Source organism: Molossus molossus, unplaced genomic scaffold (genome assembly GCF_014108415.1).
Source record: "Molossus molossus isolate mMolMol1 unplaced genomic scaffold, mMolMol1.p scaffold_m16_p_15, whole genome shotgun sequence".
Classification (NCBI taxonomy): domain Eukaryota; kingdom Metazoa; phylum Chordata; class Mammalia; order Chiroptera; family Molossidae; genus Molossus; species Molossus molossus.
In genome coordinates, this window is record NW_023425350.1 from 55,058,667 (window position 1) to 55,127,221 (window position 68,555).

A 68,555-nucleotide genomic window follows, 5' to 3' on the forward strand; every position below is an offset into this window, starting at 1 on the left:
CACTATATGGAAAAACTCTACTATCACTCCTGACTAGGTACTGGGACACTATGTTCTCAATCTTCCTCCATGTTGTGTTCTTTGTATTCTCAGGTTGATAATACATTATAGATTTGAATTGCTGACACATTGAAAATAAAGTTTAAGATATATGCATCTAAAGCATATGTTGCATTGGTACAATAATGGTAATTCAGAATATGGGACTTGAGCAAAACTATTTATAGTATATTGTCTTTCTCTTGAACTTTACCCAAACACACATACATAAAATAAAACATTTATGAGACAATCAGGGAAATTTGAACACCGGATATATGATGAATTCTTTTTTTAGGTGTGACAATGATATTGTAGTTTCCTTTTTTCTAAGAGTGCAATCTTTTAGTGCTAATATACTTTAGGATGAAATGATATGATGTCTGAGATTTGCTACAAAATAGTCTGGGATTGAATGGGGTGTAGATGCAAAAAGATCGGTCTTGAAAACGATAAACATGGGCCCATGGAGATTCATTACACTCTTCTTTCTTCATTTGTATATTAACGTTTCCTATAATAAAAAGTAACAAAACACAGGGTGACAGGCTCCAGGTCTCACCCCTGAACTCCCTAGCCTTCCCGAGAGGAAGGGAGGCCCACCTCCCAGGCACCCCTGCGCCATGGCTGCCCATCCCTGGGCCAGCGTACGTGGTAGGGATGGAGGAAGGCTGAGTGCGTGAACATGCTTCTCAATGTGCACGGAGGAGGGGGCGCTACAGAGAGTGACACCCACAGGGAGGCAGGAGGGGCTGTGCGCTCTCCGGTCCCGTGTTCTGTGGGTGCCCTGGGCCTGTCGAGCGAGCGGAGGCTGTATCTTCTGTGCTGTAAAGCTTCCTGGGTGGAACACACGTGCTCCTAGTCACTTTCAGCTCCAGGGCTGGGTAGGACGGAATCGGCCTGAGCCTTGCACATTTCCTAGATTAGCTGGCAGACTCTGGTCTCTTCTGTCCCCCACTCCTGTTCCCCATGGCGGGGTAGCACAGAGAATGGTAACCAAGCAGGTAGATTCAAGTTGGCTGGGGGGCAGGGGAAGTGCCACAAACCTTTGACTCCCCCTCGGCCTTGGCCTGCTAACAGTAGGAGGCAACAGAGCCTGAATGGTAGAAAGTAAGATAATCACCACCCATGGAAACTAGCCCAAAACAGGGATGACTAGGCACTGATGACTGCCTAACCTTTGGAACTCAAATTCTGGCTGTGTCATAAGTGTTTATCTTGGGAACATGGCTGCTTGTGTTTCATTTGTTCAATATCATCCTCTCCCAGGTATCCCTTTTTATCAATACCTGTGTCAAGCTTACAGTCTCATTTATTCTTCCCCTGACAATCACCCAAGGAAGGAACGCCCGAGGACGGTGCTATTCACCTCACATTACAGGTTCAGAAACTGAGGTCTGGGGGGTAAGCAACTTGCCCAAGTTCACAGCTTCAAAGTGGAAGAGCCCTCTTCTTACTTCACAAATATTTTGCCTTCCTCAAAGTTGGGGGAGATGATGTTGGCCCTGGGAATTGGCCTGAGAACTCCCAAAAGAGAGGGGGTACCAGGGGACAAAATTGGGACAGTTCATATGCTGCCCCTGCCAACTGCCAGCCAGTCTGCTTGTCACACCTGGCAGCTCTGGGTTTGGATGAATGAAGGAGGCCGTTCCCATGCTGTGTTCCATCCTCAGTACACAGGGAGCCTGTTGGCCTCTCTCCCCACCGTCACGTCCATTTCCAGACACCTCTCAGGGCCCCGTGAACAGCTCCCATCATCATCCATGGGCAGTGATGCTTGCGTCAGCCTCTGCCATCCCCGGTTGCCCAGCTTCCCCAGCTGAGCGTGGGACACAGCCATGCTTGTGTGCAGCTCTCTCCCCTTCTCTCCACAGCCGTTTCTGTTCCTGTATCCACCAAGACCGCTCTGGCCGCTCACCGGGTCCTCAGGTGCCACTTCCCAGAACTCATCTCACTTGATCTCTTAGTTGCACAAAAGGCTGCCGACTACCTCTCCTTCCTGGCCCTGTCACACTTCCCCCGAGGCCTCTGCTCTAGTGGATGTGTGGAAATTATGTCAAAGTTAGCAGGGGAGGGACTGGAAAAAAGTGAGCAGAACTGAGATAGTAATGAAGGAGAAACTGGACAGGACTAACTCAATCAGCTATGAAGTAAATTAGCTAATGAGAGAAGAAGGCATCAGAAATCCAGGTTGTGGCTCATTGCATCCAGGACAGGGAAGATGACGGTAGACATGCTGATGCTGAGACAGATGCCAACAGGCAAGCGGATGAAGGAGTCTGGTGTCAGAGCAGCAGTGGTGAGACCAGGGGAAAGGATGGAACAAGCCCTGTCCTCTCTGAACAAGCTTCCGGGAGTTGCCCAGTCTTCTCAGTACCTTAACCACAATCAGAAGGCAGGCCCGCAGCTTGGGTAAAAGGACAGGAACACTATCCAATCCCAAGGAAAGGGCAGTGTCACCCACAATCTTCTTGGCCTTACAGGAGCCTGATTTGGTGAAGACTCTGGCATCGAGACACAGCAACCCTTCTCAATCGGTTCTGAGAACTAAGCCCTAACAGCCTAAGGTAGCCCTCTTTCTAGCCTGTGCATCTAGAAAGGTATTAGCCATGTATCACCCTTGAGTATTGAGGGAAGTCACCAAATCTTCTTCTCTTGGAACTCCAATTGAGAAGGGCGAAGGTACAGGGCAGGGATCACAAGCAGGGTGTCTGCCACCCCAAAGGGTGTTCAACTGGGGATGTGCCTGGCACCGACTGTGTGCGCCGGGTCCCAACAGGAAGCCTCCTCACCCTGTCTGCTCCCCTCCCGAACGGGAGGAAGCACATAAACGGAGGGCCTGACGTAGCCGGAGATGCTCCTAAGTGCTAAGGATCTCTTCCTCCACCGGGATCGAAGACCCCTGGGAGCCTGGGCAGGATCTCCCCACGGGGAGAATGAGAGAACACCAAGGAGCCAGCCGAGACTACGCTGGTGCTAAGCTCTGAAGCAATGGGGTGCTTGCTGCTTACTGGCTCAGTGGGCCTCAAATCTAAGTGACTTCAGCAGGCCTGGGCTGGGGTCCATAAATCTGTACATTTGTCAAACAACTCCCCAGATACTAATTAGCAGAGGGACTTTGTGACTTCTGTCCTTCCTTAGCAGTCTGCTACTTTGGTCTTCCCTTACTTAGCAAAGGCTCCCTGGCAGGGGCCCCAGGTCTCACGGGCAGACTGCGGCCAGTGTATCAGAAGGGAGGCTGGGGTGGAGGTCACACCACCTGCCCCGCTCCCAGCACTGCCGGAAGAGCAGCGGAGCCGGGAAGCAGAGGCGGCACACCCTCAGCCCTTCCATCTCTGCCAGTGGAGGCAGGTGCGGAGCCCTGGGTCTCCCCCTGTCCTCCCCTGCTCAGTGACACGCTGCATGGGAACAGGAAGGACACAGCTTTCCACTGGTCACCACCGAGAGGGGCCCTCGAATTCGGCACAGCATCCCTCCTCCTCCACTCCTGCTCGAGCCGAACGGCCCAGCACCCACTCGCAACACCACACAGAACACACTGAAGCAGAAGTTGCTTTAATCAGGGGTGAAGTCCTCAGTCAGGGGGACCTCACTCAACCTTTGGTGGTGGGGTCTCAGCTTATTCCCCCACATGCCCTGAGGCCCCTCAGGAAGGAGGCAGCACCTGGCAGAGGCCAGGGACTGGAAACGGGGACCCAGGCCAAGGGACGGGGCAGGGCGTTGATGGGTGGAGTGAAGCTGCACTGGGCCAGACCAGCTCTACACGTGCTGCTCCCGGGGCCGCCGAGCGGCTGTGCATCGGGCGGAGCGGCTGCAGGAGGGCTGCGGGCAGAAGGAGCAGCGGGCCAGGAGCGTTAGAAGATGAGGCGGCTGTGAAGCTGGTGCAGCTGCTCCTGGGTCAGCACCAGCCGGTGCCGCTGTCCGAGGCCAGCCGCACACGAGAAGGTCACTTTGCCCATGTAGACAGTGTCATCCTGCTTCTCCTCCTTGGCCTGGGAGTTGGTGAGAAGAGACCCCCAAGTCAGGTTCCCACCTGGACTGTGTGCCCCTGTCGGTGTCCCTGGGCCTGGAGACCAAGGCAGCCCCTGGGAGACAGGTTTGGGGGCTCCTGGGCTATGGTGATCACGTTTTCCAATTCGAATTGGGGTACACAGTGTGACCAGGGAGTTCTGAGCTCCTCCTGGTGTGAAAAGTCATAGAAGTTAACGTGCTAGGACAGTGGAATTTCGGGAAGCAGCGCAAGGACTCGAGTTGGTACAGCCAGGTAACTCAGGATGCACAGCGGTTGGACGTGAGACCCCAGAGGCCTCTTCCAGTTCTGGGGGGAGGGGAAGGGCCCCCCTGAGCCTCCATGCTGCCCTCCCACTCCCATGCCCCTTACCCTGAGGAAGGCTGTGGAAGGGAAAGTGGCGAAGTCAGTGGGGACGGTGGCCCCAGGGCGCTGCGACACAGTCTCCTTGAGGACTTCATCCTGAAGGCAGAGGCGGGAACAAGGGTTCATTTAGGGTACCCCCACAGGCTAGCCCAGATCTCCCAGTTTCACAGAGACACTAATACCAGGAGCAAGAACCCAGTCCTCTAGCACCCAACTTCTGCTCTCACCTCCAAGCCCATCCCCACCCCAACATCCTTATTTTATGGACACTTATCCTTCAGACCCAATCATTCTGCCCTGAGGTGCTCTCAGCTGACAGAGCTGCACCCAAACCACACACTGTGAAGAGGATCCTGCTCAACCCACTGTGCTGATGAGAATCTGCCTTCTGCTGGCACCGAGACCGTGAGCATCCCAGGCAGGAAGCTGCCTTCCCTTTCACTCCCCACCACGTGCCACGTAGCATGCCTGCCGAACGCCGTGGGAAGGAGTGTGCTGAGCTCCCCCAGGGAGTGCTCTACAACAAACTGTAGGGTGAGGAAGGGCAGGGTCTGAGCTGACCTTGAGTTTCTCGATGGCGTCGCTGAGGGACTTGAGCTGAGCCACTTGCTCCAGGAGCTGGGCCGACGGGCTCTTGGCAGCTGTGGGAGAAAAGGCTGGTGAGGCTCACCAAGGCCCAGGCAGGGGGCTGTCCGGGGTGACGGGCCAGCAGCGTGGGGGGCTGTCCGGGGTGACGGGCCAGCAGCGCGGGGGCTGTCCGGGGTGACGGGCCAGCAGCGCGGGGGCTGTCCGGGGTGACGGGCCAGCAGCGCGGGGGGCTGTCCGGGGTGACGGGCCAGCAGCGCAGGGGGCTGTCCGGGGTGACGGGCCAGCAGCGCGGGGGCTGTCCGGGGTGACGGGCCAGCAGTGCAGGGACTGGGCTCTCTTATGGAGCAGGCACATAAGAGTAGATGAATCAAGTAAACTGAACACCCAGACCAAAGAGCAGTGGGAACTGCCTGGGCAGGGACCACATCCCTGGGGCAAGGGAGGGTGTGCTCTTCATCCCGGGGTTGGTGAGTCCTACCAGGGTTGGTGCGAGTGATGTCAACGACGTGGGTGTGTGTGCTCAGCTGATTCAGTGTCTCCAGCATCTGGCTGGTCTTCCGATACAGTGCTCCAGGGGCTAAGTCACTGCCAGAACCCTCGTGGGATGGGAGGGAGAGCTTTGCCACGTGCAGAGGGGGCAGGGCTGCTAAGGAGGCCTTCATCTGGGCGCCCTGTGAGGGAAAAGAGGGGTGGCGGTAAGAAGTGACCAAAGGCCCTGCCACCTAGAGTCAGTGAGACAGGTATGCTCCGCCTCCGCCCTAGGCCTCCCCGCAGCCCCTCACCTTGAGGATGCTGTTCTCATGCTGCAGCTGAGAGATGTGCAGCCTCATGGCGGAGATCTGCTGAAGCAGCAGCGGCGAGTCCTTCACCAGCCCCGGGCCTGGCACAGACCCCGGCGCCTGCCCAGGGGAGCCTCCTGTGATGCCACAACAAACATCCGTCTCAGGAGGAGAGGGCTGAAGGCGGGCTCCATCCCTGCTCATCCCCTTCCCTTATCTCCTCCCATCCCCAGTCCTGGTTGCTCCCGAGGCAGAAGTCTCACCCTGCTCCCTGAGCCCCAATCCCCACCAGCCCTGGCAGCCCCCAGCCAGGGTGGGTCTCTACCTCGCTGCTGTTCTTCTGCACTCAGGAGAGCCATGGGAAGCAGGAAAAGAGGAGAGAGGAATCAGGTGATTTGAGAGTTAGGGGAACACACTGGAGGAACCTTGGACACAACCTGCAGGAAAGCCCTTTTCCTGATCACCCTGCCTTCTCTAACAAGACTCTGCCTCTGCTCTCCATCTCTGAGGAAGAGCAAAGAAAGACAGGACGGGAGTGAGGCCCTGAGCCGGTGTGCGAGTGAGCAGTGGCAGTGTGCGCTCCTCCTCCTTGCTTCACACTCATCTCCAAGAAGGGCAGAGGGGACACCTGAGACCATGACACATCACACCCTCACGTCTCCCCAGCAGCAAAGCTTCAGCTGAGAACGCAGATAAGTTCCCTGTGCTCCTCGGATTCCCCGCTGCTCTGAGACAAAGACACCTTTTTCTGGGAAGGTTCATATATCAGAACCAGTGTGTGTTTGAAGAGCCTATGCTAAAACGATACGACGTGGTGATTCTGGGGAGCCTTCCCCCAAGAACAGGAACTGCCCCACAGAAGTCCATAGTCAAGGAGGTGCCTGGTCACCTCCCAAGACTGAGAGGCACCACTAAGGGAGCTTTGACGAAGACGAGAGCTGGGTGAGAGCAGCTGACAAGACAGGTACAGCAGGGGCGTCTAGAGACAGCTCCAGGGCCTGTCTCCTGGAGGTGAGAAGGCCAGTGAGAAACTGAGAGCCACCAGCGAACTCTAGGGCAGGTGAGAACTGAGATGGCAGAGGCCACTCCCTGGTCAGGGAACTGGCGACACCGAATCTAGAAGCCAGAAGAATTCGGGGAAAGGAGCCCCGGCCACACTGCAGAGCAGGCCAAGGGCGGAACACAAGCCCTGATGAAACTGGGAGAACGCAGCCACAGCGGGACAGCCACACCACAGGGTGGAGCACGTGGACTCTGTGGGGAAACATGCCAAATAGAAGAGCGACCAAGAGCAGGCACCAGGCCCTGCTGGACCCACAGCCGTGAGCTCAGCCTCCTGCAGGCTGGTGACCCTGTGGGACACAGGACTGGGTCAGAAAGGCCAGACAGCAGGCCCAGAGGTGACATCTACTAGAGTCCAGCTGCCACTGTCCTTCTGAGCTGCACTGCCCTGGCCACAAGGACTCTGCACACATCTTCGGGGAAGTAAAATTGGGGTGAAAGCTGCCAGAGTGAAACTGGGCAGACACATTCCTGGCCGAACATCCAGGGCTAAGAAGGGGGCAGACGTCAAAGTGAGGCCGAGGACAGGGGAAAGCCATCGATCTCCTGGGGCCTGTGCTGCCTGTCCCACTGCACTCACCACCAGCAATGCCAGAGACCAGGGTAGCAATACCCGAAGGAAGGGGCCCCCGGAGCCCCTCGATCGTGCGCTTGGACTGGCTGTTCAGCCGCTGCTTCAGCTCTGTTTTCTCTGCCTCCAGCTGGTCGATGTCAGCCTGGAGTGTGTCCATCGTCTCCTCAAAGTCTCTGTGAAAGAACATCTTGGCTTGGGCAGGGTCCCTTCCCCACGACCCCACCCCACCTCTCAGTCCTAATGGGTCCTCAGAGTAACCCTGCTGGTGAGAACCAGGGGCAACAGACTGAGACTGGGGTGACATAATGGGTTGGTGGTGGGCAAGGAAAATGGTGTCTGTTCTGGGGAGTCTCACTGTGAGGGGGCCTGGGTAGGGGACGGTAGGAGGCAGAGAGCTGGCGGGAGGGAGGGCTAAAGCAAGCAGAGCTCGGGGAAGCGCCTGACTTCTCCTTCTTCCGCAGCAACGCCTGGGTCTCCTCCAGCTTAGCCTGGACTTTCTCAATGCGCTCATCCGCGTCCTTGGCAGCACTGTCCAGCTTCTTCTCCAGGAGGCTTAGCCGCACGTTGGCCTCACTCAGCTCCTCCCCCTGGACAAGGGCAGAAAGCTTCCAGTTGCTTTCCATCCTCCCACGGCCCCTCGGGGACCTGGGACAGACCAGGAGACAGAACGCTCCTTAGGAGCCCACAAGAGCTCCCACTGATTACAGGCACCTCTTCTTCCCTCAGCCCCAACCATCACCCACCTCCGTCCTGATCCCCAACACTCACTGCTGCCCTGTGCCCCAAAATACTCCTGGGCCCCCAGATCCTGAGCCTACCCCACCCTCACCTTGATCTTGAGCGACTTCTTCAACTCCTTGATAACTGTCTCTCGGTCTTCAAGCTTCAAGCCCAGGCCTTCAGCATCTGTGATCTCTGCACGAAGGGCTGCAGCCCGCAGCTCCACAGGGGGAGGCTAAGGCCGGGTGGGAGCAGAGGGCAAGGGTGGAAGAGGATATTACCAATGTGCTTTCAGAGACCCAGGTCCCTCCTCCACCCCCCAGCCCTCCTACAACTAGCAGCAGCTCTGCAAGCCCTGCTCCTCCAAGCCCTGGGAGCCCCTCCAAGGAGCTCCCACCCAACCTTGCTGGGAGGCCGCTCTGCATCATACTCTCCCTCCTGCATGGCTGTGGCCAACTTGTTCATGGTACTGATGAGGATGTTGCATGACTGGCGCAGACACTCATAGGGGCTGCTGGAGGGGCTCCCATAGATCTGCAGGAGCCAAGGGCAGCAGTGAAAACCTCACACCGGCCACCGGACTCCCCTACCACCTGCTGCCCAGCCATCCAGGCCCACCTGCTCGCTTGCTTTGAAAGCCAGCTCCTCCAGGGCAGCCACAGGCAGTCCCTCGTTCTCCGATAGTGGGGCAATGAGCTGGGCAGCAGCAGCTGCCACCTCCTGCAGCACGGCCACCACCCATGTCAAGTGTTTCCTGCAGTCAAGGAGTGTGTCGGATACCTGCACAACAGACCAGAGTCAGGAGTCCACCCTGGGCCCAGCACCACAGCTCCCAGCTACTTCAAAATGTTTCGTTCTTGTCCCCATCTACACCCAGATCTGGACTATTAAGCCCCTCCTGGTTCGACTCAGCTTCCTTCCCTGCCCCCCCTCCAGCCCTAAACCTGTGGTCCAAAGGCCAGTGCAGCTGGGATCCCAGGAGCATCTGTCCCTGGCATTCGCCTTCGGATCTTCTTGCAGAACTGGCGGATGTCACTGCACGATGTTTCCAGATCCCGGAGCAGGAGGGCAATGTCTGATGCCTCCTGCCCACCCTACTCAGGGAACAGGCAGTGGATGGGGAACCAGGTCAGCATTAGGGCTACAGGTGAGGAGGGGAATAAGCAGGCAGAGGAGCTCAAACAGACCCCGCTGTGCTCTCACCTGCAGGAAGGCACGCAGCCGTCCTACCTCCACACCCATGCAGTCCAGGGCGCTCTGGGTGAACTGTGAGGATGGAAGCACGCGCTTGTCAGCATCCAATAGGAGCCCTTCTGCCTCCTCATCATCTCTAAGAAGTCACCACCCTCTGCTGACCCCCATACATAAATGGGTTCTCTGGCTTCCATGATCTGGCCTTAGTGACCTTGTTCCAGTCTTACGTAAGACCCTAAGGGCCAGACCTCTTGACCTGATGGCCTCCACTTTTGATCTCTACAGGGGGCTCAACCACCAGCCAAGACCCTTCACCTTGATGTGGTCGGCCAGCTGCATGGTACTGTCCTCGGGCTGTTCGGCAAGGTGGATGCTGTACAGATGCTGAGAGATGACAAGAAACAGATAGCCTTTAGATCTTGGAAGGATGGAGAATTCTTCCCCAACTGTAGTTTGAGCCCCAGTCATCGCAGGACTCCAGAGGTACAAGAGAACCCGAAACTCCCAAGTGCTGCATCCTGAGGTGAGTTCATCTACAGCAAGCTGAGCCTCAGGCACACGACCTGGGCTATGCTCGTCACAGCCCCAGAAAGAAACCTGCCCTCCTTGCCGCACCAAGCTGGAATCCTCGCCCCACACCTGGTAGTACTTGATGGCCTTGGTGAGAGGCTCGACATTGACAGTCTCATCCAGCTGGTCCTTGTGCAGCAGCTCAATGAGGAAGTCCAAGGAGCGCTCATGGGCACTCATCTCAGGGTAGAGACTGCCCACCTTCTTATACACATCCACACTGCACTGCGAGAGGGCACTAGAGACCAGAGAAGGGCCGTGAGACCGGGGTCTGCCAGGCAATCTCAGTCCCAGCCAATCTGGAACCTGCGGCCTTGAATGGGGGTCAGGAGTCACTTACTGCTCATAGCGGTGGAGTGTGGCCTGCAGCAGACTGAGCGAGTACACCAGCCCAGCGGCAAAGCTGAGCTGCTCCCCTGCAGCTCCTCGAAGCCCGGGCCGCTCCGAACAGTTCTCGCTTAGTTCAAACTTCTCCTGGGCCTGCTTCCGGATCAGCTCTGCCTGTGGGAAGAAGTGCCAGGAACCTGGGGCTCAGAGCCCAGGATGGAGAACACAGACTCAGGAACACACAACACAGAGCTGAGTAACTATGGCAGGGTGGGTGGGGGCAGATGAAACAGAAACCGTTCTCAGATGGCAGGGAGCCTCCCATGGGGAAAGGGCGATGATGTGGTGATTACGGGCGGCTGTGGGAATCTGAGATGGGGGTGAAAGGATGCGGAACCAGTGGGATCAAGCTCTTCCCTGCAAGCTTAAAGCTGCTGCTCACGCTGCCTGACAGTCACCCCCATGAGTTCCTCATCATCTCTGGGTCTCAGCTCAAGTGTTATTCCTTCAGTGACATCCCTCCATCTAAATCAGCTCCCCAACTGCGCTCTCTCAAAGAAGCTACCTGCCTTTCATAAGAGGCCATCTGTAATACACATCCATCTGCAACTTTGTTGACTACATCCCTCCACTACATCATAAACTCTACGTGAGCAGAGGCGTTGACTGCAGGCTTCCCTCAGCCTCCTCGATGCCTGGTTCACAGCAAGTTCAACAGTTTCCTGATGAACGTATGACTGCCTGGCCGTACCTTGCAAATGAGACGAGGCATAAGCAGCAGCACCAGGACACAGTCATGGTCCCCACCTGGCCGAAGGAAGCTATCGGGCATGAAGGCTGTCAGCAGGGACATGTGCCTGTTGGCCTGGGCCACCTCCATCTGCCGCAGTTCCATCTCAATTGCCTGTGAAGTAGACAGGAAGACAGGCTCTCAGCCAGGCTGGAGAGAGTCCCAGACCCACTGTGCCTTGCTCCACCAGGTACCCTGCTTCTAGGACGAGCCCAGGCCAGGAGTCTTCCAAACCACCACAAGAAGCAGCCCCTCCCCAAGGAACCCAACACAAGGTCAGTCCACAGCCACACTCAAGCTGAGCTCCCAACACTCCCCTATCTGGCCCACTCGTTTTCCTGACCTTGGCATGGGCCTTTGTCTCAGCAAACTTAATCTTGAAGTCAAAAGTCTCGGGGGGTGGCTGCTGCTGCCGCTCCACAGATGCTTCCTGCTGGTTTGTCAGTTCCCGGTTCACATCCTGGGAGCAGAGACAGAAAGTCAGGCACAGCTGGGTCACGAGGGAGCACTGGGGTGATCCCGGGTGGACAGCAGGAGAACAGGCACCTGCAGGTGGGCGGTCAGCTGGCGGTATTTCTTGATGGTTTGCTGGTAGTCTGCAACCGTCTCCTGGGCTGCCTCCACACGCTTCTGGGCCTCCCGCACCCGGGCGCCCGCCATGTCCAGCTGCTCCCGCAGCTCCAGTTCCGTCTCGCGTGCATTCTCCTGCAGCTCATCGTTCATCTCATTCATCGCTTCCTGGAGACCACGAGGGAGTTGGGACAATGGAAAGACAGGGTCAGGGTAGCAGGCCAGGGTGGGTCCACTCACCATATACCCTGCTCAAAGGTCAGGGATCATGTGTCAGTCCCTCTCTCAGCAAGTCCCTTAAATACCCTCTGTCCAAATCCGAAGTCAGTGTCTGCTCTCCTCTTACCAAGTCCCCCACGGTCTCTCTCAATTCCCGCACTTTCTCTTCCAGATTGAGGTTCCGGTCTGTCAGCATCTCTACCATCTCCTCAGCACCCAGAGCAGCATCCACCTGCGTGACAGGGAAGGGATGGGTGAAGGGCTGCTGGAAGTGCCTGGAGAGAGGAGGTACTGCAGGGGTCTGAAGGGTGCTAGAGGGCGACTCTGGGTGAGGGCTGGGATCCCCAGACCTGCTCCTTGAGCTCATCGATGGTGCTCTCTGCCTGGCTCAGCTCCTCCTGCAGACGCTCCCGCTGTTGTCTCACAACTTCCAACTCTTGGTTCTTCTTTTCCATGAGCTTCTGGAGTTTCACATGTTCCTGCTTCTCTGAGGAAGAAAGATCCCGCATCCTGTGGGGAAGCGGGGAAAAAAGGGGAGCACGTGTCCGAGTCACTGGGCAACGGGCACTCTAAGGCGTCTGGACAGGAGAGTGGGCTCTGAAGCCAGGCAGTGAGGGACCCTACCTCACCAGGGCATCCTTTAGGCGGGCATTCTGCTCCTCGAGCTGCTTGAGCTGGTAACTGGACGCAGCCCCATCTGAGCCTGAGGAAAACCATGGACACCTTCAGACATGATTCCAACCCCACCATCTGTTGCCCAGCAGCCCTGGCCCCTTACCCTTCTCTTCAATCTCAGCCTTGAGAATCTCCAAGTCAGTGGTGAGCTCATCCACACGCTCCTTTAGCGCCTCCACCTCCTGCTGCAGGGACTCGGCCCGCTCTTCAGCCATCTCCTTGTCCAGGGTGGCCATCTCAATGGCGTCCGCAGTGTCAGCCATCTCCTCCATGTAGCGTTCCTTTGCCTCCAGCGCCTCCTTGGCTTCCTGGGGGCAGAGGTTGGTGGAGGCATAAGTGCAGAGACGCCTCCTGCGCCCTACCTCACAGACCGTCCCAGGCTCCCGCTCCAGTGGAGTTCCCAGGGCAGTTTCGAGCGCTGGCCTCCCCAGCCCCTCGTCCTCCCAAGTCGCACCTTCCGCGCCTCTTTGAGGCGCCGCTGCAGGTCTGCCTGCTGCTCCTGCATTTTGCTCTTCCATTCCTGCACCTGCTCCAGCTGGATCTTGTGCTTCTCCAGCTCTTTCAGCTTCGCCTTGTCTTCTGACCGTTTCAGCCGCAGGGTCTCCAGTTTCTCCTCCAGGTCCCGCACCTGGGCCCTCAGCCCCTCCTCCTCCTGCAAGGGAGAGACCCCTCATTCTGTGCATAGCCTCCCCCTCCTCCCCACTAAGGCTGAGCTGGAGCAGAAAGGATAGGAACATGTGCAAACACCATTCCAGCCCCAGGTCAAAAGCACGTGGCATATAAACATCTGAGAAGAGACAAAAACATATGGGCAGTCTAGAAGAGAGGAAAAGGTCACTTAGTCAATGGTAGGATACTCAAATGCTATGTCCCCACCCTTCTGATCCAAGTTCTGGATCTCCCTCAACCCTGGGAAATGTCCAAGACCTGCCACGGTCACAGGCCCGTTAACAGCTTGGTTCATGTTCATTCCGATCCCAGTCCTTACCTTGGAGGGGGAAAGAAGTGGGGGAGCTGCTCCAGGAGACGTGAGGGCTGGTGTGGGGATGATGGGTGCTGCCAGCGGAGTCTGCGCCGGGGTGCTGGGCTCACTGCTACTTAGCTCACCTGCTGACGCTGAGCCGGAGGGGCCCAAGGAGCTACTGGCTCCGGCCACCCCAGTACTACTGGCTGGGCGGGTGGGCTATTCAGAGAGGGTAGGGACAGACCAGAAGAAGAGTAGGGGACAGGGTGGTGAAAGAGCAAAAGACAGAATATAAGAATATGGTGAGGAGCGAGACAGAAAAGGGGAAAGAGAGAGCGTATGAAAGTGCAATGAGAACAGAGAAAGAGTGAAGGGAAGAAGGCAAGTGACAGAGTCAGAGATAGTGACAAAGGGCGGGGGGAGGGAGGAGGGGAAAAGGGAGGGAGGAAGACATAGGATTATAAGGCTCCTCCCTTGGCACAGACCCCACATTCCGCCCAGCTCTGGCACTACCCCCTAGAGCAGGATGCCTACTCCCCAGACCTCCTTTCTGTGACCCACTGTGAGCATTCTAGCAGTGGAGTACGCCCCATCTTATCACTGCTCTGGGCCAATGCCCTCCTCCCCCAGAAACAGAAAAGTGCTGCGATGTCATTTCCAGAAAGACAGAAGAAACTGCAGCTTGTTCTTTCATGCTCCCAGAGAAGGCTGGGCTAAGTGTGGGGTACCAGGCTCTATATCCCTGCTCGGCCGCCCCTGCTCTTTGGGAGTCAAGCTCTACTTCAGGGGACCCTGCATGTAAAAGGGCCAAGGTAAAAGCTATGTTCCTAGACTCCCCCTTGAAACAAGGTCAGCACAGCCAACCCTCTGTCGTCTCCCTCCCCCAAGACAAAGCGGCTCTAATCAGGCACCACTACCCAGGCCTGTGTGGAGCTGGGGCGGAGAAGCTGCCCTGAGGCCCTGAGGCCCTGGTCCCAGAGCACACAGGCCTGACCTGTGCTCCCCATTCAGAGCTTGGAAGCTCTCCTGGTGAGCCAACAGACACTCAGAGACCACATGGACTGACAGACACACCTACTCCTTATACCCTGACATTTGTAAGACCAAGTGCTTCTTCAGCTGTCTTTCAATCCCTGTCCCCATCAAAACTAGTCGAAACACCCTTCTTCAAGAAAGCCTGCCTTAACCACAGCCATCTTATTTCTCTTCTGCACTCAAGTTACTGGCTCAGACATCCTCCCAAAAGCCAGAATTCATTTTCCCAGGAGTGACCTGTCACTTCCTTCAGTCCCCCATCCCATGAAAAGAGAACCCAGGATGCACCGTGACAAACATTTGCTTGGTCACACACATGCCCACATACATGCACATGCCTGAAATGTGTGTGTACACTCTGCAATGGCTCGCACAGAGGCCTGTGTTTTCTCACCTTGGGCCGCCGAGTTGTGGTCTGGACAGGCAACAGGAGCCAGAGGAGTAGAAGTAGTCAGGAAAGAAAGGATAATGGCACAAAGATAGACAGCAAAAGGGACAGCAATGAGAGCAGAAGAAATAACAGAAATGGGGCTACGATGAGCCACCCACCCTTACCCCTACCCACCCCTTTCTCCCGCCAGTGAATCACCTTGTTCCTACTCCAGGAACTCAGAACTCTGGTTCCCCATTGGTTCCTTCTCCCACTTATGCCCAACCCTTGCTGACCTCACTGCTTCAGATACCCTGGAAATCCCAGAACCCCAGTCTCCCTGACTGAGCCACAAGAGACCAAAGGCAGCAGCTGGTGGAGGTCTCCAGAGACCAGGCCTTCTGCAAACAACTCTGGCACTCCAGCCAGAGCCAGAGGCCCCACCCACCCACCTCCCCCAAGGACTTTCCCACATCAGCCCCCTTCCTTCAAGTGCTAGACTCCACAGAGGACCCCCCAGAAATACCATGTGACAAGACTGATGACCTGAGGCCAGAAGTGAGTGATAAAAACCCAACAGAGGGAGACCAGGCCCCCAAGGCAGAACACTGCTGTCTTCCTTACCCCCACCACCCCGGCTCAGGAACAGATCCTATAGCAGTCTCCATCCCTAGGGCAGAGGGCTCAGGTGTCAGGACCATGAATACTGCATTAGCCAGAAGCCCAGAGCTCAGCAAAGTAACCCCACCCTGCTGCAAGAACAGAGGTGGGGGTAGGCAGAAGCATACATAAACTACTGCTGAAACTAATCTAGAATCCTCTCAGGTTATTGCGAACTGGTCAAGATGATTAACTTCAACTCCCAAATAGCATTCTTGCTACCCAGTACCTCCTGGCTCCAGCAAAGATAAGATTTGGTCTGGGGCCCTGTTTCTAGGAGACACTGAGCCCAAGGACCCCCCCCCCCCCCCCACCCCGCCAGCCAAGCCTCCATGGCTGTAGGTTAAAAACTATTCTAGGGTCCCCAATCCACCCTGGGAAAGCCCCTTGATACAGACCCTGGTGGGGGAAGGGTGCTGAGAGTACAACCAGGAGTCATTCTAGCAAAGGTTGGTGGAGGTAGTCTGCTAGAGGTGCAGAGATGTCTGAACCTGCTTCCCCAGATTCTCACAGGAATCTCTCCCAGAGCTGCTTTGCAGCAGAAGCTGCCTGAACCCCAAGCCTGCAAGGCCACTGGGTACAAGGCCTAGGACACAGACTCAGTGAGAGCCAAAAGCAGGCAGGGCAGGGAGCAAAATACCCAGGGCATGAGCCATGGGAGTGACACACACCTCTCCCTGCCCCTACGTCAACTCTACCCTCCTCCCCCAACCAGGTAGACAGATGAAGTCAATCAGCCCCCACCCCCACCCCCACCCCAGCAGCCTGCTGCCACCATCGCCCAGGCAACCCGGCAGCAGGACTAGAACAAGCAAGAGTACCTTTCGAGCTGTCGGTGCCTGTCTCATCATTGCAGAAAACCAAAGAAAGCCAGGACAAGGAATAGGAGGGACAGAGGAGGATGGACACACAGAGGAAGGACAGACAGAGGGAGGGAGGGAAAGAGACCGAACAGAGGGAAAGGCGGCGGAGACAGGAGATTAGTGCATCAAATCCCAACAGTGCAGCCTCAGCTTCCCAGCCAGCAGCTTCCCAGGCCGCAAATGGCTGCGGCTCGGATGCAGAAGCCCCACAGATGCACAGAGGGACAGCTAGGCTCCTGCGGGCACCACAGAGGTACCCGGCCCAGTTCTCCAGCTTAAGCTTATGGCAGCCTCAGTGGCCGCAGCACCAGCTCCACCTGACGTCATGCACCCACCCTCCTTTGCTCTTTGTGGGTGGAGCCACTGCTCCTCGGTCACCTAGCAACTGCCTGAGTGTGCTGGCTCCTCCTTCTCCTCATGACTGGACAAAGTCCTGCACAGAGCCCGCTTTGCTTCTTCCTCCAAAGAACAAGTTCTGGCTCCTACATCTCCCCTCTTCACCATCTCCAAGCACTGGTTCTAAGATACTGGACTAGGGGCCATTCCAAAAATGCTACTCTGTGGGGCCACTGCATCACTGGACAGGGACATGGGATCTCACTGATCCATCAGCCTCACTCATACTCATAACTCTCCTCAGCCCGCAACCCCATCAACTCTACTTTTGTCTCTTCTCATCAGACACACATATCCAGAGCACCCTTCTTACAACAGCATCAGCTCTGGGGGCACACAGTGAGATTCAGAAACCTCGGGGACCTTCAGCAGTTCTAATGATAGTGTTCACTCCTATCCCCTGGCTGTAGGCAAGTTAAAACCTGTCTCTAAATGGCTTCCAGAAAGGACTGGGCCCCTTGCAGAGACATCTGGTTCTCTTCTGCCCTCCCTCTCACGGTCCATTCTTTTGTTCTGGAGTTAGCTCCCTGCTCCCCACGGGATGAGAGCAGGGCCCGGGGCTAAGTGATCTGCTGTGAGAGGAAGACCTGGGGGGACTTGACTTGGCTGACACTGCACCATGAGCAAAAAGGCACTCTATCCCAGCTCGGGGCATGCAGGCTGGGCTTGGCCACATTTCCCCAGGAACTGCCAAAACCCCAGGACTTCTTGGGCATGGCTCAGGGCCCACCAGCATCAGGTCAGGCTGTGGACAGAACTCCTCCATAGACATCAGACTGCGGTCCATGCTCTTCTCTATCCAGAGGCCTGATGTGAGAGGGGAGCCCCAACCAGGAGACAATAATCAAGGGAAGAAGCCAAGTTTCGATGACCTTGGAATGGGTCCAGCATCCTTTAGAGCATTATTATCCTTCTTACATCCCCATTCCCACCTGAGCCAGAACCCCAGAGCAAGTACCAGCACGTAGTTTCTTCCATGGCAAGACTTCAAAGTGAGGACCCATCACCAACCAGGAGTCAAAAGGGAGATGTTTTCCTCTCCCCTCCCACTGCCCCATCCAATAGCTGTCCATGCAAGGTCAGAAGGGCCTGAGACAGATTGGCAACAAGGAAATCACAGAATCACACAGATAGCACAGCACATACAGGTCAGACAGGCACATGCAGGTCAGAGACAGCCTGGGCACAGGCCCAAGGCAGGGGCTGGTGTGAGGAAGTGGTCTGGCAGCGGCTGAAGAATTGAGCCCCACTCTAATAATGGTTGATGGAAAGCTGCAAGGGGTAGGAGGTAGGCCTCAGGCACAACACCAGAGGCAGGAAGAGGCAGGGAAAGACTGGTGGAGCAGAGTGAAAGTGGGCATTCATGGCAGTGCCCACCCAGAGGCAGGCACACAGACTCTCAGGCTTTCCAAGTTGGGACTGTTCTTACGGTGATCTGTCCCGCCTCCTTGCCCAACTACCTCACTGAGTACTTTCTGCATCCCCAGCCCTCCAGTGTCTCCTCCCACTGCTCCAAGCTCAGGCTAACAAAGAACCCACAGTAACCCGGTGAATGCTCTAGTCCACGCTGCTGCTACTTATAGTCAAGTGACTGCAGTCTCTGACTACAAGTCCTGAGGTGAGGTGGTGTAGGGACTGTCCTAATGAATGCTACCTGGGCCTGGGCACCGAGCCTGATATCCTTGAAGCCCTCAAAGGAACTCTGAAAGCCAACGCTGCCATTTCCTCTGGCCATCCCAGCCCAAGGTCACATATACATGCAAGCAGCAGCTCAAAACATGCAGGACAGCTGGGGAGGGGCTCATGGCCCTCACCCCGCAGACACAGATAGTGAACACACCACCTTCTTAGGCTTCAGTCCCCGCTGCGTGAGGAGCAGGAAAGGGAAAAGTTAGAAAACAGACATCACTCTGGGCTAGCTGGCCAGACATCCTGGGTGTAGGTATTAATACCAACTCAGGCATGCACAAGAGCTCTGGGTAAGTGAGATGAGGGGGCCCCTCAATGATCAGCTTCTAGGATGTCCATATCCTTGCCCAGAGAAGCTGGAGAGTCTGAGAGCCCCACCTCACACACCCTGTGCAGAGCAGCAAAAGGGAGCTAGGATGGGCCCTCTGCACACCTCCTAAAACAGGTGGCAGAGGGCCCAGCTCCTTACCATTCACTTGTGGACAGGAAACCTCCTTCTTCCTCAAGCTCCTCCCTTACCCCTTCCCTCAGACCCTTCAGATCTTGGCAGCCTTGAGTACCAAAGTTGACAACACACTATGGTCAGACCTGTCCTCCCTATCACCCCAACCCCAGTCCATTTGACCCTGAACTTCTAGGCCCTAATACATGTTCCTTTCTATCACCTTTACTCACCCCTAAAACAGCAACTCATACACCGAAAACTTCCTTCTCAGGGAGGATGGAGCCTGGAAGGCTAACTCAGTTTACTCACCTACTGCTTCCACCTGCCTGACACTGGGTCTCCCTCCTCTCTTTCTCTTTCCCCTCCTCTCTATTACTTCCCACTCCCACCCCCAACCACTCACCAGTTTGCTGGTCTTTGCAGCTGAGTCAGTTCCCTCTGTAGAAAGCAAGAAAACATTATGGCGGATAGCACAGATAACAAGAGAAGATGGTGATGATGGAAAATCTCAGGATCCACTGTGGCCTCGTGTTCTGAGAGAAGTCCTACAGACTCCTGGATGTAGAGTGTCAATTTAAGTGGGTGGTTGTTACCTCTTTTGAGGGCCTTTGAAGCAGAAGAATCAGGTGTCTCTGGGGAAGTAGTATCTGCTCCATCTTCAAATACCTGGATCTGAGGCCACAGAATAGATTCAGTAAAGCCAGATCAAAAACATTATGCTATAATATGGGGCCCACCCCAGACCCCGAATAAGCCTGGGGCACAGGGCAGCTTCCCTAAGGATGTATTTCTAATAATCTTCCCTCCCCCACCACCTCCCATTCTCCCAACCAGAGACTTATGTTTATGACCAGGAAAAGGGAGCACCAACACATCAGCTGCACATGCAACAGAGCATGTGAACGTGTATGCATGCACACACACACACACCCCCTACACACACAGAAGTAGGGTGTGAGTACCTGGGATTGGCGAACAAAGATGCCATGCCCTTCATCACAAGTGAAGTACTTCCGGCCTTGGACAGTTCCATCATTCTTGCCCTTTGCTTCATCCAGGATCACGCCTACCCATTTGCCAGTGGCAAAGAGTGTGGCTCCAACATAGGCCACAGTGCCTCGGTGCCCTTTTCCAATCACCTCCACACGGGAGCCCACTCGCAGAGGCCGGGCGCTTGCCTCTGCACTCATTCTGCTGCCACTGGGTGTCTGAAAGACACATGCAAACATACACAGTTAAAGGCCTCAGGTCAAGGGTGTCATCCTAATACCTAAGAAGGGCCCCAGTCAGGATCCTGAACTGAAAAAGGACCAGAAGTCACTTCCCTGAACCCCATATCCAGGGTGAAGTGGACCTCCAAATTACCTTTGAAAAATGTCAGTGACATGTACTTCTAAGACTTCTCTAAACTCCTCTGGAATCTGCCTGAATTTTTAAGAGTTTATATTTAAATTCTGTAACGAACCAGAATTCATTGACAGATCTGTGAATGTCACCACATGGCTGCTTTCTCAGGAGCACTGTCCCCACCCCCAAGAAGGGAATGAAGCTCAAGCAAATAACTCAGTTCAGACCTGGCTCCCCACAACCCAATGCTCTGACTCTGGTGCCTGAGCTGGAACAGGTGATTCAATAGGTGACCCCAGTGAATCCTGTTCCCCTCCCCACTGTTGCCTGTCTTCCCTCTCTGTTCAAACAGCTCTCTGAGGCCTCTCTCTTCCAGAAGCATACAATTATGCCTCCTTCCAGCCCTCAAGTCACCACCAATCCTTCCTGACCTGACTCCCCGCCCCATCCACACACCTACCATGACACTCCTGGCTGCCCCACTGCAGCCCATTCAACCACTTAACTCCCTTCTTCTTGACCTGAACACTGTTCTATCAACTCTACCCCCAAGCTCTAGAGATCCTTTCCCCATGTTATGTTGCTATAAAAAGTAAAACAAAGACCAGATAAATCAGGTTCCTCAGATCTGTCCTGCACTCTGCCCCCAAGACTCTGCCCAGTGTCCAAATGGATAGTTTGTCACCCTGAGGATGGACAAGACACAGGAAGAGACCAAACACTGTCCTTGGGAAGCTCTCAGCTTCTGACACACTGGTGATGACAGGACGCAACATGAAAGTAGGTTCCAAACAGGCCCATGGTTTAGAAGAAAATCACACCTGAGCCATTTTCAGCACTAGCAGCTCCATGAACCAGTGCCATGCAGCAAACAGTGAATGAGGTGTGAAGAAGTGATGCCATGGTCCTAGAGACTCCACAGGGCTCCTTTCCGACGCCCTAACTTGGCTTCAGAAGGGAGTCGGGCCGGAGCCTGTCAGTCCCTAACTCCCTTCCCCAGAGAGCTCATCCAGGAAGGTGAGCAAGGTTAGGAGCTCCCAGGGGCTCCAGGACCCCTAATCATACCTGGGATATGTAGGGTGCCTCTCACGGACCTATCAATAAGAGGAACTGACAGTGACATCAAGGCTGGTCTCAAACTTAGAGACTCTCCCCAGCCTCCCACCCCTAATAAGCCTCTCAGAACCAGGTGGACACAACAGTGGGTACAGATTCAATCATAGCGAAGAGAAAGAAAGCAAGGACAAACAACAAAGCGGCCCTAAAGAAAAGCTTCACTGTAAAGCCATTCCAATCCACCGACCCCATTCAGAGTCCCAAAGATAGTCTACCCCCCTCAGGAGCCTCTGGCCTGAGGTCCAGAAAAAGTCAAAGGTCAGGCTTCGCTAGTCCCCAATGGGGGCTCAACTCCAGGAGGGGAAGCCGGTCCAACCTAATACCACCAGGGCTGCAAGTGGCCCCATCCCAGCTCCAGCCTGTCTCCCCAGCCCCCACAGCAATGTCCACAGGCACCCAGGCCTTTACCAGCAGCCCTCCCAGGGCCATCACAGATCAGGGCCACTTACCCGGCTATACACGTGCCTCTTGCTCTGGGCCATGTTGCTCACCCGGCCTCTACCCCCTCCCTGGCTGGCCAAAGACAGAGAGAAAAGGCAGAAACCTAGGCAGGAGGGTCAGGGCTCCAGGCCCTCATGGACAAACACAGAAGCCATCAGACGTGGCCCACCCCAGTCCATGGACCTGCTGGGATAGGGGTGGGGACAGAGATGGGGACTGAGGAGCAAGTCCCCTCTGCTGCCCGAGGATTCCTGAACCCAGAGACACCGAATCCTGCTTGCCAGCTGATGAGTCTCACTCTGCGCTAGTGCTGCTCCAGACTTGTCAGGAACCGTGCTAGCATCTGGGTCCTAGTGCCCCCATGCTTCACCTGGGCCAGACAAGAAGGGCAAAGACTAAGGGGCTAGGCCCCGCCACAGACCCTCAGCACTCATCACCAGAGTGCACTGTCCTAGGGCTAGGAGTATAGCCCTGATATTCCTCCTAGACTGCACTCCATCACCACACTGCACCCCCCGCCAAGGATGTGAGGCCTCAGCAGGCCCAAAAGCATTAAGTGAACTTCAAAACCATCAACTACCCAGAGCCTCCACACAACCAAAATAAGAATTGTTCACCCCCCTTTCTGGTACCCCCCCTTTTCCCCCACTCCAAACTCTGGACTCAGGGTCCAAACTCATGATATTAGGGTCTGGATTTCAATCTCACACTGGGCCAGAAGAGCCAGGCCCTGCCAATGCCCAGCGAAGGAAGGGCAGTACCAGAGACATTTCACATACACAGCAAAGCAAGTCAATACCCCAGTGCCCCATGCTAGCAAAGGTTGCCAGTCACCCTTCTCCCTTCTGGTTGTAAAGGGTCAGGCTCCAGACATCAAGATTACCAGGTTCAACTGGATCCATAGGTTAAAAGCACAGGCCTATTTACCTCAACCACCGTATGCTCTTGGTCTTGCCTCCTAGGCATCTCCTTAACAGAAATTATAAGATGGTTTGTTTCCTATATTTCAGTAGTTCACAAAATTTTTTTAACTGTTACTTTTATAATGAAAAATGTTTAATAAGATTGTACATTCTAATGAAAGGTCTCCAGAGGGCTATGTAATGATACTGCTTCATTCATTTACCCATCTAACATGGGTAGGAAACAACAAATCAGGGTCCCTGCCACTAAGTAGTCAACAAGGTTGTCCTGAGCTCTGACCTATGGCTCCACTGGGTGTGGTATGGATCTAGATCCGCTGGGCCTAGAAATACCTGCCTTGTCTAAACTGGGCTTCACAGGGTCTTCCTCCATTCCACCCTCTAAGGCAGGCCAGATAGCTTAATAGTAGAATGATAGCCAACAGCCAGATCTGAGGCCCCCAAACACCTCTCTTCATCTTCAATCCTGGCCAGATCCCCCAGGAAACCACTTCTCTCCTCCCCTACAAAATCTCCATGGTGCCTGCCTCCTTTCTTCCCTAAACACCATTACACAGGTGGACAGGGCCATGACGGTCCCTGCAGCACAAACTTCACATGTTCAGAACACTTTACAGTCTACAGAGCATTTTGGTTTTAGACTCAGGCTGCTTCCGTTCAATTCATTCCTGGCTTCACCACTTGGTAGCCACATAAATTAAGTTCAGTTACTTAACATCTCTGTGCCTCGATTTCCTCACCTGTCCATTGGGAACAATTAAAGAACATATCTGAGAAAGCCGTTGTGAGGACTAGCCAAGATAATCCACGTGAAATATTTAAGGCATGCCTGGTATTTAGTAAATATTCAACAAAAGCTAGCTAATCGTGTTTGGACATCACAGTAAGGCAGGCCAGGGACAATGCTGACGAGGAAACTGAGGCATAGAGAACTGGGCCACTTCCCTGAAGTTACACAGAAGGTGAGGAATGGAGCCAAAACCAGAACTAAAGCCTGAACTGAACCTTCTGCACAGCCTATGTGATATATGGTATCACATATCTCTAGGCTTACGAGGCCATCTGCCTTCAGAGACTCAAGAGCTCAGATCTAAGAACAACCTCATAACTAGCCACACAGGTATACAGTCACCTAGCTTCTTGGAGGCTGTTTCTTCTCCTATAACATGGGAATAATGATCTGCATTAATGTTATGAGGCTCAAATAAGATAAAGCACATAAAGTGCTTTGTAAAAAGTACAAAAGCTGTAGAAGTGCAAAGAATCACCTGACATGACAACAGACGGTATATAAGTCTTAAAACAGAATATCTAGACAATAAATATTATAAAGATTACAGACAGGAGAAAGATGAGCTAGAAAGAAAAGGGGTACCTGACTGTACCGCGAATGTTAGTTTTTTTGGATACGTGGGGAAGAAAGACCTACACACACTTTTAAGTTGTGAACACAGTATGAGTAAAGACAAATAATTTTGCTTTGCTAGGGAATATCAAAGAGGACTGGCTGGACTGAAGTGAGGAATTCAAGATGAGTTCCTGTACTAAACTACAAGTCTTTTAAAGCAGAGCCAATAACTGTTCCTCTTTAGCTCATGGAGTCAAATATTTATTGACTAAAGAGACACATTAATATTGAGATATACTAGAAGGTAAGTATGGATAGTCAGGGAGTTTAACATCACACAGAGATAGACAGACTTGATCCAGTAACAACAGGAAGCCAAGTCCCTTTCTGAGCAGGAGACTAGCATAATGGAATTACTTTAGGCAGATCAAATTGGCAGCTGAGCAGAATGGAGTGGAGACAGAAGCAACTTGGTAAAAATGGGGTTAACAACAAGGGGGCTGCTGCAATAATGAGCAAGGAGTGAGGAAGGTCTGAACCAGGCTCATAAGAAAGAGAGAGAAGAGGAAAGGAGCCCACTGGGAGACAGTACCACAGAGCCTGGGAAGGCCAGATCAGACACGGAAAAGAACATCGGGCCTGAATGGGCCCCAGAGACAGACCTGGATACAACTTTGGTTCTCCTACTTCCTCACCTGTATGACTCTGGTCAAGATATTTACTCAGAGCATCAGTTAACTCATCTGAAAAAAGCAGGAAATAATGCCTACCTCATAGGGATGTTGTGAAGATTCAATAAGATTGAAGTAAAGTGCTCTGATCAGTTTGGCTCAGCGGTTAAAGTGTTGGGCCATGGACCAAAGAGTCTTGGGTTCGATTCAGGTCAAGGGCACGTACCTCAGTTGCAGTTTGATCCCAAGCCCTGGTCAGGGTTGTGGCGGGAGACAACCAATCAATGTGTCTCTCTCACATCAATGTTTCTCTCTCTCTTTCTCTCTCTCTCTCTCCCTCTCTCCCTCCTTCCCTCTCTATCTAAAAATCAATGGACAATATCTTCGGGTGAGGATTAAAAAAAAAAAAAAAGATCAGCCCTGGCCAATTTGGCTCAGCAGTTAGAATGTCGGCCCGCGAACCAGAGAGTCCCGGGTTTGGTTCCCACTAAGGGCACGCTCGGTTGCAGTTTGTCCCCAGCCCTAGTTGGGGTCGTGTGGCTGGCGACCACTAGATGGGTCTCTCTCACATCAATGTTTCTCTCTCTCTTCCTCCCTCTCTCCCTCCTGCTCTATCTGAAGATAAATGTAAAAATGTCCTTGGGTGAGGATAAATAAATAAATAAATAAATAACTACATTTTTTAAAAATACAATTGTTTTTTTAAAAGACCAAAGTAAAGCATTTAGCACAGTGCCTGGCACAGAATATGTGCTCAAGGAATTTTAGACACCATCTTCATTGTGACTGAGAAGATACATCAATGATGAGTTGCACACAATACAGTAGGAACTCAAATGTTGTATAAATAAATGAATGCACGAATAAGTGAATGAATGAATGAATAAAATTGGGAGTTCTCAAGTATGAGTAATGGAAGAATGATGACAGAAAACATTAACAGAATTTGGGGGGGGGGAGGACTGGAGCATGTTAGAAAAAAGTAAGTCTTGTTCTTAGTGCCTCCTCAGGGGGCAAATGTGTGCACATTAACACATGCACTTCACTATCTCCTACCAAAATGCACCTGTCATGCAGACAAAACAGAGTCTGCTATCTCCAATCTACAAGTGTTGGACGTGAGTCTCAGAACTCACTCTGAGTCTCATGGCCAGAAAATGGCAGGGGGCACATTTGACAGATACATAATCCTTCCACAGCATCACAGGGCCCCACCCCATGTCACATGGGACAGTTCCAGGTTGCATGTTCCTCAGCCAGGGAAAAGATAGATATTTCCTGCATTTCTAATCCATTTTCCTCCCCAGTGATATTAAATACTACTAAAATATCTAAGAAAATAGGAAGAGAGGAAGGAAAAATCTATGTTTGATAAATAGGTTACTGATCTTGGAGAAATTTGAGAATGTGACAGGAAAATAGGTAGATTTAGGGAATTAAGGAGGAAAAGCCTCTTTGGTACTCAGCCTGCACCATTTCTATTCTGCTTTTACTGGCACCCTAGCATCCTTTAAGCCCCTGACCTCCTCTTGTCTTGTCTCAACTAACCGTGACCCTGGCCTAAACCAACTGCCTGCTTTCCCTGATCCCACTCATAAAGGAGCTGGTTTAAGATCCAGGCAGTCTGACAGTGGGGTCCACACACTTGAACTGAACTGCATTAGGCACTGGGCACAAACTAGTTTGGTTACAAAGAAATAAAATGAAACACAATGATAATTAGCAAGATCCAGATTTTAAGACTAGGGTAAAATGGTACACCTCTGAAGCACTAGTAGGGAAGGGACACATATGGATAGAAGTCCCTCAGGAAAGGAGAGAGTATGCTCATTGAGTGGGGAATGGAGGCTGGGGGTCTGGAAGCTTAGAAGGCTGGATTCCAGATACACACAGGAGCCCAGAAAGAAGATACATACAGAGCCTTTTGTTCCTAGGTCCTCCTCCTGTATCTGCTCTACAGATCTCATACAGAGAGCGCCTAGACCCTCAATGGACTTTCTTTACCTCTCCAGCTCTTCATTATTCCCAGCAATGGCTGCAGCCCATTCCCAATCTACATGTAGCCCTACCCCTCCCAAAGTATCTCCCTACTCCAAGAATACCCAGTGACTGACAGGCCAACCTCTAAAGGGCCCAGACCTCCAAGGGCCAGCAAGGAAAGCTACACAATATGCCTCATTTATCCTCAATAAAGGACCTTTTGCAGGAAAGCAACAGGCACTGGAGTGCAGGTTTGTACTCAAGAACTGCAACCCTCCAGGGCTGGCAGGAGTCTTACTTGACAGCCTGTTTGAAGCTCCTGCTGGTCCCTCCCCATGAATCAACCAGCAAGTCCCTGGCACTAGGACCCTGCAGACAGGGAACTCTGAGCCTGCGCTCTAAAAAGAGGGATGCACCATTTCACAACTTCAGCAAAAACCAAAGCAGCCAACAAAGCCACAGCCACCTGGGCTGTGCTGGGCTCTGCCTTTGGGGCAGCTCTCTGGCCACTCCCCAGAAACAGAGCATTCTGTCCTTTCTCTTTTTAAATCCACGTCATCATCTGATCATAATGGAAATCAATCTCAAGTCACCGCGCAAAGGCGTATCCATGGCAACCTCAAGAGGAAGGACACGGAAATGATGCTCCAGTGGCTGCAGCAGAAAAAGGTAAGTCCGTTTCTCTTCTATCCATGCCATCCACCATTTTCCCCTTTCACCCAAGTCAGGCATGCACCTTATCAGCAAATTCTACCACACCAAAGGGGAAAACACAAAAGGTGGGTATTAATGATCTATGCTATTATGTAAGGTTATACATTTTTCTAGTCCCATAATGGTAGAAAAAATTATTTTTCTGGCCGACAGAGACAAGATCTCTTTTCTTATTCACTGTCTCAGGTGATACACTCTGAGCCTACCTTACACTATTAGTTGCTTTACTAGTCAGGATGCTAAGATATCACTCAAGGATTTCAGAGTTCCCTACATAGTTGTAAAAAGCCAGCAGCAACAGTGACCTCACCACCCTGCCCACCCATGTCATGATCGTGCCCACAGTTTGGCGTGGTAAGACTCCTTCCTTAGCAGCCCTAGACTCCAGCCCCTCGAGGTCCAGATATTGGAAGCTGGAATTAAATTTCTGCCTTCTCTGATGCCTCAGGGGAAGGAATGCCATTTCTACAGAAGTAAGAGATTTATCAAACATAAAATACTACTAAACCTAAGTAATCCTCCATACCTCAATTCCCTCTTCTGTAAAATGGAGATAACAAGAATACCTTTCTAACAGGATTGCTATAAAAATCACATGAAGAATACCTGAACAGCACTTAGAGGAGTGACTGGTATGAAATGCTCAATAAATGCCAGCCGTTATTATTACAAGGAAAAGGAAAGACTACAGTGTAGTTTGGGCGGTACTCAATACTCTCAGAGGGTATCTCAAGTCTGCTCTCTCTCTTTCCTCTGGACAGCTGTTTCCCTTACTACTTTCAAGTCCCTATTCCTGTCTGAGCCCACACAAGCACCCTTGCCCCTCGGCACATAACATCATTGAGAAAGAAACTGAGCCTATTAGATAAGAATTCCGTTGCAAATTTACATATATCTGCAATAGTCATTGCCTACATTCTTTCCTTTACTCTGTCATTCCTCTTCAAAGGAAATGATTACCCCTTCTTTCCAGGGCCAACCCCTCTACCCCTCTCTGAGGACCTGATTTAACAATTTCTCTTGTACCTTCCATTGTACCCTCTCCTGGCTCTTACACATAATGAGATAACCTATGGTCAAGACTCTTCTATTCTAGAAACACTGCTTCTAGTCTGTTACCTCCTCCGCAAGCTGCCACCTTTTCTTTCCCTTCCTTCCCTGCCAAACTATGCAGTGAGTATACCCTCCCTACCCTCACTTCCCATCCATTCCTCAATCAACTGGCTTCCTTTCCTACCACTCCACTGAAGCTGCGTACACTAAAAAAGTAAGAACTGGTGACCACAACCTCCTAACTGCCCAATCTCAAGGTGCATTTTCCAAGCTCATCCTACTTGATCTCCCTGTAGCAACTGAGGCTGCTGATCCTTTTCCTGGAACGTTTTCCTCTCCTAGCTTCCTGGACATTCTCTCTCACCTCGTGTACCAATCCTTTTCACATCCTCTGTCATCTTCACCCTTCTATAACCGTGGCTGGGCTCATTTATTCCCACAGCATCAACTACCACTTACACCTACCACCCCTAGGCACAGACTCTCTGAACATCAGACCCACTTCTCCACCTGTCTGCTAAGTACCACAGACCTCCCGCCAAGTTCAACATGACCCAAAACACATTATCTCTCCCCTTCCTCCTCTGCATTCCCTCTTTACTAGTGGCACTACCATCTACCAAAAACAGAAAACTGACTCATCCTCCACAACTCCCTCTCTTGTTCTCAGCAACCAATTTAGTCATTGGGTCAGGTTAATTCTGTCTCTCTAGTCTCTCAGATTAATCCCCTCCTTTCCATCCCCACTAAACTAGCCTTAATTAGGCCTTAGACCACACCTAGGTTCTAACAAGAGTCTCCTGATGTGGCTGATCCTGATTCTCCCCTTTCAGTTTACTTCCAGTTAGCTTCCCAAAACATGATCTTGTCACCTCTCTGCCTAAAATCCTCCAGTGGTTTCCCTGTCCAGAAAACTGAATCTTCTTAGTACAGCACTATAAGCCATTAGAAACCTGGCTTCATTATGAATCTACTCTCCTCAATCACCTCTCCTTCAATCCCAAAGTTCTCTTATAATTCAGCCATTTGGATTTACTTACCTTCCCCCTTAGGCCTCTGCAAATGTTGTAAATATCACCAGGGCCATTCTCTCTTCTCATCTTCAAGGCTCAGCTCAATTATTACCTCTTTCCCGAGGATTCCCCTGACATCTCCATGCAGAACTAATTAGTCCCTCCTCTGCCATCATACAGCATTTGAGTCATGTCTCATATCATACCTTTTTTTTTTTCTTATATCATATCTTATTTAAAATAATGTTTCCCTTATCCCATCATGAATTCCTCCAGGGCAGAGAGTTTTTATTCACCTCAGTATCCTAAGCACTGAACAAAGAAGACAATGTTGAATAGAAACCTGTATGAACACCAGGCTTTAGGGATATCAGTTGGCTCTGACAGCTTTCCCATAGAGTAGCTCCACCCTTAATGATCACTGCCATGGAGGAAATTACCAGTCACACGCAGTGTGTGCTGGAGTCAAACACATGTACTCCAGCAGAGGTAGTTTTTCCTCTCTGGATAGGAAGGAGCCTAAGAAACTAAAAATGCAGATATAACCCCAGGCCCTATGGAATTTGGTAGTGACACTAAATCTCAATCTCTATGCTTCCAGGGTAAAAGGACCACAGAGAGACCTCTAGGCTCCTGAGAAAATGCAGATCTTCTGGGAAAACAGCTTTAGTGAGGCTTTGGGTGTGACAAGAGTTCAGTCTCTGCTTCACTGAACCCTCCTTGGGGAGATCAGACTGGACACCAAATCTGTCCATCAGCCAAGTGCAATTCGTACTAGCCTGAATTTCAAAAGAAAAATGATATAAAGCCAAATTCAGAGTCTCCAGGATGGCAAGCCCTAAATACACCTGAAACAGTCAGTTGCTCAGCACTTACCTTCTCAGGGGACACCGAAGACCCAGTTCTCATTTCCCTTGGTATGGGACAGATAACCCAAGTCCCCTGGAATCCTCTACTACAATCTCTCCCAAACTATTAACTCCAATAAGCCACTAGCAAAGATAAAAGAGGGCAGAGTAAAATCAATAGTGGCAGTTGTTGCCCTGGTTGGTTTGGCTCAGCGGTTGGAGCGTCGGCCTGCGGTACAGAGAGACCCGGGTTCAGTTCCCGCTAAGGGCATGTACCTCGGTTGCAGTTTGTCCCCGGCCCTGGTTGGTTGTGCAGGTGGCAGCCCCTCGATGCATCCCTTCACATCGATGTTTCTCTCTCTCTCTCTTCCTCTCTCTCCCTCCCGCTCTATCTGAACAAAAAATGGAAAAATGTCCTCGGGTGAGGATTAAAAAAAAAAAAAAAAAATAGTGGCAGTTGTTAATGGCATTATGACTCTCCCAACTATTTTGACTCCTCCCTAGCAACTTCTCCTTTATACCCTCATGTAGGTCAGGCCCAACTTATCAATTTTTCTTCAGTGTTGCCTCCTGCATCCTTCCTTTATCATCCACTACCACTGTCATCACTATGGTCTGCCATTCAATAGCTGCGAGAATTAATGCAATCATTTTCCCTTTGGTGCCTCATCTATAGCACAGGGTAACAGCTGCTCTGTGTACTTCACAGGATTATTAAGTCAAATGAGAACATGCCTGTGAAAGATTTTGTAATCCGTAAAATGTTATACATAAATATAAGGCATTACTATTATTAGCAACCTAGTCCTCTATTGCTGATATGTGAAGCATATCTGGCTCCCTGCCTTTCTCTTTCCCCATTTCCAACCACATTATACTCCACAGTAAAACTATACACTCTGAAATATTGCTTTGCCCATATATCTCACCTGCCCCAAACCTTTCATTAACATATCATTTCTTACTTGAGCCAACAATCCTGAGTCTGACTTATGCACTGTCACCTTCAAACCACTGTCAGCTGCTTCGGATGCTTTCCCCAGTCTTGCAAGCCCCATCCATCCTTCAAAGTCCACCCGAGAATATTTTTACATTTATCTTCACACAGAGTGGGAGGGAGAGACAGAGAAAGAGAAATATCGATGTGAAAGAGACACATTGATTGTTGTCACCGGCACGACCCCAACCGGGGCCAGGGACAAACCGCTACTGAGGCATGCGCCCTTGGCTTGAATCAAACCCAGGACTCCTTGGTCTGTGGGATGACGCTCTAACCAATGAGCAACCAGCCAGGGCCTATGTTTTTTTTTAAAAAAATATATTTTTATTGATCTTTTAGAGAGAGCGGAAGGGAGAGGGAGAGACAGAAACATCCATAGGCTGCCTCCTGCACGCCCCCTACTGGGGATCAAGCCCACAACCCAGGCATGACTGGGAATTAAACCAGTGACCTCTTGGTGCATGGGACACTCAATCCACTGGGACACTTAATCCACTAAGCCGTGTGGGCTGGGCTCTCATTGATGTTTCTATCTCTCTCTCCCTCTCCCCTCCTCTCTCTCTAAAATCAATAAAGAAAAAGAAAAAAAAATTTTTTTAAGAAAGAGATTAAAACAACATAATGAAGCATTAAGGACAATTTCATTTGGAGAAAACCTGATAGGAACATGTCATCTAATACTTTGAGTCACCATTTTAAGAGAGATTATACTTTTTTTCTATTTGATTCTAAGAGATAACCTAGGACTACAGGATGAAAGTTACAAAGATGTAGTTCAGCAACAAAATTGCCTTATTGAATTGCCAAGATAACAGGAGATGCTGTATATGTAGTAAAGTTCCTATTATTACAAATGTTCAAGCCCAAACTGACCTCTGGGCAAGGATATTTTAGATGGAATTCAGCTATCACAAGGGTAACTGAACTAGAATCACAGCATTTTAGATCTGAAAGGAACCTTGACAATCTAGTCCAGTCTATTTTATAGGCCTGCACAGGTGAAGTGACTCATTCAAGGCAATACAGTTCGTTCTGGAAAGCAGGAAGGACATCTTCTCTGACTTTCAATCCAATGATCTATACCCTTGCTACTCAAAGTGTGGTCCATGTACCAGCAGCATCAGTTGAGAACTTGTTAGAAATAAATGTACAACCAACCTGAATCTGTATTTTAACAAGACCCCCAGGAGTATACGCCATTAAAGTTCAAAAACAATGACCTACACTGCCCCTTCCAAACCTTGAGTTTCTAATTCTGAAACTGCATTTCCCAAACCGCTTCAGATGTTCAACAGGGCAGCACCCAAGAAAAACAGTATTTCCCACTCAAATCTAGGAAACTCTCAAATATACTTCCAGTGGGGGATTCCTGTTAATACCATTAGCATATTAATGGCTCTGAAATATTCTGTAGTAGAGAAAACTTTAGCCATGAAGTCTCTGAACATATTTGAGCACAAAATGCCTTTAAAAATGTATTAACGTTCCCATGGCCCAAGCTCTGGCAGTACACCAGGTAAAGAATGTCAATCTCGATCTCAGGGCTCCTTGACTCTCACTCAGTACCTTAAACACACTAGATTAGTACGTGGTCAATATGGGCTTGCTACTCTCCTCCCTGCAATACACGAGAGTAAATTTCTAAATCACTTACACTTTAAATACAGCGGAGTTTCTCATCTGTGTGATTTAGCTGAGGTTCTACCTAAAGAGAAGAGAGATGCGCAAGATGACTTCACTTCTCAAGGGTCATCTTGCCAGCTAAGGCGGACCCCAGCAGTGGGAAACAGACACACCCATATTCAGGCCCCCATGCTTGAGCCCTCTGTTTTCTGTATTTTTGTTTGACACATACTTCTCAACCATGTGCCTACAGGAAACCTGTGGCTCGGAATGGGTTCAGGGGTGCCTTGGACGCGCCCAGGAAAGGAGCGGGGAACCTTGCAGTGCCGGAGGAATTCGGAGGAGCAATCACTCTGAGCCCCGGAGAACATCGGCAGGCTGAGCGCTCCGTTGGGTGGGACCAGCCCAGACCCAGGCGGACGACCACCCCCGCCGCGGCCCACCCCTGCCGTCCCCGGCCCCGCACACCGGGCTCCATGCTGCCCCAGGCCAGCGCCAAGCCCCCAGTCCACCGCCGGGAACCTCGCGAACACACGGGGGGCGGCGAATGAGACAGTTGGCAGGGTCACCGCCTCGGTACCTGTCCGGCCAGGGACTCCGAGCCCACCTCCGGCCCCACGGGCAAGCGACGCCCAAGACCTTGCCGGTCCCGCCCCGCCCCGCCCGTGTGGGCTGCCCGACGCGCCGTCCGACCCCTCTAGGCCCAACCCAGACCCTCTCGTCCCTGCGTCCCAGAGGCGCTCTGGGTCCAGGGAACACAGTACTTTTCCCTAAAAACCGGTTCGGGTTAAAACTGTGCAGAGCGCGGACGAAGAGACATCCATCAGGCACAAAGCTGGACACCTGGAGTGAAATGTGCGCGTGCGCATTGTGCCTGGGAAGCCGATTAGGACCACAGGAGAGAAATGCGTCGTGGCCAGCGCCCTCTGCCGTCGGGTAGGAGACAGTGTGGAGGGGCTGAAGGTCTTCATTTGCAGCGGGCGAATGGTTCCCGGGGAGAGTCGCTAAGCTTTTGAGTACTAAACTGCTAATTAAAACAGTGATGATAAACCATACCTCGTCAGTTTGATTAAGGAAAAAATTTAATTTTGCTGCTACTCCGTGTCATCCACCATATGGAGATACAGGCATTCTCATGACCTTATGATGAAAATATAAAATAACGCAAATTCACATAATGACATTTTGGCATTTATTTTAAAAGAGAAAACATTGCCTGGTGTGACTCAGTGGTTGAGCGGGGTCCCGTGCAACCAAGAGGTTGCCGGTGTGACTTCCGGTCACGGCACATGCCCAGGTTGTGGGCCAAATCCCCATGGGGGGCATGCAGGAGGCGGCCAATGGATGTTCTCTCTCAAGATGTTTCTGTCTCTCCCTCTCTCTCCCTCTCTCTCCCTCTCTCTCTCTCTCTCTCTCTCTCTCCCTCTCTCTCCTCTCAAAAATCAATAAAGGGAAAAAAAGTTTTTTTAAAGAGACAAACATTAAAACGTACAAACCCTTTGACCCAATGCACCCACTTTTAATAATGTAGCCAAAGAAATAAAAGCAAATGTTCAAAGATATTTGTATAAGGATATAAGGATATTGGGAGAGCCAGGATTTGATAGACAATGGGTTCAAATTCTAACTGCAATGTACTGGCTGTGAGAGATCGTGGGTTGGTTGCTTAACCTCTAGATGTCTCTGTTTCCTCATTTGTAAAATTTGAAGGCTAATGAGCGTATCTATATTGTTAGGTGTTTGTTAGGAAGTGAATCTATGTAAAGAGCTTGAAATATAACTATTGTAATATTATGTTCATCTTGGTTAATCTCAGATTAAAAACAACCTGAAAGCCCTGGCCAGTTTGGCTCAGCGGTTGAGCATCGGCCTGTGGACCAGAGAGTCCTAGGTTTGGTTCCCGCTAGGGACACGTACCACAAAACAACAACAACAACAAAACCCTGAAAAATGCTTAAAGTTGTTCGTGGGTGGAAGTGGAGGGCAAATGGTAGAAAGAATAAATTGGGCAACATTTCCACTAGCCCCTTATTTCCCTCATTTTATCTTCTATTTCTAATTATTATTCTGAATAGATAATGCATTTGTGTGATCCAAAAAACAAAACAATATAAAAAGGAGGCACTGAAAAACCTCCCTTCAACCTTTGTTCCCATCCATTCTTTCCCCCTTGCCCACTGCAGGTAACCCTTATTAGTTTCTTGCTTATCCTCTCAAAGCATTATGCAAATGTAAACAAATATGAATATATTGTCCTATTCCTCCCATTTCTTATGCAAAAGGTAGCTAGTATACTATATACACTTGCACCTTAGTTTCTGCACTTAACAATATATCCTGGAGATCCTTCTAAATCAGTAAATAGAGCTCTTCATCATTCCTTTTTTTCAGCTGCACAGTACTCTATTGCATGGATACAGTTAATTTATTGCCCAGACTCTTCTAGTGGGATACTTTGTTTTCATTCTTTTGCTATTGCAAACAATGCAGCTATGAATTCCCTTGTACAAATGACATTCCATAGATGAGCAGGTATATCTGTAGGATACATCTGGGTCAAATAATAAATGCATCTATAATTATAGTAGAAATGGCCTCCATCCCCTTTAATTAAAGAAAAATAGTATAAAAAATAAATGTGTAAATTTTAAAAAGTACTGCATACGCATATTTTTATTATGGGAAAACATGCATAACATAAAAGTTTCCATTTAGTGTGGCTCACTTGGTTGAGCGTTGTCCCATGCCCCAGGAGGTCGCCAATCAGGGCACATGCCCAGGTTTCAGGCTCAATCCCTAATTGGAGGCATGCAGGAGGCCATTGATCCATCAATGTTTCTCTCTCTCTCACTCGCTCGCTCACTTGCTCTCCTTATATTTTTTTAAGGTTTCCATGTAATGCCCGGCTGGTGTGGCTTAGTGGTTGAGCATCGACCCATGCACCAAGAGGTCGCCGGTTTGATTCCCAGTCAGGGCACATGCCCAGGTTGTGGGCCAAATCCCCATTGGGGGGCATGCAGGAGGCAGCCAATCGATGTTCTCTCTGATTGATGTTTCTATCTCTCTCTCCCTCTCCCATTCTCTCCCCAAAAATCAATAAAAACGGGAAAAAGTTACCATTTAAAATTTTATAATGATTTTTAGAGAGAGAGAGGAATGAGGAGAGGGAGAGAGAAATATTGATTTGTTGTCCCACTTATTTATGCATTCATTGGTTGACCCTTGTATGTGCCCTGGCCAGGGATCAAACATGCAACCTTTGCATATCAGGACGATGCTCTAATCAACTGAGCAATGTGACCAGGGCTAAAAAAGTTACCATTTTAACCATTTGTAAGCATACAATTCAGGGGCACTAAGTACATTTACATTATTGTGCAACCGTCACCAACCACTGTCCATTTCCAAAACTTTCTCATCTTTTCTTACTGAAACTCTGTACCCAGTAAACACTAATTCACTTTCCTCCCCTTACCTTAGCACTTGGTAACAAGCATTCTACTTTCTGTCTTTAGAATTTGACTATTCTAAATACCTCTTATAAGTAGAATCATACACTATTTGTTGTTTCGTGTCTGGCTTATGTCTTTAAGGTTCGTTCATGTTGTGTCCGCATTTCTTTCCTTTTTAAGGCTGAATAATATTCCGTGTAACGTGTATACCACATTTTGTTTATCCATTTACCCATCAATGTACATTTGGGTTGTTTCTATCTTGTGGCTATTGTAAACGTGCACATATTTTTATTTTTATTTTTATTTATTTATTTCATTTTAATCCTCACCTGAGGATATTTTTTCATTGACTTTCAAATAGAGTGGCAGGGTGAGGGAGAGAGAGAGAGAAACATCGATGTAAGAAAGACACATTGATTGGTTGCTTCCTGTATGATCCCGACCAGAGCTAGAATTGAACCAGAAGTGAGGCACATGCCCTTAACCAGAATCGAACCCGAGACCCTTTTGTCCACGGGCCAACACTCTAACCGATGAGCCAGACCAGCCAGGGCAATATGTACTTTTTTTTTTTTAATCCTCACCAGAGGATATTTTTTTTTCATTTATCTTCAGATAACGTGGGAGGGAGGGAGAGAGAGACATCGATGAGAGAGAGACACATCGATAGATCGCCTCCTGCACAACCCCAACCAGGTCCCAGGACCAAACCACAACCAGCACATGCCTTTGACCAGAATTAAACCCGCTACTCTGTGGTCCACTGGCCAATGCTCTAACCACTGAACGCCTGGCCAGGGCAATATGCCCATTTTTTTTTTCTTTATTAATTTTTAGAGAGATAGGAAGGGAGAGGGAGAGAGAGATAGAAACATTGATAAGAGGGAACATCGATTGGCTACCTCCTGCATGCCCCGGGGATTTGGCCCATAACCTGGTCATGTGCCCTGACCAGGAATCGAACTGGTGACCTCTTGGTGCATAGGTCGATGCTCAACCACTGAGCCATACCAGCCGGGCTATGCACATATTTTTAAAACATAAGTACATATCCCACTCATCTCTTCCACAAGATCCCTACCCAAAACAACTTAAAAATTTTAAAAAACAGCTTTGTTGAGATATAATCCATATGTCATACAATACACCAGTTTAAATTGTACAATGATGAAGTTTTTTTGTTCTGTTTTGTTATTTTTTATTTTTTGTTAATCCTCACCGAAGGACATTTTTCCACTGATTTCTAAACAAATTGGAAGGAAGGGAGGGAGAGAGCGAGAGAAACTTCCTAATGGAGCTACCCCGCCAGCACCTGAGTGGCTTTAACAACCCTTAACAGATGTGCCGAGTTTCCTTATGAAATTGCCAGGCCTCAGGTGGAATAGGGGTGGGGAAACAGGAAAGACCCAAATGCTTCTCAATGAGTCTAAAGGACAGGATGAGCTAATAGGGAAAATATGGTGTCTTTTACATTGGATTAGGCTTGTGATCTTCGGGGGAAATTAATATTTTCTTTGCCCTGTCTGTCTTTTCATGGGTGCCAACCTGAGGCTCCCTCTGACGGGGAAGCCTGAACAGGACCCCTAGGTCTCCAAAGCTCCAGTTTGTATGACTGGAGCCCATCCTCCCAAACTGTGATGCTGAACAAAGAACATCTGTGCTCATCTGGGCGGAACCCTTGGCAGTCCAAAACATGGGAAGGGAAAAGAGGGGGTATTGGATAAAGGCAGGGAGCATATCAAAGGTGACAAAGCCAGGTATGGGAGAAGAACAGGTGCAGGAGAGACAAACATCTAGCTTAGCTATACCAGTACTGTCCAATAGGAATAAAAATAGAAATTTTGAAATGGTCTTTATTTCCTATGTAGGCTAATAAAGATTTTTTAATATTTTTGAAGAAAATTATTAAAATTAAATTTTATAGTCCTGGCCGGTTTAGCTCAGCAGTTAGAGCATCATCCCGAGGACTAAAGAGTCTTGGGTTTGATTCTGGTCAAGGGCACATGCCTCGGTTGTGGTTCAATTCCAGCCCTGGTTGGGGTCATGCAGGAGGCAGCCAGTCAGTGTGTCCCTCTCACATCGATGTTTCTCTCTCGCACTCCCTCTCTCTCTCCCTCCCTCCCATTCTATCTGAAAATCGATAGAAAAATATCCTTGGGTGAGAATTTTTTTAATTAAATTTTATATAAGCAAGCCTGGCATATATTTTAGCAGCCATAATTTTAAAAAGTAAAAATGAATTAGTGATATTAATTTTAACAAACTATCCAAAATATTATTGTTTCAACATGTAACAAATGTAAAAATATTAACAAGATATTTTATATTCTTTTTTGTACAAAGTCTTTGAAATCCAGTGTTTATTTTGCACTTATAGCACATCTCTATTGAGATGGTAAATTTTCATTAGAAATACTTGGTCTGGTTTAGATATCATAAAACTTACAGTTGAACCTGGCTGGTGTGGTTCAGTGGTTGAGCATCGACCCATGCACCAGGAGGTCACCGGTTTGATTCCCGGTCAGGGCACATGTCCAGGTTGTGGACTGATCCCCAGTAGGGGCCATGCAGGAGGCAGCCAGTTAATGTTCTCTCTCATCAATGTTTCTATCTCTCTCTCCCTCTCCCTTCCTCTCTAAGATCAATAAAGAAAAAAATAATAATAAAAACTTAGTTGAAGAAATAGATTCATGTATGCAACTTGTTTAAAACATATTTAGAAGTTTTCCAATAACTGGATTTATTATACATTTTTAAACTTAAATTTCACTTAATTAAAGTTAAGGGAAATTTAAAATTCAATTCCTCAGTTGCATTAACCACATTTCAAGTACTCAATAGCCACATGTGGCCAGTGGCTTTTGTATTACACAGTCTAGAGGTAGAACTTCAATCTTTCTTTCCCCTGTTCTACTATACTTTTTTTTTTTTTTTTTATCCTCACCCGAGGACACCCTTTCGTTTTTTGTTCAGATAGAGTGGGAAGGAGAGAGAGGGGGAGAGAGAGAGAGAGAGAGAGAGAGAGAGAGAGAGAGAGAGAGAGAGACATCAACGTGAAAGGGACACATTGAGTGGTCGCCACCCGCACAACCCAACCAGGGCGGGGAACAACTGCAACCGAGGTACATGCCCTTAGCGGGAACCGAACCCGGGTCTCTCTGGACCGCAGGCCGACGCTCTAACTGCTGAACCAAACCGGCCAGAGCTGTTTTACTATACTTTTATTAGAGGGTCTGGCCTTCAGGAAATAATCTAATGTGCATTCTTCATTGCCTGGCTTTGTTACCACACACTGGGAATGTGGAGAGACAGGGTGGCCCAGGGAGCATCAGACCTGCTTTTCCACTACTTTCTGGGGTAGAGGTGGGGACAGTGTGAGGATGGTCCCTTGGGAACCTTGAAGACTGTGTAAAAAGAAGAATTCACAATGTGGGATAAGCCAGAACAACCATGAAATGTTATTCATACATTGGGGACTTAGGACCATTCATGTTCTATTGTAAAAACCATGGGAAAAACTATATCTACAAATAGAGATGATTTTGTTAAAACAAATACCCTTGAGAAGAATACAAGATCTCATTACATTCTCTAAAATAGGAATAGAAAAATGTCCAATATCTCTGATTCTAATAAACATTGTATTTTAAGGCATAACTAATACAATAAGGTGGGAAATTTTTAAAAGGTATATAGATTAGAAAGGTGACCTGGCCAGTTTGGCTCAGTAATTAGAGTGTCAGTCCAGGGACCAAAGAATTGTGGGTTCGATTCATGGTCAAGGGCATGTGCCTGGGTTGCAGGTTTGATCCCTGGCCCTGTCAGGGTCATGCAGGAGACAACCAATTAATGTGTCTCTCTCACATCAATGTCTCTCTCTCTCTCTCTCTCTCTCTCTCTCTCCTTCTCCTCCCCTCCCTCCCACTCTTTCTAAACAAACAAACAAACAAACAAACAAACAAACAAACACAATGGAAAACTATCCTTGGATGAGGATTAAATAAAAAAGAATACCAAAAGAATCTGAAAATCATTAGAATTAATTTTTTTTTTTTTTTGGCAAGCTGGCTAGCTATAAAATCAGTATAAAATTCAATTGCATTTCTATAACCAACAATAAAAAGTTAAATAATTTTTAAATAAAACTGATGCACCCAGTAATAAACTTAAGAAAACATATGCACAATCCAAAGTTATAAAATTGTATTTGAAGACATTAAAGATAGCCTAAATAAATGGGAGATATAGCACTTCATGAACAGGAATATTTATTTATTTATTTGTTTATCCTCACCCGAGGACATTTTTGCATTTATCTTCAGATAGAGCAGGAGGGAGAGAGGAAGGAAGAGAAAGAGAGAGAAACTTTGATGTGAGAGAGACACATTGACTGGTTGCCACCCACATGACCCCCACCGGGTCCGGGGACAAACTGCAACCGAGGTACATGTCCCTAGTGGGAACCAAACCCAGGACTTTCTGGTCCACAGGCCGACACTCTAACAGCTGAGCCAAACTGGTCAGGGCCATGAACAGGAGTATTTAAATCATAAAGTAGTTATTCTAAATTAATCTATATATTTGAAATAATCCCCATCAGTATGCTATTAGGATAGTCTAGGAGCATGACAACAAACTGGTATATTTGTAGAGATGAGCAAAGGGCCAAAATAGCCAAGAAACTCCTGAAGAAAAGGAACACAATTATGAGGGTGACAGTGCTTATTTTAAAGTTATAATAATTAAAGCAATGTGATATTGATGCCAGAATAGAAAAAAGACCATTAGAACAGAAAGGAGTCTAGACCTAAAACAAACACACATACACATGAAAATCTGATATATAACAAAATTTATATTATTGATCAGTGCAGGAAAGACACTATTCAATAAATGATGCTGGGACGGTTGGTTATCCAAATGCAAAAGAAGGAAAGAAAGATGGAGGGAGGGAAGGAGGGAGAAAAAAAATTTTGGATGCTTTCATTTATGGCAATTCAGAGAATTGAATATCACAGAAAGTCCACCTGATATAGAGCAACTAAAAATGCTGGATGCAACATTGCACACGCGCGCACGCACCCCCCCCCCCCACACACACACACAGCTATTTGTGTTGCCTGAATAAATTAGTGGGAAGTTAAAGGAATTCCTCACACATTAGAGATAATGTGAAATTATGAATCCCAAGGCACAGATGATTACTGGAGCCTGTGTTTGCTAAGCCAACCCCCAGTGGCCTAGAACCTGAGTTCAAAGGGTCATAAATAGGGACAGAAAACAAAATCTGGGGTTGAGCAGGGACAGTTGGGATGGAAAACTATCCCTTACATACATAGAGCCAGGATAGTCAAAGAGTAACACCCCCATGCCCTGGCCAATTTGACTCAGCAGTTGGAGCATTGGCCTGTGGACCAGAGAGTCCCAAGTTCGGTTCCCACTAGGGGCACGTACCAAAAAAAAAAAAAAAAAAAAAGAGTAACACCCACAGAGAGTGAACTTAAAAAATAGTGCCTCACAGAGGGCAACAGTAAGGGTAAAAGCTTGCCTCATCCTTGGTTCTTAGTATAGTGGGAGAAAAGTTCTTTCTGATCATTCAAAATAATATGCTGGTATGCATACAAGTTTGGGGCGAAATGTATACCACATAGTGGCACCCCAAATCCAAAGACAAAAATGTAATATAAAGTGGTCCCAAATTGGTTGAGTACTCCTGGGAAACTGGCCAAACTCAATGTAAATCCTCTCTGGGGAATGCACTTTAACTCCTGGCCTTAAATAATTCCTACAGCTATAGTTCCAAGAACCATGATTGTACAGTCAAAATGACAAAACACAGAGAAACAAGCCATCATAAATATTCAAGCCTGCCAAGATTACAGATACTGGGATTTTCAGTTACTGCATGTAAATGAATATGTTTAATATTTTTTAAAAACATAAATTTTAATATAATGAAGGAACAAGCAATTATAACAATTGACTAGGTAGATTGGCAACATAACCATTTATAAAATATAGTACTTATAATATATAGTATAGATGGCACAAACAAAAGATTAGTCTTAGCTATTAACCTAAAACAAAAAGCCTTTAAAAGTGTGAGGCGCCCTGGCCGGTTTGGCTCAGCGGTTGGAGCGTCAGCCTGCGGTACAGAGAGACCCGGGTTCTGTTCCCGCTAAGGGCACGTACCTCGGTTGCAGTTTGTCCCCGGCCCTGGTTGGTCGTGCGGGTGGCAGCCACTTGATGTGTCCCTTTCACATCGATGTTTCTCTCTCTCTCTCTCTTCCTCTCTCTCCCTCCCGCTCTATCTGAACAAAAAATGTCCTCGAGTGAGGATTAAAAAAAAAAAAAAAAAAAGTGTGAGGCAACAAGCATATATTTGAGGGTTTTTGTTTTTGTTTTTGTTCTGTTTTGTTTTTAAAGCTAGTTGGGAAGCACTGATTCAGCAGATGCCCAAATAGTGTTCCAATTAAGAAACAAAGGCAATGAGTGTTAATGAGAAAGGGAAGGGGAACAATTAAATCAATAGAAGGAAAACAGGTCTATTGGTTCAGATAAGCTAACAGTGATACTAATTCTAAACAGTGTTTTTAATTTTCATACTCATAGACATCAGTCAAGTAATCCTAACACCTGCTTTCTTTGCAAACAGTTGTTTGGAACACAATGTTGCTTTAGGCCCAGTCCAAAGGCTATTTTGCCCTGTTAACATTCCAAAGCTCAAGGTACAAAATGTACAAGGCAGTTCCTCTGGGATTGCAGCTATGATGTAATCCAAAATATATATATATGTAAAGTATGTATATATATATATATATATACATACTTTCAACATAGCTGAAGAAAGAGTTAGTGAATCGGGAAATAGCTGTTAAGAAACTGAAAAAAAAAAAAAAGAACCAAAATGCAGCATTAGCATATAAGAATAAGGAAAATGTGGAAGAGAAGTTAAGAGACATGAAAAATAAAATGAGAAAGTCCAACATTTATCTAACTACAATTCCATAAAAAAGAAAGATAATAAATAAGAGGCTGTACTTAAAGAGAAAACAAGATTTGTATATAGCCTCAGATTTAGGAAATCCATGGGATTCCCACCAAAATAAACAAAAAGAAGTGCACATCTTGATTAATAATAGTGAAGCTATAGAAAAATAATTACAGCCCTGGCCAGTTTGGCTCAGCGGTTAGAGCGTCGGCCTGTGGTCCGGAGAGACCCGGGTTCGGTTCCCGCTAAGGGCACGTACTTCGGTTGCAGTTTGATCCCGGCCCTGGTTGGTCGTGCGGGTGGCAGCCACTCGATGTGTCCCTTCACGTCGATGTTTCTCTCTCTCTCTTCCTCTCTCTCCCTCCCACTCTATCTGTACAAAAAATGGAAAAATATCCTCGGGTGAGGATAAAAAAAAGAAAAGAAAAATAATTACAAAGATAAAATCTTAAAGGTGTATGGGAGAAAAGGCAGATTCCCTGGAAAGCAACTGTTTCATTAACATATGATTTCTCAATAGCAACAACAAAAGCCCCCAGATGACAAAGAAATATTCAGCAAAATAAGAGAAAATAACTGTCAACCTATAATTCCTTAGCCAGCAAAATTATCCCTCAAAAAAGGTAAAGGAAAAAAAAATTTAAACAAAAAAAACTGAGGAAGTTTACTATCATTAGATCCTACAAGTTTTTTATTGATGCAAAACAAATTACTACAAACTCAGTGGCTTAAAAGAACACTTTTATTGTCTCTCGGTTTCTGGGTCAGAAGTCTGGGCACAGGTTAGCTGGCACCTCTGGGACCTCAGAGTCTCACTGGGCTGAAATCAAGGTGTCATCAAAAGTTGCAATCTTGCCCTGGCCGGTTGCTCAGCGGTTAGAGCATCAGCCCACGGTCCATAGAGATCCGGGTTCAGTTCCCGCTAAAGGCACGTACCTCAGTTGCAGTTTGTCCCCGGCCTTGGTTGGGTCGTGCAGGTGGCCACCACTCAATGTGTCCTTTTCATGTCAATGTTTCTCTTCCTCTCTCTCCCTCTCACTCTATCTGAACAAAACATAGAAAAATGTCCTTGGGTGAGGATAAAAAAAAAAGTTGCAATCTCATCTGGGCTCCAGGTCCACTTCCAGGCTCACTGACTATTGGCAGAATTCAGTTTCTTGGGACTGTAGAACTGAAGTCTTAACTCCTAGAGGATTTGTCTCCAGCTTCAAAATGTGGCCGTTTGCTTCTTTCATGGTAAACAAGAGGAACTCTCTGACTTCTGGGAAGGTCTGACAATTTCCAAAAGACTCGCCTGGCCCTGGCCAGTTTGGCTCAGCGGTTGGAGCATTGGCCTGTGGACCGAAGGGTTTCGGGTTTGATTCCCAGCCAAGGGCACATACCTGGGTTGCAGGTTGGATCCCCGGTCCCAGTAGGGGTCATGCAGGAGGCAACCAGTCAATGTGTCTCTCTCACATCAATGTTTCTCTCTCTCTCCCTCTCTCCCACTCTATCTGAAAAAGCAATGGGAAAATGTCCTCAGGTGAGAATTTTTAAAATAATAAATTTTAAAAATAAATAAATAAAAGGCTCACCTGATTAGGTCAGCCCCACTCAAAATAATCTCCCCTTTAACACAAAGCCAACTGATTACAGACTTTAATTATACCAGTAAAATCTCATTTTCCAGGTACATAGCAGGCATAAAAATCTCATCATATTCACTAGTTAAGCTCACACTCAAGGGGAGAAGATTATATAGAACATATACACAGGAGGGTTTGAATCTTGGGGCATCTAAGAATTCTGCATACTACAAATCCTCATTAAAGGAATTTCTAAAGGATGTACTTTGGATAGAAGGAAAATAACCCCAGATAGAAGATCTGAGACACAAGGAAGAAGAATGAGCAAAGAAAATATGAAACGTATGTGTAAAGCTACACAAATCTCAACTACTTAAAATAACAGTATATCTGATTTGCAAGATTAACGAAATAACAATATAATTAAAATACTACAAAAGCATATAAATTCAAAGATGTTAAAGAACTCCGAGATCTGGGTCACAGAGGATCAGTCCATCAGGTCCAGGTTCGTCAGTTTGATTGTGGCGTTCCAGAGGCTTTGGGCCACATAAGGATCCTGAGCAGCTTTAGCAGGAGGAGTTATCACACAGGAATTGCTAAAATATTTCCCAGAAATGCCATCCACTTCCTTTTCCAAGCTCAGGTAGAGAACTGGGTTTGCACCCTCTGTAGGATCCTGTGGAAATACAAAGAGTGGGGGGTTAAGGAGGAGAATGAGATGTCTCACCAGACAGACGTTAGCTGGGCTGGGGACACACCGAGAACTAGAGCCCTGCCCCACCCTCTTCAGGTCAAACCAGCTTCCCCTCTACCCACCCTAATGAAGAAGCTCCAGAGCCAGAAGGTGACACGGTAGAACCAAGAGAATTCCTTAATGATCCCTGTGTATACAACACCGGGGTCCACAGAGTTCACAGTCACACCTGAGAAGGAAGACAGAAGCATAATGCAAAGTGAAGTGAGAGGAGGATGGGAAGAAAGGGTTGAGTGTGGCTCTGCAGTGTGCAAGGAGGGAGGATCCTACCAGGTCTGTCGGGTAAAGGTGACCAGAGACTTGGAGGTGCTAGAAGGGACACTAGTGCTCTGTAACTTACACAAATGGTGGAACCCAAGCCAGTAAGGAGACACAAGAATTTGAAAGTGTTGGGTTAACTTTAGGGGAACATGATGTATGGTACTGGTATTGGAAAACACTGGGAGGAGAGGGATGTTACAGACGATAAGAGAGTTGGAAAAGGTTGAAAAGAAGACAAGGTTGAGAGGACTATAGGGGTACAGGTGGTAAATGGAAGAAATTAACAGTTGTTTTAGGGGATATTGGAAGTATTTTATGGCCAGGACATGTTGAGAGGTGTGAAGGGTTGGGAGTGGAGGAAGAGGGGGTGTCAGAAGCAATTACCTGTCCCTTGAAGTCTCCGGGCAAATTCCCCAGTGATTGAGGTCAAAAGCAATTTGCTGCAATAATAGTTCTGGTTGAAGGTCAAAGGTCTACCAGCCCCTGTCAGATGTTCTTCATCAAAGTACCCATGTATATGCCAAGAGGAAGACAGATTTATCACCCGGGCCGACCCTGCCCGTTGTAGCGCTCCTGGGTTAGAGAGAGGACCACACACCTTCAGTCCAAGGCCTGGGGTAAACTCCCATGCCCACTCCCCAGCATTCTTCTCCAGGAAACTTCAGGGGAGCAGGGCCCATCCAGGGCTTTCAGGAGAGAGTCAGTGGGCCCCCACCCAGTCACCCAGGCTAGACACAGGGGAACTTAATGTGAACAGAGACTTAATTTTCATTGGCTGCTTTCCTAACACTCTTCTTCCTCTTTTATTTTTAGTGTTTGAAATTTTGTCTTGCTTTGCTTCCACTTACCAGCTGAAGCTAATTTAATTGACCCTTGTTTATGTTTGACCACACCGACAACTAAGTGGGAGAAAGGAAAAAACTATCTCCCAAAGAAACAAAAATAAAATTATAATCAATAGAACAAGTTAAATCTTAAAAAAAAAAAAAAAAAAAAAAAAAAAATCAGTACATAACTATACAAAAAAGTCTGGATTATATAAATTATGAAAAATAGTAATTGTCGCCCTGGCCGGTTTGGCTCAGCAGTTAGAGTGTCGGCCTGTGGTCCAGAGAGACCTGGGTTCGGTTCCCGCTAAGGGCACGTACCTCGGTTGCAGTTTGTCCCCGGCCCTGGTTGGGTCGTGCGGGTGGCAGCCACTCGATGTGTCCCTTCACGTCGATGTTTCTCTCTCTCTCTCCCCCTCCCTCCCATTCTATCTGAACAAAATATCAAAAAAATGTCCTCGGGTGAGGATAAAAAAAAAAAAGTAGTAATTGTCACATGAGTTTACAGCATTGTTTTCAAAATGCTAAAATTATTTAGCACCTTACATTTAAATAAAGAATCATAAATGACTATTTGAACAGGTGGCATTTAGCCAAAATTTGCTAGAGAGAAAATTATTCTTAAAGAGGACCATGAACCCCCAAATTGCAGACATAGTGGCATAAAAACCAAAGGGGCTCCCAGCCTAGTTGGAGACTGATCCTCACGGGGCAATGTTAGTTCGAGAACAGAGATGTGTACGAGGGGCTTAGGGAGCCCTGATAATTGGGGGTGGCTGGGGAGTTGGAGGTGTCAGGGCTGGATCCACAGCACAGGCCATGTGTGTGCAGATGAACTCAAGTTAGCCAGGCTAAGGGGGTGGGAAAGGATATTCCAGACAGAAGGAATCACATGTGCAAAAGCACAGCCAAAGGGGGGAAAACAGAGTGTGGTCCAAGAGCTATAGATTGTCTGACTGGAGACAAGGGTGTGGGCTAAGGAAGAGCAAAAGGTAAGGTTCTCATATTGTAAGAAGAAAAGGGGCTTAGAGTTTTTCCTAAAGGACAGAGTACCTTCAAAGGATTTGAAGCAAGAAATGATATGGCTCAAGATGATTTCTAGAAGTGGCAGAAGGAAGAACAGATTAGAAAAGGGGAGACAGGAGAAACAAACAATTTAAGAAACTGTTACTTAGGAACACAATTTAGGTTGCTACCTGAATTTCTGTATCCCAGGCTGGAGCAACTTTAGCTCAAATAAATACTTTTCAGAAAAAAAGAAAAAAAACATGAATACTGAGCAAGGTACAAACACATGTTACAATTTTTGGGAAAAGAAAAAAATATTCATACTCAAAAATGTATGGAGCCCTGCCGGTGTGGCTCAGTGGCTGAACATCGACCCGTGCACCAAGAGGTTGCTGGTTCAAGTCCTGGTCAGGACACATGCCCAGGTTGTGGGCCAAATCCCCAGTGGGGGGCATGGAGGAGGCAACCAATCGATGTTCTCTCTCATCAATGTTTCTATCTCTCTCCCTCTCCCTTTCTCTCTCTCTAAAAATCAATAAAGGAAAAAAATTTTTAAAGAGGCTATTACACAATACAGGAAAATATGTCGGAGAATTTGCCTGCTACCTGTTTCCCCCTTCCTCTTTAGGAAAAACCTAAACTTCCTTAATCAGAAAGGATTACAAAATGAGAAAGTCGAAGGATTTGGGCCCAAGGCAGTGGTTTTTTTGGCTACTATCCCTGGTGGTTCCTGAGCTTCTTGGTGTTTGTGTTCCAGGTGGCCTAGTGCCACCCTCGGGAAGCTTTCGTTAAGATGACTGACCTTCTGGTCTGGCTGGAACTCAGAGCTGAGGGAAGGGAGGTGGGATCTCATATCCCTCTTGCTGGCTGTATTTTGAGCTGACTGATTCCATTACCAGAATCCTCGTCCTGCCTGTGTCAGGTGGCTCCCCTGCTTTGGGCAGCAAAAGCACACTGGGTCACTGCTCAGCAAGCTGCTGGGTGCCAAGGGGAAGGGACTTGCCAGGAAAATGCCAGGGGAATGGAGCGGAGGGGCCGAGAGGGGAGGCACACTTCCTTACCTCGCAGAAGATTTGTGAGCAGAAAGGGCCCGACATAATTGGTGGCAAAGGTGAATTCAAGGCCCTCTGAGCTTAGTGTCTTGGGGATTCCTGGGAAGAGAGGAAAACACAGGAAGTGGATGATGGAGGGACCACCCTGAGGTAGACAGAGTCTGGGAGCATATTTGGATTCAATAAAAATACCATAGGAGGCCCAGCTGGTGAGGCTCAGTGGTTGAACTTCAACCCACGTACCAAGAGGTCACCTGTTCGATTCCTAGTCAGGGCATACGCCCAGGTTGTGGACCCAATCCCCAGTGGGGGGCATGCAGGAGGCAGCCAATCGATGTTCTCTCTCATAAATGTTTCTATCTCTCTCTCCCTCTCCCTTCCTCTCTCTCTGAAAATGAATTTTAAAAAAAAGAAAGAAAGAAATACCATAGGAGCACGTATGTACAAAGATGGAGGCAATGAAATCTCAGGCTGAAACTTGAGGCAGGCTCTTTAGGATTGTGTATGAATTAAGAGTGTTTCAGCAGGAAGCACAGGTTAGGCTTTGGGAATGCCTGTTTTGGGGTCCCTCATCTAGAAAGGAGTCTCCTGAAACGTGTTTGGGGGAAGCAAGTCAAGGCACATACCACAGACCGCAGCATTGTTAACCAGCAGATGTATCTCAGGACACTCTTGCAGAAGCCACCGGGCAAAGTTCCGGACGGAGGCCATAGAGCTCAGGTCTACCTCCCCAAGCAGAAGGCAGGCATCCCTTGAGGCTGCTTGGATCTCATCCAGGGCTCGCTGTCCACGCTCATGGCTACGGCAGGCAAGGATCACACGGGCCCCACGGCGGGCCAGCTCCTGGGACACAACCTTTCCGATGCCTGTGGGAGGGCAGCTTCAGAGTGGGCTAGTGTGGGAAGTGACTAGAGGGCAGTGGAGCAAGTGGAGAAACAGGGTGCTGACGTGGGTACTGTTTCTCTCCCCTGCCCTCCCTGTAAAGGCTGTTGGGGGCTGAGGCCCCTAGTGAGGCGACAGGGTGGGAGAAACACTCACCACTGTTGGCCCCAGTCACCACTGCCGTCTTCCCAGTCAGATCTGTGGGGCAGTGCTGGAGGTCCCAAAGCTGACACCTATACCGGAGCCGCACATTGAGTCTAAGCAGGAAGACCAGAATGAGGAGGACGAAGCCAGGGCTCCAGACCTGGCTGCTGAGTAAAGACCACAGTGACATAGCAGATACTGGCCTGCCACACAGAGCGGGAAGAGAATGGGAGAGAGCTAGTCAGAGCTGAATGTGCAATAGTGATGAGGATGGTGCGGACCCTAAGGCACAAAATTTAAGGAAGCACTCTCGCATCAGTTCAAGCAACCATCTGAACCCGAGAGTGAGTTCCTCCTTATAAACTATGTGACCTAGGCACTTTATTGCCTCACCTCTAGTCAAAAATTAACAGAAGGGCTTTCCCTGAGCCCCAAACCCTACAAAGGCTCAAATCAGTCTCTAAGCCAAACCTGGATTTGCATGCTAAAGTGAATTGACAGAGCTCCAGGGTCTTGGGAAGTAAGAAATCAAAGTCTTTGTGTCTTGAATCACTCTGTGCCTAAGCAGGGCCATTTCCTTTCTCCCCAGCTGAAAGTAGACTGTTTTCCCAACTAAGGTAGACTCCACTTGCAGCCCTCACATCTGTCTGGTCCTTTGTGAGGAGACAGATGGTTCTCCAGAATTCTTCTGCTCGAGAGCAGCCTTGGCCCTGAAGCAGGGTCTCCTATGCGTGCAAATGGGTGTGTTCCCTCAGCAGTGTTGTATCTTCTTCTAGGCCTGCTAGGACACCTGTTCCTCTCCAGTGAGAATACACATCTTTGGAAGAAACTGACAGAGATACCAGGCCAGTTCTTAAGGCAACTCAGGTGTTTATTTCTGGCAAGCAGACTAAAGGAAGGTGGGATTCCCACTGGCTGAGGTTCAGGGCTCAGAATGGGGCAGGAGCTTGGAGAGGGGTGACCACACTTTGGAGCTCGAGTTCTTCATTAGCTGTGCTGTGGTCACTTGGGCTTCTGGGCACCTGCCTTGATGGGGGGAGAGGTACAGCCTTCCTTGTCCTCCTGCTGGGGTGTGCCAGAGCTGAGCAGCACCTGCGCGTTTGGGTTCCACACGCTCACACCAGGAGCCAGTTTCAAGGCTTCTGGCAGCAACACAGGCTCCCACATCACCTGGGATGTGGCGTCGAGGATTCGGGGCGTGGGGCAAGGCGACCTGTGAGGATCCTGGCACTCCTGATCCCCAGGGTCCAGGCCCCGCGCAGATACGTGGGTACGGGCGGCCCACAGCTCTTCCAGCAACTCTGCTCCCTTCTCCCAGCCCCTGGGCCACTTTGCACCTGGCCACATTTTGGGGCTGGGGCACTGAGCCACGTAGGGAAGCTCCAGGTGCTTTTCAAGAAAGTGGCTCTCTGAGCTGGGTAAGGGCCCCTTTGATTGGATGCCTGGTGATGACAGGTCTAAACTTAAAGGGGGAAATTGGGAGCTGGAGCACAAGGCAGGGCAAGGACCTCTTGGAGGGGGAGTAGAGAAACATGCAGGGGAGACTCCGGAACTGGGGCCAGTGGCTGGGGGTCCAGCTGGGACCTCTGTCTTCTTGACCCGCTGGCACCTGCGGTAGACGCCCAGGGGGCGCACTGCGGAGTCTGGGTCCACAATCTCAGTTAGTGGGCTGACCCAGTGGCGCGGCAGCCGTACCAAAGCTGCCTTGCAGCCTGCAGGGTAGGAAAGTTTGCTCAGCTGTGAGTCCGAGCCCCAAGGCTGCTGTGGCTGGGAGAACTTGGGAAGGCTGAGGATAGTGGGGCCAGAGGCTGTGGGGGGCACCCTCTGATCCCCAGCGGTGGGCGGCTTTAGTGTGCAACAGTAGAGATCCTCTTTCAGTAGCTGGGAGCTAAGGGGCGGTGCCCTCTCTGTTGATTTCTGGGAGCTGGCTACCTGGGACAGCTCCAGAGAAGGGTGGGGACTGCCAGCAGGACCCAGCTCCTCTGATGAAGACTGTGGGAGGCTCACGTTCAAGGCCTCTGCTGAAGACTGGTGGCCTCCTCTCTGGCCTTCCACTTCCTCCAAAGGACCCCTGGGCTCTGCCTCCTGAAACAGCTCCAGGATGGGTGGGGGGCTGGGGGTGTCTCTCGGCTTGGAAGAATGCTCCGAAGATTCCATCTGCTCCTCAAAGCCTCTATCCATCCTCGATCTTCCTAAAGAAATCTGTTCTATGCTCCCTTGGTCCTGGAGAAATGCACCAGAGGTAGGGGAGGGAGGTGGGTAGTGAGAGGTCAGAAAGGGGAGAAAGGAACTAAGGGTGGAGAAATCCAGATAGGCCCTAAGGAAAACAAAGATGCATTGGGGGTGGGGGTAGGGGTAGGGGTGGGAGGGAGCTGGGGACTGGGCTTACTTCGCTCTGGAAGGTCTCCTCCAGCCCCATGGAGACTGGTGCGTGCAGCACAGGCACGGATCCCTGAGCCCAGGCATCCGTCGTGCATGCCAAGGGCTCCTCGTCCTCGCCCCACGTGGGGTCCTCAGCCACTGCAGACTCTCCCTCATCCCGGGCCAGGAAGCGCCACTCGATGACCTGCAGCATGGCCTCCCGAGCCTGGCTTATGGTGAATGGAATGCACTGAGGGGGCAAGAGAGGGACTCAGCCTGGCAGGAAGGGGTCGGAGAGCGGGGAGATGGATCTGGAGGATCCAGATCCGGACCCACCTGCTGGGTCAAGTAGACTTTGAAGGCAGAGTCCATGACTCGTGCCAGCAGATCATCCAAGATGTCCCCCACCACCTCCTCGCCCTCCTCCAGAGCTGTGAACGCCATCCACTCAGCCTCAGTGAGCCGCCCAGGAATGATGTCCACCTGCGGCACCAGCACAGTAGGTGGCCGTGCCTTTTCCGCCTTGGATCTCGTCACCCCACGGTCTCGGACCTGCCTCTGTGGGAAGGGAACAGGGCAGTCAGGGCAGAAATCTGAGGCGTGAAAGAGAGAAGCAGCTGTAGGCTAGGAGGAAGCTTTCTCAAGCTGTCTAGTAGAAAGGAAAACCCTTTTGGAAAGGACAACTCCCAAGGAGAGCCTACTGTGTGACATATGCTTTTCAGGTGTTTGACCTAGCTAATTTAATTTTCATAACTGCTCACTAAACCCATTTCACAAAGAAACTGAAACATGACACAAATTAGCCAGCACTTGCTTGGGATTCCACAGTAAACCCAGACTATATGTGGCCACAGTCCTTGACATTTACACTAGTTCAAAGATCTTGAGATAGATAAGTCAATATATGGGTGCTGGAATAATTGGTGCTGTTTAGAGTCACCTCCTCCCCCCTAAATCAACTTGGATCCTTATTTCACAACATACATCTAAACAGATTCCAGACGGATTAAAGGGAAAAAAACCTGTACAAATAATAAAGAAATAGGCATATAGATATGTCAAATTTTCCTCTACTTATTTTTATAAACATTCCTAATATACAAGCTGATATTAGTAGTTACCATTTTCTGGCATTTAAAGTATAATCATCACATACATTGTCTTGACTTAATTCCTACACTTTTTAGATCACATACTATTTTTATTTCCATTTTACAGAATTTGCCCAGATCACACAGCAAGGAAGCAGAGGAGTGACCACTCACAGGCAGGTCTGACTCCAGAGCCTGACTTTATACTGCTTCCCAAACAAAAAATACAGGGTAGGGAAGAAGTAGGTTTACAGTGTGAGTACACAAAACACTGTTTATTCTTGTATTATTATTTATTAATTATTATATTATTTTCCATATGAACAACTGTAAACCAACTTTTGCCCCCTCTGCATTTTATAATAAATATAAAAAATAAATATCCCCAAATATATTAAAAACTCATATAAAATAAGATAATCATAAGACTCCAAGGATAATAAGAAGCAAAGGATATAACATTTCACAAAAGTGGAACTGTAGCCCTGGCTGGGTAGCTCAGTTGGTTGGAGCATTGTCCCAATGAGCCAAGAATGCGGGTTCGATCCCCAGTCAGGACACATACAAGAATCAACCAATGAATGCATAAATATGTAAAACAACAAATCTCTCTCTCTCTCTCTCTCTCTCCCCCCCCCCTTTCCTCTCTCTAAAAGCAATAAATTATTTTTAAAAATAGCCCTGGCCAGTTTAGCTCAGAGATTAGAGTGTTGGCCTGCAGACCAAAGGGTCAGGGGCATGTACCTGGGTTGCAGGTTCGGTCCTGGGATCGTGCGGGAGGCAACCAATTGATGTGTCTCTCTCACATGGATGTTTTTCTCTCTCTCTCTGAAAATCAATGGAAAAATATCCTTGGGTGAAGATTAACAAAATAAATAAAAATGGAACTGTAGATGACTAATAAACATTTGAAAACATGTCTAACCTTCAAAACTATTAATTCCAGTTTTATAAATGCACTCAAAAGCATAATCTAAAATAAAAATTAAAATATATTCTTCATATTCCCTGTAGTATGATTTATAATAGCAGAATGTTGAAAACATTATGTCTAACAGAAAGAGAATAGATAGCTAATTGTGCCCTATCTATAGGATGGAATATTATACAATGATTAAAGGTAATCTTTAGGAGGAATTTGCAAGAATACAGAAAAATTCTTAGGATTTAATGTTAAATGAAAGAACAGAGTACATAATTACATATTACATCTGATCTCAGATGTGTTGAAGAAAACTAAAACACTGAAATTGTAACAGTGAGCATGTTTCTTTCCAGTGCTCCTCTCTATTTTATAAGTTCTCTACAATGAGATTGTATCTTTTTATACTTAGGGACTTTCCTAAAATCTCTCAAGCAAGTAGCATTTGCCCTCTGTGTACCCCACACATACCTCTTGCTAAGTAGCCCCAGTTCTGGCACTAATGGCAGCTTGGTCGGTTCACAGCTTGGCCTCTCCTGGGCACCTCCAAGCCCAACACAAGTAGTAGCCATCTGCAGATCGCTCTGCAGCTGGTGACTGGTGGCCCCAGGCAGGGCATATGTGGCGGCTGATTTTGCAAACTCCTGGGACACACCAGAGCCAGTGTACCCTGTGGACAGCTTCAGTCCATATCGGATTACAACCCTACCCCTCCACAAGTGACACACTCAAGGGGTGGACTCAGTGAGCACCAACACCCTACTGAAGCAAGTCCTGCTCTGTAGGCTCATAGGGTTGACTCCTGCACAGCAGCCCCTCTGCTGTAGTTGAAGGTGGTCCTCACAGCTGACAATCCCTCCTAGTGACACCAACAACAACTGAGGCTCAGCTACAATAGGTCAGTGCACAGAGCCCACACAGGAGCGCGCCTGGAGCGCCCAGCTCAGGTAACTGGGAAGGCTGCACCACAGGGGCCTTACAGGACACCTGTTACACAAGGCCAATCTACCAAGTCTGGGAGACATTACATCTCTACCTAATACAAGAAACAAACATAGGGAAGCAGCCAAAATGTGGAGACAAAGAAACAGGTCCCAAATGAAAGGACAGGAGAACTCTCCAGAAAAAGAACTAAATGAAATAGAGGCAAGCAAAATACCAGATGCACGGTTTAAAACAATGGTTACAAGGATGCTCAAGGGACTTAGTGAGAATTTCAACAGCATGAAAAATGACATAGAAACCATAAAAAAGAACCAGTCAGAGCCCTGTCCAGTGTTGTTCAGTAGTTAGAGCATCAGCCCATGTACCAAAGGGCCACGGATTCAATTCCCAGTCAAGGGCACATACCTGGATTGCAGATTCAATCACTGACCCCAGTTGGGGCATATGTGGGAGGCAACTAATTGATGTGTCGCTCTCACATTGATGTTTCTTTCTTTCTCTCTCTCTCCCCCCACCCACCTTCCATCTCTCCCTTACATTCTCTCTAAAAATCAATGGAAAAAATATCTGGGTGAGGATTAACCAAAAAAAAAAAAACAGTCAGAAATGAAGGATACACTAACTGAAATAAAGAATAATTTATAGAGAATCAACAGTAGAGTAGATGAAGCTGAGAATCAAAACAGCAATTTGGAACATAAGGAAGCAAAATCACCCAATCAGAACAGCAAAAAGAAAAAGAAATCCAAAATAATGAAGATAGTGTAAGGAGCCTCTGGGACAACTACAAATGTACCATTATTCCCATCATGGAGGTGCCAGAAGGAGAAGAGAGAGAGCAAGAAATTGAGAACCTTTTTGAGAAAATGACAGAGAACTAACCTGGTTAAGGAAATAGACATACAAGTCGAGAAAGTGCAGAGAATCCCTAACAAGATGAATCCAAAGAGGCCCGCACCAAGACACATCATAATTAAAATGCCAAAGGTTAAAGACAAAGAGAGAATCTTAAAAGCAGGAAGATAAAAGCAGTTAGTTACCTACAAGAGAGCTCCCATAAGACTGTAAGCTGATTTCTCAACAAAAACTTTGCAGGCCAGAAGGGATTTGCAAGAAATATGTAAAGTGATGAAAAGCAAGGACCTACAACCAAGACTACTCTATCCAGCAAAGCTATCATTTAGAATCAAAGAGCTTCCCAGACAAGAAAAAGCTAAAGGGGTTCATCACCACCAAACCAGTATTACAAGAAATGTTAAAGGGTCTTCTCTAAGAAGAAGGGGGGGGGAAAGATTTTTAAAATATGAACAATAAAAATGGCAATAAATACATGTTTATCAACAATTGAATCTAAAAAAATAAGTGAACAAACAAAACAGAAACAAACTCAGATACAGAGAACATTTTGATGGTTGCCAGATGGGAGAGGGGTTGGGGGGATGGGTGAAAAAGGTGAAGGGATTAAGAAATACAAATTGGTTGTTACAGAATAGTCATGGGGATATAGGGTACAGCATATGAAATGTAGTCAATTATGTTCTGATGACTATGTATGGTGTTGGATGGGTATGAGATTTATCAGGTTGATCAGTAGTGGATCTAATCACTGAGGTGTACACCTGAAACTAATACAATATTGTATGTCAACTGTAATTGAAAAAAATAAAATAAAATAGCAAAATCCTTATCTTTCCTAATCAAGGACACTTAAGAGTAAATGGTTTACACTTCTCCCCAACCAGAGGGTAGATAGCTTAAATCACCCAATTCAGGGTGATAGCAGAAATCCAATCAATGCCATTTGTGCCAACCACACTCAAGGACAGATAACATTAAGGGAATAAATCTCATTTTGGTTCATCAGCATAAAGCTGATGAATATTCTATTGAATCCTTCCCTAAACTCATATCCTTTAAAACCCTCAAGACAAAGGACCCAGGGTGCACTCTTCCTTCTGTGAGCACACTCACACTTCTCTTTCCTCTCAGGCATGCATCTCCTAAATTCTAAGCGTCCCCACAAGACTTGCAACCAGGGGTGTAATATGGACAGCAGCAGGAAAAAAAAATCTACTTCAAAAGATAAAGACTAGTCCCAAAAATTCATTTCAGGACATAGGAATTTACTAACAGATTCTTCGGAGTCTCCTTACTTCCCCACAAGTGTGTGCTTGAACCTGGTTCCCTCCAAAATTTATCTACAAATATAATCTCAAACCTTTGCCTCCTCACCCCCTAACCTTACTGATTCATACCTGATGTTCCCCAAAATTCATTTTTCCTCAAATTTGATGTTTTCTAAACTTCACAGGGAACTCAAAATCCCTTAACCTCTGCTGGTGAGAACAGCTCTGGTGGCAAACCTAGGGAATGGCCCAAAGCCCAGTCCAGGCTTGGCCACAGCAGGGCAGGTAGGGCTGGGAAAAGAAAGTAGGTTCGTTAGACTTCCCTTCCAAGCCTCTCATGTGACACCGGTGATAGTGACCATGCCTTAGACGTGGCCTGACCAGAGGGGCCAGAGATATTATTACACAAAGGCTCTTCAACCGAGGTATGTGCCCTTAGCGGGAACCGAACCCGAGGGTCTCTCTGGACCACAGGTCAACGCTCCAACCGCTGAGCCAAACCGGCCAGGGCTTCAAATGTTTTAAATTACCCTGTTTTTAAAATCATTTGATTTTCGGGTGCAGTCTCAAGGTTGTTATTTAATTCATTTCTTCCTCCTGAAACTCTCGAAATAGATAATTTATTTAGCAACCGTTCCTGATCCCTGACCAATTCTTGTTTATCCATTGAAATGGGTACCTCAGTGTAAGAGACATTACATCCATTAGCTGTTTCCAAAGTAATTTTTTGTTTTTGGGTTCTGCATCACTGATTTGACCTTTTCCCTCAGCTTCGGAGTGTGACAAAGGGTGTGATGGGCAGGTGCAAGTGTAGGTTTTTCGCCCAAGTATCAACGTGGATTCCTAGGTCATCTTGAACGCCGGCATGCTGGGCGGGCACCAGATATCGCGGAGCTGGCCCACGGTTCCCGACACCGACCTGAAAGGCTGATCCCGGCTCTGGAGCAGCCCTAGCTGAGCTGAAGCTTACCGAGCTTTCATGCGCCATCACCGCCTCTCTCTCCCCAACCTCGAAGTTTCTGCAGCTCGCTGCCTGGCTGCAGCCAACGCCGCCTAACGGTCGCCCCAGCAACCACGCCTTGAGCTGGATGGCTCGCCCCGCCCACAGTTGCCCCGGCAACCGCGCCGCGCGCTGCACGTTTGAGTTGTTCGCCCCGCCCGGCCTGCGTAAGTGCGTCGTCTCTATGGTGGCGGCGGATTCGGAGGGACCCAACGACCCGGGAGTCAGGCAAGCCGACCTGGGTCGGCTGGTGTGACCTCTGACCCGGGCCGGTCTTCGGGGAGCCGAACCGAGGGTGGAAGGGCCTGGAGACTGTCCTGCCTTAACCTGCCTTGGCTCGGGCACTTGGGGTCACCGGGTCCCGTGCCACCACCATTCCTCCTCTAGGATTCCCTCGTCGCCCCGTGACTGAGCCCTGGGATTCCCCTCTCTCGCTCCACAAGACCCGCCCCATGCCAGACCCGCGTCACTGACCGCCGGGGCCCCTCCCCCCCTTACATCATGACCCAGTCTCCGGGGTCTCCTCCAGGGTCTTAGGAAAGCGCCCGCAAACCCCCCTCTCCCGGCAGGAATCATCGCTGTCGTCCGTCTACCCCTGAGATTTTGGTGATTCCAGCGTCTCTCCTAGGATGTTCCGTCGGGAGCGTTCCATCCCTCTTCAAGGCTCGGCTGCCGCCCTGTGCAACAACCTCAGTGTGCTGCAGCTGCCCGTCCGCAGCCTCACACATTTTGGGGTAGTCCATGGACCCAACGCCCAGCTTCTCAGCGCTGCTCCCGAGGGTGTGCCTTTGGCCCAGCGCCAGCTCCACGCCAAGGAGGGAGCCGGAGTGAGTCCCCCACTTATCACCCAGGTGAGGCATGGAGTTGGAAGTGGTGTTGCTGAACCCAGTCTTAACCCTTGTCCTTTCCTCTTCAGACTTCAAGGAATAGGCCTTCCCTAACACTCTGAATTTCTACTCTTCTGAGTCCTCATGTGCTCTGTTGACCACTTCTCTCTACTCTGATCCACCTCACTCCAGGTCCACTGGTGTGTCCTCCCCTTCCGAGTATTGCTGGTACTCACCTCACATCGAGGAATACAGGTAAGAGGAGGACCTTCCTGCCCTGCTGGACTGGAGTCTTCTCAACTCCTCTCTAAGGCTCCAAGGCCCTTCCGCACTTGCCTCTAAACACTGCCAAGTTTTGCACATGCTTAGCCCACTTTTCCTTATTTCTCATCTTCATTTCTTCCTCTTTTTTTTTAACCCTCACCCGATGACATTTTTCCATTTTTTGTTCAGATAGAATGGGAGAGAGAGAAACATCAACGTGAAAGGGACACATCGAGTGGTTGCTACCCGCACGACCCAACCAGGGCCAGGGACAAACTGCAACCGAGGTATATGCCCTTAGTGGGAACCGAACCCGGGTCTTTCTGGACTGCAGGCCGATGCTTTAACCGCTGAACCAAACTGGCCAGGGCTATTTCTTCCATTTTTTAAAATTCCCAAGTACCCTCTCCAATATCTGCCCCTTTGCTAGCTGTATGACCTTGGGCAAATTAGTTAACCCATCAGAGCCTCAGTGTCCTCCTCCTCTGTAAAATAGGGATAAAAGTAGTACCTACCTGCCAGAGTTGTTTTTGAGAATGCAGTGGGCTGAGGCTAACATGAGTATGTGACATAATCAGCGTAGAACACAGCAAAGGTTAACTTGGTTGTGCCCCTGCCCTTGCCCTCTTCTTCCAGATGTATGAGTCCGATGGCTCCGTCATGGTCTATTGGCACGCGTTGGACTCTGGAGATGCCGCTCCAGGTACCTGCAGGACTGAGTTGGGTGGGGGTAGGGAGTGTCTGCTAGGGCTGGAGGAAGCGCTATTTCTAATAGTTTTCCCCTTTCATACTCAGTACAGGCTGTGTTTGCCCGAGGAATTGCTTCCAGTGACCATTTCATCTGTGTGGGTGAGAGGGCCAAGGGCAGGGCATTGGAGGTGCTGAGGTATAAAAGTGTGGGCTTTGGTCCTAAGGATACTGAAGGTCTGAGGAAATTGTGGAGGGTTAGAGGGAAAGGTGGAAGTAAAGGGGGGTCAGAGACTCCAAGGAGCCATGGATGGGTTTAGAGGGGCAGGGTGGGATAGTATAAGGGTAGTCATGGAGGGGCAGGACTGTTGGAGAAGTGAAAGGTGGGTTTGTTGCTAAGGTTTCTGGGATGGAGGGAGTGCTGAGTGTGGTGGCTGGATACTCAGGAGGACACACGTCTTCCACAGGGACATGGTCAGGCCGGGTGCTGGTATTTGACATCCCAGCCAAGGGTCCCAACATTGTACTGAGTGAAGAACTCTCTGGGCACCCGACGTCAGTCACAGACATTGCCAGCAAGCCTGCCCAGGAAAAGGTGAGAGGATTCCCCCTTCCAATTCTAGTGAGCCTGGGGTCCTTCCCTACCTTAGGAGGCAGGAGACCTGAATGCAAGTCTTGGCTCTGCCACTAAGCAGCTGGATGACTCTGGGCAAACTGCTGCGCTTTCCTAGCCTTCAGCAACTTCAGGTCCAGTGATGAAGCCAGAGATACTTTACATTTATATGGCCTTTAATAGTTCACTAACACTTCTCAATACTCGTGTGAACTGAGGAGTTGGGACACGTGGTTTCTAAGATGCTTTCCAGCTCTGACATGTGCAGCTTCCTGCTCTGGATTTGGGCAAGTCCTACACTTCTAGCACCATCCTCTCCAGGAAGTCTTCTCCCTATTCCAGCTCGCACTGATCTCTCTTAGCTGTCCCCTGAATTGGTACTGTCCTCAGTGACAATTCTTCTGTCCCTAATTGGATTGCAAACCTCTTGAAAACAGGGTTTGTGTCTTCTAATTCATATCCTCTACCGAATCTGGCCCTGAGATGGGCCCGTGGGCTATACTGGCTGTCTAGGTTTGGGAGTCAAGAGGCCAAGTCTAGTTATGACTGTGACTGGCTTACTGTAAGACCTCTAGAAGGTCATAACACTATGGCCGCAATATCATCATCCATGAGTACAATTTTATAACCCCTCCTAACACATGGTGTCAGGGCAAGGGGGCGGGGGGGGGGGGCAAGGAGGGACTGAGTAATGCAAGGAAAGCATTTTATGCTTCCTAAGGGAACCCTGGGTCCAGCTTGTGAGGGCTTCATATCTTCCCTTCCCCTAGAGAGGCCAGGATGAAAATACTGCCTCCCTTCCCCTGTATATAGGACCCAGCAGGGGAGAAAGGGAAGGGCTGACCCTGCCTTTCCCCTCAGGACAGCATGGCTGACATCGTGACAGCAGATGACTCAGGCTTGCTGTGTATCTGGCGGTCAGGTCCTGAATTCAAATTACTGACCCGAATTCCAGGATTTGGGTAGGTGAGGCAAAGGGGCGGAGGCCTTCCTGAGGCAGCTCCAGGACGGGGAGTGAGCTTGGATCTGGGGAAATCAAAGTGGGGCATCGCCCTTGCAGGGCCCCATGTGCTTCCGTGCATCTGTGGCAGGGGATCATAGCAGCAGGCTATGGGAACGGGCAAGTGCGTCTGTATGAGGCCAGCACAGGAACTCTACACGTCCAAATCGACGCCCACGCCCGGGCCATCTGTGCCCTGGACCTGGCTCCAGAGGTGGGCAAGGTCAGTCTCCTCCTCTGTCCTATACACCCTTGTTCCTGGTGCTGGGACTTTGAGAGGAACTCCACAAGCTTGTCTTTGCCACGTGGTATAGCACCCCAACCTACACCGGTCCTATCAGCACATTCCCACTCCTCATTTTCCTGCCTTTTAATAGTTACTCTCTGCAGCTGAAGACACCTTTGTACACATCTGGAAGCTGAGCAGAAGCCCAGAGAGTGGCTGCATTGAGGTGTGTGTGGAGAGAGGAGTGGAGTGGGGGCCCAAGCATGGAGCAGCAGGCCCTGAGCAGCCCTTTTCTTCCCCAGGTGGAACACTGTCATGGCGAGTGTGTGCCCAACACTCAGGTGTGTGGTGCCCGATTCTGTGATCCTTTAGGCAGCTCCTTTGCTGTGACCGGCTACGACCTTTCTGAAATCCTGAGATTCAGCAGTGTGTGAGAGCAGACAAGTCCTTCTTTCTCCCTGTGGTATTATAAAGTATCTCTGCCACCTAGCCCTTGTCTAATTCCTCAGTATCAAAGTCATCCTTCACAGCCGGCGAACCAACATCTGCATCTTCCATAAAAGCTCCAGGGCAGAGGGTTTGGGGCAGGCCCAGGCCAAGCAGATAGGCAACCTGACTTCAAGAACCAGGTGAAGGCTGCTGTTAAATAACTTTAATGGTTCATGTGGGAGTCACAAGAGAGGTGTGTTCCCCCTCAGTGCTCTCCAGTGCCATCCTCAAAGCTGGTTAGTGCAGGAGGTAGGGCAGGGTTGGTTCCAGTTTTCTCCCAGGAAGGATTTAGGGGGTCCCAGGAATGAGTCCCTCAGCACCAGACCACCATAACTTAAGAGGGGCTTTTGCTCCCCATCCCCAGCCTACCCCCAGTCCAGCTGAGGAAGGGGAGGCCAAGCCAGCCAACCTGCTACACATAGCACTGTATCCAGAGCCCAGCCGCACACAGGTCATCTCCTCTTCCGGCCACATCCTGTTGCCAGCACCTTTCTCTCACACTGGTGACTGGAGCCAAGTGCGGGGTGAGCCTTTGCTGCAGAAGCCTCTGGATCGTGGGGATCGATGTGGGGGGAGAGGGGCAACCAAGCGGGAAGCCTCAAGGGAGTGGTCTGGGGGGACAGCGTCCAGGGAGAATGTTCGGGGACGCCCCCAGGGCAGGGGGTGGGTCTGGGCTGGGGCCACTGAGGCAGGCGAGCAGGAGCTAGGCAGAGCAGGATGGTCTGTAAACATGGCTAGCCAGGGTGGGGGCGTCTCCAGCCTCACGCCCTCCCGCTGGGCCAGGATGTCTGTCACTGCTGCGATGTCATCCAGAGGCTCAATAGCTGTGGCACCAGGAAGGGGTTGAGGGGAGGGGGGCTAGTCAGAGCTTAGGCCCCAGGTCTACCCAGTCCTTACCATCACCTGTCACTGTAATAGGAGGAAAGCAAAGCCCGGACCTCAGCCGAGATTGCGTTATCCTGCAGGAGCAGCCCCTCACCTGGGCCCCCTGGAGCCTCAGGCTCTGATAAGACTATGGGATGCAGGGTGCAGGGTGGACAGGGATGGGTAGGGGTGGGGGCAGAAGTGGGTGAAGAAATCAAGAAAGAGAAGGAAGATGAAAGCAGTGCCAAGCAAGTGAAGGTCAGAAGAAGAGACAGGAATCCGCATACAGAAAGGGAAACAAAAAAGAAGAAATTAGGAAAGGAATCCATGAAATGAACCTGGTTCTTCGGGGTTTTGTTTTGAACTTTGGTGGAAGTGGTTCTCAGAAGAGTTGGAGGAGTGAAAGGAACACAACAGGACAGGGTGGGCTGCAGTCCCCAGAGTTCTGCATTAGCCCAAGTGTACCTTCCGTCTGTTTCCATTATCTGGTTCCCTTGAAGCCTCTAGTGCCCCTTCCCATCAGGCTCCCAGAGTCGAGTTTCACTCACCCATCTCATGGTACAAGGACCTCTGCTTGGCCAGTGCTTGGGGTGGTTTCCGGGGAGCCGGGGTTTCAATCTTCATGATTTCGTCACAGCACTGCTTCCACTGGCCTGAAGGGAGAGCACTGATTGGGGGTGGAGGGGGAGGACTGAGAGGGCCAGGCTACCCTCTCCCATGCTACACGTCCGTCCACGCATTCTTGAAACAGCTCTGTGGTAAAAAATGGCAAACTCCAATTCCTCCCAAAGGTTCAATCCAGCCCCTCCTCTTACTCATGTCAAAGAAAAGCTGCCACAGAGCCTCCATCCAGCTCTGCAGGGCCCCCCGGCTCTCTGTCTGAAGGATGTGTGTCATCTTGTCCTCCCCATACTGGTTACTGATGCTCAGAGTGAAAGGCCGGCCCGTGGCCTGGTCCAGCTCCCCTGCCTGGACTCGAGTCTCCTGCAAGAGAAAGAAGGGGTCTGCTTCCAACTCCACGTTGGTCACAGAAGTCAGCAGTGACTTCAGGCAGGCTGGTCATCCTGCCTGAGAAAGAGGGGCTTGTGGGGCTTTCGCCAAGCCCTCCTATTTGCCTCCCACGGAGCTGAGTGGGAAGGAAAGGCAGGAGGGGACTGGGGATGGGACAGATGGTTTTCAGTCAGGAAAAGGGAAGCATATGAGATGGGAAAAGAGGGTGGGCAGGGAAGGCTCAGAGGCCGGCAGGAATGCTGGGGCCTAATGTCCCTCACTACTTCCATAAAAGTCCGCAGGAAAACCAGCAGAAGGGCTAGTGAACGGAGGAGTCACTGGACTTGGGTTGGGAGAGGAAACCAGGAAAGGGTGTAGTAGATGCACATTAGAATCTGAGGGGGAAGATGGAAGGTGGATGAAAAATCCTACATTGGCTGTAGAACCTTGAGAATTGGCAGGGGCTGGGGCTGGTGAGTAGAAGGGGCAACCCTTTTCCAGTGATGCTGGTCAGGGAGAATATGGTCCCCTCAGCATTCCTGGCCCGGCATTGGTTGTGGTGCTGTGAGGAGCAGGGGACATGGATCTCTCTAAGGTCTGCACCCACCCTCCTGGGGCTTGACCACCAGGGGACCCATCACCTTGTTGATCGCAATAGTAAACAGCGGCTCTTTCCCTGCGTCTGCATCTTCAGATTGCCGGTAACAGAAGAGGTCTGTGCCTTTCAGGACTCCGTGCACTCGTGCCCAGTCCTGCTGCTCCCCAGCCTGCTGCATAGATACTCAAGGTTTCCTGGGGGAATAACACCTCCCAACACTCTTCTTCCCAGGCCCTCTACCAAGAGTCTGCTCCTTTCTGCCCCCATCCTGTCTGAGCCTCATCTTGTCTTGCCATACCCCTCCTTCCCCCCAGATCTTGATTTTCCAGTAGTTCTTAGATTCCCAGATGATCCAGCTCTCCTCTGCCTTTTCCTTGTTCCCTTCCACTCTGCAGGGGCCCTCACCTGCACCCTGAGGGAACCACTTGCAGTAGGCTGAGTCATGCAGAGAGGCTGAGCCACTAGGCGGCAACACACACTACCATAAAGGGGCAGCCAGGCAGGGTTCTCCTCTGGGGGAGAGAAAGTGCAGGGTGGGGGGGTGAGAAGGGGATCATCCAGCGGCCCTTCTCACCACCCAGCGTCCCCCACGCACACACATACTCACCATGGCTGGCGAGGGTGAGGTCATGTGTGCGGAACCCATCTTGCACTGCTGCCAGGGTGAGCGTGGTGTGAGCCAAGAGGTGGTAACGAGGACCACTGCAGGACAGGCAGAGAAGTAGGCCTCAGCCAGGTGAGGAGCACACGAGGGTCATGTTAGACGGCAGGAGCTCTAGTGCTGAGCAGGTCTGCCCTGCTCAGATGGCAGCACAGAAAACTAGCTGGCCTCCCCCACAGGAACGGGGAACAAACATTTACTGAGCTCCTGCTAAGTGCCAGGTCCTGTGTTTTTCACATATGTGTTTTCCTACTGTGTTTCCATGACAGCCCTGGGAGGTTGGTGGCATTCTTTAGTTAACAGATAAGGCAGCTTGAGGTATAGAGAAATTCGCCCAGAATATATAGCTGATAGGTAGGTGGTGGAGCTGAAACTTGAACCCATGTCTGTCTCCAAAATCAGCATTCTGTTAATTACCCTAGATGCTCTCAAACTGCTCTTCAGGGTGCTTCCAGTCTCCTGCAGGCCCCACCACAGAGCCCAGGCCACCCTCCGCCAACCAGGGTGCTCTGTTCTATCCATACAAGATGAAGCTGCCACTGCCAAAAAGTGAAGACCCCAGAGCGTAGCTCTCCCTGCATTCCTATTGGTTATCTCAGTAGACTTGGGCCCAGCTCTGAGTGCCTCCCAGCCATGTGACCACTGCTCATCCGTGTTTGTTTGTACAGCCTGGCAGCAGTGCAAAGTAGGTTCTGCAAGCTCCCCACTGTTCAGAGGTCACCCGTGGCCAGGACAGGCATGTGAGGGCAGTGGGGGAATGCAGGGCCTTACCCCACAGCCGGAGTGGGGAGCAGGATGGGGGTGCTCCCTGAACCTCCAGCATTCTCCAGTGATGCCCTGACACGCCTCCCGGAGGAGCGGCCCAGGGAGCTGCTGAGTTTGGTGGCAAGCCTCTTGGGAGCACCAGCCAGGGCCCCCTCCTCTTCTACGCAGGCCCCATACAGCTCCAGGCGCAGTTCAAAGTCTGGCCTTGCCTCAGTGCTATGGGAATGTGGGAAGAAGAGAGGAGGATGGTCCTGGGGAAGTCCAGGGAGGCACGAGGGATGGGGGTGGGGAGGAGGATGGATGTGGTCCAAGTTCAGGACAGCTGCACAGGAAAGGCCCATCTCCGTTCCTCCCTCTCCTCCCCTCCCCTACCTCATCAGAGCTCTGGGCAGAGTGGAGACAGGACAGAGCCACACGGGTGAGGTACTCACAAGAGCAGGTTGTTCTGAAAGGAGATGTCCGTGAGGGTCCTGTCCACCAGGATCATCTCTGTGTCCTGAATATCTTCCCCTAGCTGTAGCAGCAGGAACACAGCCCAGCGGTGCAGGTCTGGGGACAAAAAGAGCAAAACTGGTTTTAAAAAAAGTGCCTCACAGGAGCTTTCACCCTCAGGGTCACTCCCCTGAATTTGTCCCAGTGTGTGTGGAACTCACCGCCTTTGTTCTTGAAATATTCCGTGTCCTTCCACATGAGTGGAATCCGGACATCTAAGGGACAGAGGGGGGAGAACAGATGTTGAGATGGGGCAGGAGATCTTATGATTGGGCAAGGAGCACCAAGGGCTGGGGGTACTTGTGCTTCTTACCAGAGATGCAGACCCGGCCTCGGCATGGGGAGCGCTCAGCGGACAGCCCACTGTCAGAAGGCCTGTGGGCAAATCACAATATCCTAGCCTGGCCTCCAGACACTACTCCCCCAGGCTCTGGTTCCCAAGGGCTGTAGGACCACCCGCCCCACCCCCAGCCCAGGCAGCCCCAGCCAGGGTGGCATTGCAGGACTGAGAGACTGTCACGCTTGTCGACTGAACCCAGGGTGGTGCTGGGGACACTAGAGACACGCTAGCTCATACACAGTGCAAGCTCTGGGCTCCCACCTCCAAGCACCCTCCCTGACTACCTTCCTAAGCCCCTGCCAGGGACCAGTGAGGCTTGAGCAGACAGGGGCCCACAGAGAGAATGCCTTTCAAGGGCTCTTCTCCATTAAACCACAGGCTTGGAAAAGTTTGCAAGCTTTCTTTTTAACAACAAGGGAGGCTGGTCATCTCCACTATCTCATCAGTTCTTAGATATAGGAGGGTACTGGGTCGATTGGAAAATCAAGTTGACCAGTTTTTAATGAAAGGAAAAAAACCAAATAGGGAACATTTGTGTTCCATTTACCATAAACCTCTCTCCTCCCCATTGATTTCTCCTTTACCTTCCTGGCTAGATAGGTTGTGCCTTCCCAGGGCCCCGTGTTCCCCATTGCCCCACTGCAGGGCCCCAGATACCTAACCTTCCTCACCTCCTCGCCCATCCTCAGGACTCACTGAGTGCGTCCCTCCCTAAGACGATAAAGGCCAGTCTATCCATACTAATGCATAATGCCAGTGATGTAATCAGCAACTTGGGCCTAAAGCTAAATTATGTGACACTAATGTCAGAGTGATTAGCTGTCAGGGACTTGGACTGTCTAGGACCCGTGGGCAGGGCAGAGACTGGTGATGGCTGCCTCTCAGGAGACAGCAAACTCATGGTGGAATCTGTCCCCTGCCTGTTGCCCTTCCTTTAGCTTTACAGGAAAGACAGAGTGGCTTTCTGCCCTCCCTGTGGCTTCATGGGTGAGCTCTGAAGGGCTCCTGGGCCCTCTCCTGTGCCGGCCTCCATGGCTGAGCTGGGGCCTTCTCCCACTCAACTTTGTGGGGTCAAGAAGATTACTTTGCCAGAAACCAATTTTACAAATGACCAATTTACAAAAAACAGTCAATTCTTGGAATGATCAATTTGCCAAACATTTTCTCCAACATTTTAGTTTTACCAGAGCATCACCTCAGACATTTCACTGCAGATTTCTCAGATCAGCAGAGTCTAATGTTAGTGCCGCTTGGGTTTCAGATCCAGAAAGAAGCTGAGCCCTTCTGGAATGCAGTCTGATTTATGTAAAGGGATAGGCTTTCCCTTAAATTATTTTTTTATTATTTTCTTTCCCAATCTCTGCCTCTGAT

The 68,555-nt window shown here is 49.5% G+C and overlaps 5 protein-coding genes across 11 annotated transcripts in view; 1 reads left to right on the forward strand and 4 right to left on the reverse strand.

The window, feature by feature from the left end:
• Positions 1-3,575: 3,575 nt before the first annotated feature.
• On the reverse strand, positions 3,576-33,635 carry DCTN1 (dynactin subunit 1). Of its 5 annotated transcripts, XM_036262269.1 has the most exons (34): positions 33,562-33,635; positions 33,013-33,063; positions 21,817-22,178; positions 19,867-20,112; positions 19,498-19,576; positions 19,308-19,342; positions 18,614-18,634; positions 16,333-16,350; positions 14,876-14,896; positions 13,471-13,665; positions 12,937-13,134; positions 12,586-12,790; positions 12,432-12,510; positions 12,158-12,317; positions 11,935-12,039; positions 11,565-11,756; positions 11,362-11,478; positions 10,980-11,132; positions 10,242-10,402; positions 9,971-10,139; positions 9,647-9,715; positions 9,341-9,403; positions 9,082-9,231; positions 8,756-8,917; positions 8,540-8,671; positions 8,247-8,372; positions 7,862-8,004; positions 7,424-7,590; positions 6,107-6,121; positions 5,785-5,918; positions 5,481-5,673; positions 4,976-5,055; positions 4,421-4,510; positions 3,579-4,031 (listed from the first exon to the last, which is right to left on the reverse strand). In XM_036262269.1, exons 3-34 carry the CDS (start codon positions 21,847-21,849, stop codon positions 3,894-3,896), a joined length of 3,849 nt encoding a protein of 1,282 aa, XP_036118162.1. In that variant the 5' UTR covers positions 21,850-22,178; positions 33,013-33,063; positions 33,562-33,635; the 3' UTR covers positions 3,579-3,893. The 5 variants fall into 5 exon arrangements, with proteins under 5 accessions (XP_036118164.1, XP_036118165.1, XP_036118166.1 ...); XM_036262270.1 differs by lacking the exon at positions 21,817-22,178 and having other exon boundaries at positions 3,604-4,031; XM_036262271.1 differs by lacking the exons at positions 21,817-22,178; positions 33,013-33,063 and having other exon boundaries at positions 3,576-4,031; positions 33,562-33,628.
• An 11,842-nt stretch (positions 33,636-45,477) lies between these two features.
• LOC118630438 (retinol dehydrogenase 12-like) lies at positions 45,478-50,113 on the reverse strand. Its single transcript, XM_036262186.1, has 6 exons — positions 49,936-50,113; positions 49,524-49,763; positions 48,907-48,996; positions 46,395-46,583; positions 45,812-45,918; positions 45,478-45,671 (listed from the first exon to the last, which is right to left on the reverse strand). The coding sequence occupies exons 1-6, from the start codon at positions 50,111-50,113 to the stop codon at positions 45,483-45,485; spliced, it is 993 nt and encodes a 330-aa protein (XP_036118079.1). The 3' UTR covers positions 45,478-45,482.
• Positions 50,114-50,845: 732 nt separating this feature from the next.
• CUNH2orf81 (chromosome unknown C2orf81 homolog) lies at positions 50,846-58,356 on the reverse strand. The gene is given in 5 exon segments (XM_036263524.1): positions 50,846-50,931; positions 50,934-52,146; positions 52,313-52,534; positions 52,621-52,842; positions 58,339-58,356. Coding segments are annotated over 5 exon segments (1,761 nt in total).
• A 181-nt stretch (positions 58,357-58,537) lies between these two features.
• WDR54 (WD repeat domain 54) lies at positions 58,538-62,472 on the forward strand. Its single transcript, XM_036262995.1, has 10 exons — positions 58,538-58,596; positions 58,997-59,219; positions 59,388-59,450; positions 60,096-60,162; positions 60,255-60,308; positions 60,614-60,741; positions 61,621-61,721; positions 61,820-61,982; positions 62,137-62,211; positions 62,288-62,472. The coding sequence occupies exons 1-10, from the start codon at positions 58,553-58,555 to the stop codon at positions 62,417-62,419; spliced, it is 1,050 nt and encodes a 349-aa protein (XP_036118888.1). The 5' UTR covers positions 58,538-58,552; the 3' UTR covers positions 62,420-62,472.
• Positions 62,473-62,603: 131 nt separating this feature from the next.
• RTKN (rhotekin) overlaps positions 62,604-68,555 on the reverse strand; it is a 15,631-nt gene continuing 9,679 nt past the window's right edge. For 2 of the 3 annotated variants that reach the window (XM_036262906.1, XM_036262909.1), the window contains 10 exons: positions 67,158-67,219; positions 67,006-67,059; positions 66,784-66,901; positions 66,359-66,568; positions 65,534-65,628; positions 65,332-65,438; positions 64,970-65,098; positions 64,154-64,322; positions 63,887-63,991; positions 62,604-63,298 (listed from right to left, as the gene is read on the reverse strand). In XM_036262906.1, the coding sequence (XP_036118799.1) occupies positions 62,970-63,298; positions 63,887-63,991; positions 64,154-64,322; positions 64,970-65,098; positions 65,332-65,438; positions 65,534-65,628; positions 66,359-66,568; positions 66,784-66,901; positions 67,006-67,059; positions 67,158-67,219 (1,378 nt within the window). In that variant the 3' untranslated portion in view covers positions 62,604-62,969. The remainder of the gene's footprint in view (positions 63,299-63,886; positions 63,992-64,153; positions 64,323-64,969; positions 65,099-65,331; positions 65,439-65,533; positions 65,629-66,358; positions 66,569-66,783; positions 66,902-67,005; positions 67,060-67,157; positions 67,220-68,555) is intronic. The other variant, XM_036262908.1, reaches the window with a different exon arrangement.

Bases quoted from the DNA above. Each gene is read 5' to 3' on its own strand.
- DCTN1 (XM_036262269.1), bottom strand. From the start codon at position 21,849: ATGGCCCAGAGCAAGAGGCACGTGTATAGCCGG. The intron at 9,716-9,970 runs GTGTGGGGCGAG...GTCATCTCTCAG, and splicing joins AGGCCATCAAGTACTACCAG to CATCTGTACAGCATCCACCT. The intron at 5,674-5,784 runs GTGAGGGGCTGC...TTTCCCTCACAG, and splicing joins ATGAGAACAGCATCCTCAAG to GGCGCCCAGATGAAGGCCTC.
- LOC118630438 (XM_036262186.1), bottom strand. From the start codon at position 50,113: ATGTCACTGTGGTCTTTACTCAGCAGCCAGGTCTGGAGCCCTGGCTTC. The intron at 49,764-49,935 runs GTGAGTGTTTCT...GCCCTCCCACAG, and splicing joins GGTGACTGGGGCCAACAGTG to GCATCGGAAAGGTTGTGTCC. The intron at 46,584-48,906 runs GTAAGGAAGTGT...TCTCTAACCCAG, and splicing joins GCTCACAAATCTTCTGCGAG to GAGCGCTACAACGGGCAGGG.
- WDR54 (XM_036262995.1), top strand. From the start codon at position 58,553: ATGGTGGCGGCGGATTCGGAGGGACCCAACGACCCGGGAGTCAG. The intron at 59,451-60,095 runs GTAAGAGGAGGA...CTCTTCTTCCAG, and splicing joins CCTCACATCGAGGAATACAG to ATGTATGAGTCCGATGGCTC. The intron at 60,163-60,254 runs GTACCTGCAGGA...TTTCATACTCAG, and splicing joins CTCTGGAGATGCCGCTCCAG to TACAGGCTGTGTTTGCCCGA.